Source organism: Globicephala melas, chromosome 8 (assembly GCF_963455315.2).
Source record: "Globicephala melas chromosome 8, mGloMel1.2, whole genome shotgun sequence".
Lineage (NCBI taxonomy): Eukaryota > Metazoa > Chordata > Mammalia > Artiodactyla > Delphinidae > Globicephala > Globicephala melas.
This window is the reverse complement of record NC_083321.1, coordinates 89179094-89250844: the sequence shown is the minus strand read 5'-3', so window position 1 is coordinate 89250844 and position 71751 is coordinate 89179094. Positions and strand designations below refer to the sequence as shown.

Sequence of the window (71751 nt, the reverse complement as noted above, 5' to 3'; positions counted from 1 at the left end):
TATCAAAATAAGAAACAAATGTCCCAAGAACCCCGCCACCTCCATCAGCTTAGAAGAAACGCTTGGCCATGGCCAGGGCCTACACTGGGCCTCCTCAGGCTTAGAGCTCTACACTGGACCCAAGAGATCACGGTCAATACCTTCTCCAGGAGTTACAGAGGGGCTTTGAATTTAAATATGAACGCTTTTAATTTAATAACAAGTCAGGCAGTGAAGAAAGAAACTGAGACTCCCTTTAGCAGGGACCCTGGAGGGAAAATACCCCCCCAGACGTCAACCTGGAGATTGGTTGGGGCTGGATTGTCTGCCTGGGCATCGGCCAGCCTCCTCTTTCCTCTGGGCCCTTCCAGGGTTGGTGGGAGCCAGGAGGAGTGGGACCAGAGAGAGACCCAATTACTAAAAGGTGGCTTTCTCAGGTTGTACCAAGACAGGCTGGGACCTGGGACCTGGGGCCTTTGCTGCAGTGCTTGCACCTGGACAAACATCTCCTCGAGCAACAGAGTACGAAGAAACTCTAAGGGACTAAAATAACTGCGTGCATGCGCAGTTGGGGCAAATCATGAACAAGATACAGAAAGGCCAAACCCAACTGCCCTTCCAAGGTGCCGAGGTGCCCGGAGCAAAAGCAGGGTACTGCGCGTGATCTCTGCACACGGCAGCACCAAGGGGATGGGCAGACCCCCTGAGCCACGCCTCCCGCCCGACACACAGATCCATCTCTACCCTCACCCTGTTTGAGGGATCGAGCTAGGTAGGGCACCTGTTGCTTGTTCTTACTCTCTCATGCTGCAGCAGGGGCCCCAGTAAAGCCTTGCCTGAATTCCTCATGTGGCCTCTTATCAATTCCTCTTGATTAAAGAGTCCAAGAACCCAGGTAGGTAACAGTACAATAGGAAGTGCTGGAAGCTTGCTGGCTCTGAAGGAGAAGAGAAGAACTTCTAAGATGCGACTGATTCCATGCTTCTTGTATCGTGTTTCTTTTTTGTTTCCTTGCTGTTTAGTAAAGGTCTTTCTTCCTTTTTTTAAGATTTGGAAAATTAGACTACTTTGGGCACACTAAAAGAAACCAAAAAAAGATTTTGTTTGTTCACCAATTGGTTTAGGTGATTGTGAAGAACACAACTCTTAAAAGTCAAACCTCAAATAGACTAGTAGAATGTAAGCTCCTGGACAGGAACTGTGGTGTGTCTTGTTCACTGCTGTGTTCTCAGCACATGGCATATAGCTTGGAGGGAGCTCAAGTCATATCTGACAGTGAAGAAAGGAATGAAGAAATGGAAAGGTGAAGCTCAGGGGTAGAGGCTGACTTTCGGGGTCCCTCTGACATTTCTCCAGGGTCCTCTCTTTTCCCAGTGAGTTCCTCCTCCTGTTACAGTTTCCACTTCTGCCCACACCCCAGGGCCAAGCTGCAGGAGCACATAACATTTACACTGACACTTTTAGGGTAAGTAGATCTTAATCAAGGTAAAGGGGACAAGGGGAATCAGGTGGAGGGTATTGATAAGTGCTCTTTTGGTAACAGTGACAATTCAAACTGGCTGAAGCAAAAGGGGGACTTGTTATCTCACATAACTGGGAAGCCCAGTGATAACCTCAGGCACAGCTGGATCTGGGGGCTCCAACAATGATGTCAGGGCTCTCTTTAACTCCATCTGTTGGTTCTGCTTTCCTCTATGCTGACTCCATTCTCAGTGAAGGCCTTCTCAAGGATGTCAAAATCTCCACCAGCACAGCTCCAAACTCGGGTCCTAGTCCTCTGAGCAACCTCAGTGAAGGTAAGTGCTCCTCTCTTTCCTTTGTTCTCCATGTCTGGGCTGAGCTCTGATTGGCCCTCTTCAGGTCACATGACCACCTCTGAACCAATCACTATGATGAAAGGGATGTACAATGCTATGATTGGCTTACATTCCACACCCATCTCTGGAACCAGGGTTAAAATCAACTCCATCTAGGGCTTCCCTGGTGGCGCAGTGGTTGAGAGTCCGCCTGCCGATGCAGGGCGCATGGGTTCGTGCCCCGGTCTGGGAAGATCTCACATGCCGCGGAGTGGCTGGGACCGTGAGCCATGGCCGCTGAGCCTGCGCGTCCAGAGCCTGTGCTCCACGACGGGAGAGGCCACAACAGTGAGAGGCCTACGTACCGCAAACAAACAAACAAACAAACAAATCAGCTCCATCTAAATCATGTGGTCCACGCATGGGGAGGAGTGGTTCCCCAAGGAAGACTGAGGTGTCATTTGTACAACAGGGGGAATGGGTGCTGGGCAAGCAAATCAACTGTCCAGTCTACAAGGAAATAGCAAGTCAAAGGTCCTGACCCAGAGAAGGGAGCTGGTCAGTCTGAGGTCATAAACATGACTAGGGCAGAGCTGGGCCTCAGGCTCTTGGTCCAGTCTGGTCCCAGAGTGCCTTCAGGAAGAACCCACTGGGGCCACCTTGTTTGGCCTCCTGCTGCTGAACACACAGTGTTCCCTGGCCACCCCTGCAGATGCTGATCTTCTTTTCTCAATGACTCTCGTTACAGCAGCAAACAGCCCAACTATTTGAAAGTCTTTATTTCAAAAACACCATTCCTGCTTCAGTTCCTGACCTGAATATGATTCTGCCAGTTCTGAGAAGAAAAAAAAAAAAAAAAAAAGGTCCTTTTTTTTAAATTGCATTTTTAATGATCCAGAGCCTCAGATGTGTGGTCCAACAAGGACTAGAGATCCTAAACACATAGCACTTTCATGGAGGAGGTTGTCCCCAGCAAACATCTAAGGGAAAGGTGAGACCAAGTCTAGCTCTAGTTATCAGAGTTTATTCACTGGTGCTCAGAGGGGGTCAGTGCCTTCCACTGATTGGGTAAAGAGGGAAGACCACATTTCTCCTGATGCACTTCCAAACTGCCCTTGGGAGAAAAAGTCACAGCTGAGTTCAGTAGGAATAAAGACCATATAGGAGAGGAACTGTTTCATCAGACATGTGATCCCTCCATTTATAAACTGTAATACTGAGAGCACTCCCACAGCAGTCTGAAGTCTTCTAAATGTTTCCTTTTGCTTGAAGGACACCAGGCACCTTGCCATACCTGGACTTTGGAGTGATAACTCCTGTCATCCAAGGGCTGGGGTTTGGAGGATCCTTGCCCTCAGTGGATGTTCCTCTAATCCTTGAGGTCAGGTGAATGGATCAGAGGTCAAGATCACAATAGCTCCAAGGAGAGTTTTTGCTTGTGTCTGACTTGTTTGTCACCCTGATACTGCCCTGCTATAAGTATCATAGCAGTGGATGAGGAAATATCATCCATTTCACCCAGAGTCATTTTACAGTATCCAGCACGGTGCTTGGCACATAGTAGGTGCTCACTGAATGAATAAGGGGCTTATTCAGGATCAACGAGGAGCTTTTCAGGATCAATCTGTCATTTAAGTGACCTTGGCTGAGGAGTTGCTTGGACAGACCCTGGGCTCCCCCACCCTGTCTGAGAGGGGACAGCAGTGTCTGGAAATCTGAGCACCTCCATTTCTCAGAGAAAGTGCCCCAGCTTCCACGCTCATGCCACCTCACACCTCCTCTAATGTGTTTGGGAATCCGTTGGGAGGGTACTCCTTAGTGGTGGGGAGATTTAAGCTGCTATCTAACAGACTGCTGATGGATTAGCAAGGCTTTCAGATAAAACCTTAAAGGGGTTAGAGTTTCATTCTTCCCACATGCTCAGGGGGAAGAACTGCTGCTTCACTGTTGCCATAGTTTGGGGCCGACAATGAATGAGAGGGGAGGCAGGGCTGGGTGGTGGGCAACAAGGTTCAAGGGAAAGGCCAGATTCTGGTTCCGGCCCAGCCATGGTTTCCTCGGGAAATTCTGGACAAGACATTGAATTTCTGGGCTTCTCTTTCCTTAGCTTCAAATGGGAAATAATAATACCTACCTGACAGGGGTATTGTACACATGAAATGAGAGCAATGACATGAAAGCCCTTTAAAGAAGTTAAAAGTACTTCCCTGTGTGAGGCTATTATTTTCCTGCCACAGGAAACAGACGGCAGGGCTGAAGCCTCTGCTTGAGACACCAGGACTGCTGGGTGGGACTTTTCAATAAGGCTCTGGCTTACATTTGCCCAGAGCGTAACAGGGAAGAACATATCTGACTCCATATTGGATCTGTTCCTTTTAGTTTAATCTTTGTATTCTATTGTTTTTGAGACAAGTTAACCACTAAAGGGATGTTGCCAATAACTTAAAGTATACATAATCTCTGGGAACCCTGCCTCCCATGCCCGAGCATTGAGCTAAAATACCTTTGTTTAGTTCACAGGAAACATCCTGACCAGGCCCACCCAGGAATGGCTGCAGGAAAGAAGAAATTAACACACCCCCACCAGAGTCTGACTGGAACCAGGAAATAATGGCAACAACTTACTGCCTTTTAAACTTTACTTCCTCACCTCCTCCTCTTTGTTCCATAAGAGAAACTAACATCCAAAGCTGGGCAAAATGGTTCTTTGGGACACTAGTCCACCGTCTTCTCAGTCTGCTGGATTTCCAAATAAAGTCCTTATTCCTTACCCCAACACCTCATCTCTAATTTATTGGCCTGTCATGTGGAGAGAAGTATGAGCTTGGACTTGGTAACAAGAGGAAACACAAAGGGGGACCATCTCATTCCATGTCCTGTGGATATTATGACGAAGAAATGTGCAGCAGCCACATACTCCTCTGAGGAGTGGGGGACCCAGTGGCTTGGGATCCAGACAAGATAATGTCATGACTGAGAGGGAAGCCACTGTCACTACTGGTGACTCACCCACATGCTCTTGAGGACAGAGCCAAGCACATACTCAAGGATGTGCCCTCCAGATGACATAGCCTTTGAATAAGGTTATTAAACGCCTTCTATTTATGCCTAACTCTCTTTTTCTTGTTCACAAGACTTCTCATGGGAGAAATCTTCCAGGTCCTCCAACTAGAATTTACATTCTAGTTGTAGAGAAAAAATAAAGACACAGACAAGAATTTCACATCGAAGTATTTAAAAGTGCAGCACACTGAGACAGAAATTCAGAGGAAGGACAAAAAAGTGTGGGCTGGAAAGGGCTTGGCACAAATGTATGAGTGCCTGGAAGGACCCAGGGTGTTACCAAAACAAACTTGGGTCCACTCACCTGAGTGTGAATCTACTGACAATTGGATTGTAGTGAAGGAAAGTACAGACTTTATTGCAGGGTGCCAAGAAAGGAGAATGGGCAGCTCGTGCTCAAAAACCTGAACTCCCCAATGGATTTCAGAGAATGGGTTTTAAAGGCAGTGTGAGGGAGGAGGCTGCAGGGTGAGCGATCGGCTTGCGCACAATTCCCGGATTGTTTGGCATCAAGGTGAAGTTTCAAGCATCATCAACCTTCTGGTTTCAACCAGTCTGGGGTCTGTGCCTGCAGTCAGCAGTTTCCATCTGGTGGGGTCTGCTTCCTGTAAAAACAACTTAGGAACGTGTGTCAGGCCTTTGTCTGTATCTTTCAGGGAACTGGGAGTTCAGTGGTTCTGCTGTGTGGTGGATTTATAGTCTAAATTGTTACCAGTTTTCCAGCCCAACAGCTGCGCTTTGTTTCTACATCTTCACATTTCCTAATCATTAACTCTTGAGCCAGCCTTTTGAGACTCAAGGGAGGCCTGGGAGACTAAATCAAAAGCCTTTAACTTCAAAGGACAGGGACACAGGGGTTTGTTCAATTCCCCCTTTTCTTTGATACTCCTCAATCTTGAGGGGAACAGATTCAGGAAAAGAAAAGGAGTAAAGTGTTGGATAGAAAGGTTAATCATAAACTCAGCAGAGGAACTCAGACTTAGGGGGACTCAGTTTCAGGGACCGATCTTCCACAAGTTGCTTCACCCCTCCATGCCTTAGTTTCCTCCCTGTAAAGAGAGAATAATTATAGTGCCCACCTCATTAGCCAGGATCTGAAACCTAGTAAGCATTTAATGAAAGGTACCTGCCATTTTTATTACGTCAGGGCTTTGAGGATGTGTAAGATTTAAGGAAAGGGATGAAGGTCTTTTGAGTTGGGGGAACAGCAGAAGCAGAATCAAGAGGATGGGAATGAGCAGAATATATGCAGACAGAACACATTGGGGAGCTGGCCTAAGAGAAAAGAGGGCATGGTGGGGCACTGCCACTCAGCAAATCTTCCTCAGGCTTCCTGGAGGTGCTGGAGCACCATGATGAACCACAAAGACGTGGGAGCCAGGGTCAGTCCTGTAACCCAGCAGGACCCTATGGGACCTTCCTGGGAAAGACCCCCCCCACCCATGTCCTCTGCCTCCCTCTTGTCTGTAGAAAAACTTTAGCCTCCTAGGCCTTCCCTGATTTCCAAAGAATAAATTTGATCAGAAAAGTGAGAAAATGCAGAAAAGAAAACAGTCAAGCAAGACAAAATAATAATAGTTTAGCCATTAAACAAAGTCAAGGACCTTTAGTTCCTCCTCTGAGGCCATATTCTGAGCCATATCCTTTGAGCTGTTTTACAGAGACTGAAATCCCTTCCAGGTGGAAGAGGTTAACTGCATGCTGACCACAAGCAGGTAGACCCCAGACTGGTTGGAACCAGAAGGTTGATGATGTTGATTCCAATTACCTCACCACCAACCAATCAGAAGAATGTCCATGAGTTGATCATGAACCTCACAATCCCCCCGCTCCCTCACCCTGTCTTTAAAAACCTTTGCCTGAAAACCACTGGGGAGTTTGGGTCTTTTGAGCATGAGCAGCCTGGACTCCTTGCTTGGCACCTGCAATAAACGCTGTACTTTCCTCCACCACAACCCAGTGTCAGTAGATTGGCTTTACTGTGTGCAGGCGGGTGGACCCAAGTTTGGTTTGGTAACAGTACCAGAATATGACCCTAAAACTAAGCCAACTCCAAGACTCAGTGAGATCACCCTGGATGGGTCATGTGCTAAGGCCATGTGTAATTTTGGTAATAATAGATATGCTTATTTTAAATTGTACCTAAAACTTATGAATCATGGCTCTTACTCATATCCAGTGTAAGGAATATATATAAATCTTACAGTAGTTTAAGTGAAAAAATGTGAATGCTTTATCAGCAAAATTTCAGAAAATTGAAAAAGCATTCTTTTCACCCCTTTATTCATATACACACAGGCACAGAGAGGGGGCATCTACAGAGGCAGCTGACTCCAATATAATGACAACAGTAGTAGCTACCATTTCCCGAGGGCTTACTGTATGCCCAGCATGATGCTGAGAACTTTACAGAAATCATCTCATTTAATCCTTACCATAAACCCATGAATAGCTGTCATACCTCCCCCACTTTTTACAGACAAGGCAATTGAAGGTACGAAATTGTAAGAGGTGAAGCTGGGCTTTGAAACCAGGCATCAGTATGCGGAGCACTTGCACTCCGGCCGCTGCATTTACTGCTTCCCAGCGGCCCCCTTGGGTCCCTGCCCTTCTCTGCACCTTGGTTCAGAGGCCTCTCATACATGGAGGACGGCTCACCTGGCCTTTTGGAATCTTGATTTCCTTATTTGTAAAATGGGGGAGGGTGGGCTGGGTGACACATTTTTGAGCAGTGAATTGTATTTAGCAATTGAAATCAGATGGCTTCCAATAAAGCTGATAGTGGAGTAGATGGTCCCTGAATTATTTTCAGCTTGGACATTCTAGGAACCTTTGTCCTCATCACTCATTCCAACATTTCTCACTCTCTTGCCGTGCCTTTGATCTAGCCTACATCCCCATTGCGTGTGAACTCATCCATTTTACATGGAAGTTCATCTCTCGGATGCAGACACGTGAAGTCTGCCTGTGTGTGCGTGTGTCTGGGTGGACTTGTGGCTTGAGGGGACGTGAGGGATCTAAATGAGCAGATAGAGCTGCTGAAGATTAAAAGCGCAAGTGTGAAGCTGGAGACCAACAGACATGTGACGGGGAGGAATGTTCAGGCTGAGCGCAGTCAGGCACAGCGGGCAGACAGCCACACTCACGAGGGGACGGGAGTCCCTCTCCGGAACTGGGCCGACCTGAGGCGGGGGTGGAACTGGGCCGACCTGAGGCGGGGGTGGCTGTCAGGGCGCATCAGCAGTCACTGCTCCCACGCCCAGCTGGCGCCCAAGGCCCTCTCCCCGCCCCCGGCCAGAGCTGAGACCAGGGAGCTGCCAGAGAAGTGGGATCCTGGCCTCAGGGCCAAATCAGACCAAGGGGCAGACGGGCTCCAGGGAGAACCCATTCTTCATTTCCCCTTCTTGAAATGGAGATCAAATTTGAGGTCTTGTTAAAATAGAATGTCATCCAGCAGGCTTCAGATCACAGAAGCCCAGCTCTTCCCTGGCACATGGCAGCAGCAACAGGAGTGGGAGCTGTCCCTTGTGGGTCTTTCTGTGACCCACACCTCCTTTCCAGGGCACTCAGGGCTTGGGCTTGAGGGAAAAAGAACTCTCAATATCCTGATGAGTGGGTACCGCAGGCACAGTCCTTGGAATCAATAGGTTTTCTTGATTCTAAACTGAGGTCAAATAGGAAGTGACAGGGAGCATCTGTTTGGGGAGTGGACTTGGGGCACTGATCCCAGCACCTGTGGCCCTTCCTGCATAGGGCTCCCAGCCCACTGTACACTGGGTCCTGCTGGCGTAAATGCAGCTCGGCCCCAGGCCTTGGAAGGCCCCAGTCACACTGCTGCTGGCAAGGAGCACCGCTGAGCTGCGGTGATCTCTACTCAGAACCCCACCCTGCCCCACCCTGGGGCTTTCAGACCTCCCTGCCTCCGAGGTAGTATAAGAAGGCAGGTCGGCAGCCGAGTCTGGAGGGATCCTCATGTTTGCCGTCAGGCATAGGAGGCAGAGAAGAGCAAACATAAGTGCCACACAGCTGCTTGCCTGCCTTGAGACGAGTACCTAGGAGGATGTGCAGATTGGTGAGGGTGGAAGGCGGCAGATAACGTGATCACGGTAATTTCAGGCTTCAAAATAATAGTCACTCTTAAGGAAATGCCTTTGCTCTTCCAGTCACCTGTGCGAGGCACTGCATATATGTTATATCCAAACCCAAGAACTCTGTAAGTAGGGACCGTTCCTCCCATTTGACAGAGAGGAAACTGAGGTTTGGAGAAACTAGATAATCTTCCTTCAAACCACGTTGAGTAAGTGGAGGTATGTTTTTAATGTAGAAGGTGTTAAAATCCAGGCTGGGGTCAAATTCTGACTCCCTAACCTACCTGCTAGGTGATCCTGGGTAAGAAGTACTTACTGTCTTCACATTTTAGTTTCTTTACCCGTGAAGTGGAGCTAATGCCCACCCCGCTGGGTCTTCGTGAGGCTTATATGGGCTGGATCTTCAGGCACTTGTTACAGTGCCTGGTGCAGAACAGGCTGGCCAGTCGCCGCCCAGGAGGACCAAGAGCCTCTCGCCTTGAGAAAGGGAGTGACTTGTAAATGTTTTCCTCACCTCCAAATATTCTCTCCGCTTACTGGGCCCTCTGAAGAGCCCGTATTTTCAAGGCATTTAGAAAATGAGAACTTTTGCTGAAAAAAGTCATGAGGAGTAAACGTCACCTGGCCTCAGGATACTTCAGGTGGCACTCTCTTCCTTTGGTTCTCCAAGCCAGGAAGGTCTTGTCCTAACAGATCCTCAGGAAAGTGCCTACAACAGCATGTCCTACCCTTTCCTCCCAGTATCTAACCTCACTCCTGCCTTGCTGCCCTGTAGAAGAGCCGGTGTCACCTAATCTAGGACAGGTGTTCACCATCCGTGACCTGACACCTCTGCTGTGGCTTCAGGATGGTTATTAAGTTCCATCTCGGTCACATCTCTTTAGGATGGACAATCCCACCGCCCGTGGAACCAACAGACCACCTTCTCGGAATAAGCCACGATCCTGAGGGTGGTTAGGAGGTGCAGGGGCTCCAGTCACGAGGAGAGGAGTCCCTTCTTCAACACGTAGGTAGTTTCTTCCAGGCTGCCTGGGAGCCCTGTATGGTAGCATGTGTCAGAGGTGACGAGGCTAGGGCGGGTTGGCTCCGCAGCGAGACGGAGACACCAGTGTGTAAACATCTCTCTCCACCTGCGAGAGGAGGGCACTCCTCGGGTGCAGCCAGACCCTCCTCCGAAGCAGAGGGATGGCTGCCCTTGGCAGGCTCTCCGAGGCAAAGCTAATAATATAATTTGGCTTTCCCCACTCTTCGGGGAAGAGATTACATGTATAATAGCCATTTTCATGAGCCGCGGAGGAGGAGTGCAGCCAAAGAGAGGGAGAAGGAGGGGTCTGAACTTCAAATCGGAGGAGACAAGCCTGCTGGCTACGTACACAGGCAGGCTTTTCCATTTTTAAAGCTCCACTGAATCTCTCCAAAACCAGCAAATTTTGCAGCCTCTAATTTTCTTCTCTATGCTCTAGTTAGCACCAAGCCATCTCCCTCTGCAATTCAGTAGCCTCTTGAAGTGTGTTTGTTCGCATGATGGGACTGAGTGGGCAAGTCCCAGCCTCTCTAATGTGGCCTGTCACTTGCCTGCCACCCAGGGACCGTAGGGCACCAACACAGAGTACTCCAGTGAGCCCGATCCCAGAGTGAGACTCTCAGGGCTACTGATTTCCTTCCAGTCCCACAAAGTGACAATTCTCTCTCTTGGTTTCCAAGGGCTATCACACTTGCGAAGACCCATTTGTTGAAAAAAATCTCTCAGGAGGAGGATTTCCTTTCTTACATGGTCCAAAAACATCCAGTTCTGATTCCTTAAAGGACGTGTGCTTACCTTTTCCCAGCCGCCTTAAATTTAATGCAGATGACATCAAAGTCAACCCCCTCAATCTCAAGATGGAGCCTAGAAATCTCTTATATTTGTGTAGCACTTTGCAGTTCCTCGTGGCTTTACCTCCAAAACTTCATTCAATCTTCACAGTAATGTTGGAGATAGGTTGGACAGGTATTACTCTAGCCTTTCCAAAAGCAGCAACCAAAGCTCAGAGAGGTTGAGTGTCTTGCCCAAAGTCACACAGCTGCCAGGTAGCAGGGTAAGTAGGACCACAGGCCTTGGGAACTTTGGTCTGGGACACTTGGCATTCACTCTACCGTGCAGGTCCCGCCTCCTACACTAAAACAGTCAAGTGATGGTACTGAGAAGTGGAAGAGTGGTGGCACTTATTGGACTTTTTGCTTAGGGACTTGGGGTCCAAAGGAGACCCTGTCATTTTCAGAGTGGACTGAGGGCAATTGCAAGGGAGCAGTGCCTTTCGGGGGTGGGGTGGAAGAGCAAGGTGGGTTAGAGAAATAGATTATGTCTGTATTTGTGAGAGTTCAGGACAGAAACGGATCCCCCACTGCTCTGGCACTGGAAGCAGAAGACAATTTAAGGGAAGGGGGGGGTCACAACATCCTTGCATGGGGCGGAGGAAGGCAGCGGGTGATGCTTCCAGGACTGACTCCCCTGGACCCTACAGAACTCCCTGCTGGGGAGCCACACCCACCACTCAACCCACTGAATTCAAGACCGTGCGCCACAGCCAGGCCTGAGGAGGCTCACCACGCAGACGCCGCTGCAGCTGTGTCTTGGCACTTCAGAGCTGGAAAACAGAGGCCAAAACGCCGCTCCTGAGAAACCTGATGCTTCCAGCATGTTGCCAGCAGAAAACAGCAAGAGGGGCAGGTGGGGCGTTAGGCGGAACCTAGTTCCTATCTAGAACCGCTGCTTCCCAGAGTCTGGGGGAAGTTTTGTGACCAGTGAAACCAACAGGCGAGCACTCTGAAGATCAGTATTCAGGTCTGGAGTGGATATTCAGAAAGTCTTTATTGGCACAGGAGCAAGCCAGAGCTCACACGGACGCCACGTCTCTCAAGAATTGTCCATGTACTTCATGGTAGAGTTGAGGATCTCCATCCCGTGAAGCTCTCTCAGTACAGCAGCAAACCTGTCATAATCAGAACACAAACTCCAGGACATAAATGCCAGGGTGCAGACACCTGGCCCCCAGAGGCATCCCCCCTCAGGCAGAAGCCGGCTGGGAAATCAGGACAGGGCAGCTGCTGTTGCCCTGGGGAGCCCTAAAGATCAAAGTGGGCAGACCCTCAGGAGGCCCACAAAACACGGCGACACTCGCCGTGTGAGTGGCAGATGTGACAGGGACCTGCGGGACCTGCTCTTGGGAGCTCCCCAGCAGGTTGCCACAGCGAGCCCATCCTAGCTGATGTGCTTTGCTTTCTGTAGAAGAAAGATTTTATCCATTCCTTCCATTTGAACAATCAGACAGAACTCGAAAAGACCATAGACGTCATCCAGGCCCACCCTCTCGTTCAGAGGAGGGGTGGGAGGGGGAGCCTGTGCGAGAAGGAAGCAGGCAGGCCAGAGGCCCTCCCCACCATGGAAGGCGCCCCCTCCTGTGCCAGGGCACCACGCTCAGCCACAGGTGGGCACCTTCCAGGAACGTGAGGACCAGGCGTTCCAGCGGCTCAGATCGGGGCAGAGCGGGGCGGAAGCCTGGGCTGAGAGAGGCGCGATACCCAGATCAAGCGCAGGCTCCTGTCCAAGCCTGTTGGGTGGTCTTAATCATGCCGCTCCCCAACCTCGTCTGTTTTCTCCAGCGTAAGAATTTACCCTACAGGACATTCTCCCATACGCTTAGGTCCCAAGCAAAAAAAAAAAAAATGAAGTCGGGGAGGTCTGTTTCTGGAGAGCAGAGGAGAGAGAAAGGAGACAGAGAGAAGGGGAGATGGTGTGCGAGGGAGGAGGGGTGGAGAGAGGAGTGGCTGGAGGAGACTGCGGGAATGGAGCAGACAGAAGACGACGGCCGTCGGTGCCCGGAAAGATCCCTGTCCCATAACCAGGTTCCCTCTCCGGCTGCAGCCTGAGCTCTCCCCAGTGCCCTGGGGGTGGGGGGCACCCTCCGCAGAAGCAGCTGGGCTCCCTGCCGCGCCGTGCACCTGGGCTCGGCCGTGCACAGCTTCCCCAGGGCGATGCCCGCGTTCAGCTGCACGGCCGTCTTCTGAGCATCGCCGCCCGCGAGCTTCAGCAAGACCAGCACGATGTCCGTGGTCAGCAGGGACGAGGCCACGTGCGGCACCTCCATGCAGTTCCCCAGGCAGAGGGTGGCGTTGCCCACCAGAATCTCATCCTCCGAGCCCAGCAGCTGCATCAGGACACCGAGCTCTACAGGGTGGAGGAGAACAAGCAGGAGGCTGGCAGTGGAACATGGGGGGCACAGGGAGGTGGCAGTGGATGGACATGTCACTTACTCGGCAAATCCCTATTGAGTGCTCTGAAGCTCTCTGGCTCCTGGCTGTGTCTCTGAGGGACCTCAGGAGCCCGGGGCAGAGCCTGGCAGGATTCAGTTGTCCCGGGAATGCAGGCTATGCATCAGACAGGTCTGTTCTCTCTACATCCCCAATCTGAAGCTCTCAGCTCCACCCGACAGCCCCCACCTGAGTGGGAGGCCATGGGCTGGCACCCTGTACCTGTGGGGCCAGGAACAGGTTCTACAGGAAAGGTTCCTGCCCCCCACTCAGTGGGGAACCCCGTTCACGCCTGTGCGGCCCAGAGGAGGTGGGAAGGAGAGCGTTAGCAGGACCCCTGCCCCGCATGACAGGGCAGTGACTAGACTAAAGACAGGCTCAGCCTCTCCCATTCTCCTTGGTCACTAAGGTGTTTCCCCTGGGAAGGAAGAGCACCCGTGTTAGGTCAGTCTAAGCAGAATGCTTTACAAACAATCCCAGTTTACTTGGAGTGGGGAGGTAGCTCCCAGCTTTGATTCTGTTATCTTTGAGCTGTTTCCCAGCTGAGTCTTCCAGCAAGGATGTGGTACCTGTGCGCGGCCGAATGCTAATTGAGAGCTTTCAGAGCTGGAGGTGAGGTGACGTCATCTTCATACACACTGCCTGAGTCCGGGGCGGGGGTGACGCATCATCCTCAGTCTTTCCTCCCTCCTCACCGGCAGCTCCCTTTGCAGCTTCACGGCTTGATTAACCTCTGGGTTAATGTAGGCTCCACTTAAAGCAACTATCACTTACTTTTATCCAGTCTTATCAGCTCTTCTCGTGCTGCGTGATAACTATTAGTGCAGATGGCGAGTATCTTTACCGCATAACGTGACGCAGTCTGGCCTCCTGCCTAGATTTCAGAGTGAAATTAGGAAAAGAAAATCAATGCCACGGTTGCTCTCGGCCAGAAACCACAGTGAGCAGCTGTGATTGTGCTCGTGGCTTCCTAGACTTCTGAGCCAGAGCTCTGCTGACAATAGCGTGTGCTTCCTGGCGAGTGGGCCTGGTCCCTGCTGGGATGCAGTGCCACTCACATCCTCCCTAACGTGGCCCTCACTCCCGCTATGAATGTAGGCCTGTCATGTACACCTGAGTAATTACCTGTGGAAGGCTTAGGAGTGAGTGGCTGAGAACAGAATGGTGCTGTCGACTGGCAGATGTACCAAAAAGGGAGGAAAAGGCCCTCCCTTGTCATTTCACCGTTTGAGAATGAGGGTTGACTTGAGAAGGCTGTCAGGCTGACAGGTCTGCATGGAGAACATTACGAACCTAGATCATTTTAAGGGGTGACAACTGTCGAATCATAACCCTTAAAATCACCCCATGTGGGGTCTTTAAAATGCATGTGTGTGTGAAGGCGTGCATAACGCACATGTGTGTGCATGCAACCAGCAGGCTCCGGTGGGTGTGCAAGAGTTATACAGAGTGAATGACGGCCATCATCCACGTGGCTGCCTAAACTCACACCCACCACGCTGCCCCTCAGTATCCCCCCTGCCCCAGAAGCAGCCCCCCGACAGAGCACGCTTCCTGGTGCCACTCAGCCTGGGTTTTAGGAGTAAGTCTCCCGTGGGGTCACCACAGTAACGTGGGGTAGTGAACCTCACTGGACACATGCATCGCTGGCGGGACCCAGAGATGCAACCTAGTAACTCACCTCCCCCTTCAGGAGAATCTAGTTAACTCTCGTACTAACTCACATAGATTCACTGCACTCATATTGCGGGGAAAATCTGAACATCCTTTTAAAAGCCACACGGTTACTCTGCAGCCTACATATCTCATAAATGGAGTTATCTCCAACCTTCTCCAGGTAACTGGATAAAGCGTCATGAGCAGGAAACCATGAACAAAACCGGGACCTGAGAAACCTTGTTGAAGCCACTCAGACCATCTTTTTCGAGGACAGAGGCCATACGTTTTTAAAGTGAGGTTTAAGTGGTAAGCAGCTTTTACGGATGCATCTAATGAACAAGTATTTGTTCAACAATCTTACACTGCTGGTCAGAGCAGAGTCTGGGTGGACAGGCAGAAGGGAATCTCTATTCGAGAAGGTTAGAAGCTAGCAGGGGGGAAATAGAAGAACCTTAACTGAACAAAGCCCTCCTTAGTTCTGTTCCCCAAATAAAATATGACACTCCCGGAAATTCAGGAGGTTGTAACCAATGAAGTTATTTTACCTTCAGGAATTTAACCATTTTCTTCACCACTCCCGCTCTGAGGGCCTCCTCAACAATTTTCGGAGAGGAAACAAGGGTGCGGCTAAGAACGCCAGCAGCTCTCTGAGTGAAGCAGAAAGAAAGGCTGATTAAACGTTCCTAAGTGGGGAGGGGCAAGAAAGGGGCAGGGGGTTAAGGCCACAAACTACCTTGTATACAATAAATTAGCTACAAGGATATACTGTACAGCGTAGGGAATATAGCCAATATTTTATCGTAACTATACGTGGAGCATAACCTTTAAAAATAGTGAATCACTGTGTTGTACACCTGAAATATATAATATTGTACACCCACTATACCTCAATGGAAATTTTTTTCTTAAAATGCTGATGACCTTTTAAAGTCAACGAGTAGTTTGGTGAGGCAAAAACAATCATTAATATTAGATGCAAAATAATACCTTGACTTTAAAAATACAATGGCCAAGGAATTGATAGCAAGTCAAGTACTGTCCTTTATAATAAAGCTGCTGAGTAGGCAATTCTAAGGGCCGCCAACATTGCCCCCGGGTGCACAGAGGCCCAGCTTATTCCAGCTTCACACAGGACCAGCGTTCAACCCTTGGCAAGAAAGTCCTGCCCTGTATCACCCATGGGGCTCTGATATCAACAGGGCCCTTATTAGATGGTGGACTTCCTGGATGGATCCTCTGGGACTTTTAGCTTTTCCTTTATCTTTTCTAAATCTTTGTCTTTTTATTCTATTTTCTGGGAGACTTCACTGATTTTATTTTCCAGTTCTGATTTTTAAAAAAGTAGTTCTGTTACCATTTTATGGCCATAACACTATCTTGAATCTTTCTGAAGACACGAGTGATAGTTATTTTTTCTTCTGTTTTCTACTTCATCTCTCTTTTTTGAGAGTAAAATTTTCTGCTTACCTTGCTTTGTCTATTTATTCGAATGGCTTTCCTGATATGCCTGGTGAGATCTACCCTTAGCTCTCCAGTCACATTTATGAAAAAAGCAGTATGTTTGGGTACACTATGTTTATGGGAAGTTTATCCACTGACAGGTGGAGAGGTGGCACTCTCAAATACTAGAAAGCAAAACTTTTTTCTCTGGTCTTTCAATTCCTTTAGGAAAAAATGGCTCATTCTATGCCTGAGGAATAGATGCCTGGCTGCCAGATGCAGTCCCCCCATCTCTTACTTCTGTCCTCTGCTGTAGCTGGCGGTTTGAATTCTCGATCTTCTCCATGGAGCTGCAAGACAGACCCGCTACCCCCCAGCTGGGCTCCCCTCGTCTGTCCTCTACACGAAGGCTTCTTTAGCCCTGCCGCATTAATTACCAGTCTGGCAGCTGTTCTCCATCTTCCAGAAACTAGCTAAAATAACTTACCCTTTGGTGACCTCTTGCCTGTTCACTTTGTCAGTGTGCGTTTCTGCCTTTTTTCCCCCCTAATGTCTTTAGTCTCATTTTAATGATGTCTCCAGAGCAAGAATGGACAAACCTGTGTATTATCATATCACCTATCTTGTTTCCCTAATCTGCTTCCTACAGGGGCTAGGATGTGACTACAGCTGACAGTACAGCTCTCTTTTCAGGCCCAAGGCAGTAGAGAGAGCACAGTATTAAAGCACCGGGTTCCCTGCTAAGGCTACTGCCCTGCTCAACAAGCTGGTGAGCACCCACCTAGCTGTGGCCAAGCAGAGTCCTGGGGACATCTACCCCAGAGTCCTTGAAGGGCCAGTGTGGAACGAGTGCAGGCCCAGCTTTAGACCCAAGTACCCAAGAACACTGGTGCTTACCACTTTTGGGGTCGTGTATCATTTTTGAGGATCTGATGAAAGCTGTGGTGTTCTCCAGGCCCATGAAAATGCACATACACTCAGAGTTTTCTATACAATTGCTGGGGGTTCCAGGGAACCTGAAGACCTACCACATCTTCCTGGAGCCCAGGTTAAACAGCTTTGCCCTGTAAGTCTGGATTGACTTCAGAGAAGCTGTGGGCTTGCTGGCCACAAACAGGATATGCTGGGTCTACTTGGAAGGTTTTTACAACCCGGGAACCAGTCCCCTGGCTATGATCCTTTTTTTTTTTTTTCAAAAAAACAGTTTAATACAGCAGGTTCTCATTAGTTATCTATTTTATACATATTAGTGTATATACGTCAATCCCAATTTCCCAGTTCAGCCCACCACCATCCCCCCTTCACGTCCCCCGTTTGGTGTCCATATGTTTGTTCTCTACATCTGTGTCTCAATTTCTGCCTTGCAAACCAGTTCACCTGTACCATTTTTCTAGATTCCACATATATGCGTTAATATACGATATCTGTTTTTCTCTTTCTGACTTACTTCACTCTGTATGACAGTCTCTAGATCCATCCACGTCTCTACAAATGACCCAATTTCGTCCCGTTTTACGGCTGAGTAATATTCCACTGTATATATGTACCACATCTCCTTTATCCATTCGTCTGTCGATGGGCATTTAGGTTGCTTCCATGACCTGACTATTGTAAATAGTGCTGCAATGAACATTGGGGTGCATGTGTCTTTTTGAATTATGGTTTTCTCAGGGTATATGCCCAGTAGTGGGATTGCTGGGGCATATGGTAATTCTATTTTTAGTTTTTTAAGGAACCTCCATACTGTTCTCCATAGTGGCTGTATCAATTTACATACCCACCAACAGTACAAGAGGGTTGCCTTTTCTCCACACCCTCTCCAGCATTTGTTGTTTGTAGATTTTCTGATGATGCCCATTCTAACCAGTGTGAGGTGATGCCTCGTAGTTTTGATTTGCATTTCTCTAATAATTAGTGATGTTGAGCAGCTTTTCATGTGCTTCTTGGCCATCTGTATGTCTTCTTTGGAGAAATGTCCATTTAGGTCTTCTGCCCATTTGTTGATTGGGTTGTTTGTTTAATATTGAGCTGCATGAGCTGTTGATATTTTTTTTTGAGATTAATCATTTGTCTGTTGATTCGTTTGCAAATATTTTCTCCCATTCTGAGGGCTGTCTTTTTGTTTTGTTTATAGTTTCCTTTGATGTGCAAAAGCTTTTATTAGGTCCTATTAGGTCCCATTTGTTTATTTTTGTTTTTATTTCCATGACTCTAGGAGGTGGTTCAAAAAAGATCTTGCTGTGATTTAGGTCAAAGAGTGTTCTTCCTGTGTTTTCCTCTAAGAGTTTTATAGTGTCCGGTCTTACATTTACGTCTTTAATCCATTTTAAGTTTATTTTTGTGTAGGGTGTTAGGGAGTGTTCTAATTTCCTTCTTTTACATGTTGCTGTCCAGTTTTGCCAGCACCACTTATTGAAGAGACTGTCTTTTTTCCACTGTATATTCTTGCCTCCTTTGTCATAAATTAGGTGACCATAGGTACATGGGTTTATCTCTGGACTTCCTATCCTGTTCCATTGATCTATATTTCTGTTTCTGTGCTGGCACCATATTGTCTTGACTACTGTAGCTCTGTAGTATAATCTGAAGTCATGGAGTCTGATTCCTCCAGCTCTGTTTTTTTCCCTCAAGACTGCTTTGGCTACTCGGGGTCTTTTGTGTCTCCACACAAATTTTAAGATTTTTTGTTCTAGTTCTGTAAAAAATGCCACTGGTAATTTGATAGGGATTGCATTGAATCTGTAGATTGCTTTGGGTAGTAGAGTCATTTTCAAAATATTGATTCTTCCAATCCAAGAATATGGTATATCTCTCCATCTGTTTGTGTCATCTTTGATTTATTTCATCAGTGTCTTACAGTGTTCTGAGTACAGGTCTTTTACCTCCTTAGGAAGGTTTATTGCTAGGTATTTTATTCTTTTTGTTGCAATGGTGAATGGGATTGTTTCCTTAATTTCTCTTTCAGATTTTTCATCATTAGTGTATAGGAATGCAAGAGATTTCTGTGCATTAATTTTGTATCCTGCAACTTTACCAAAGTCATTGATTAGCTCTAGTAGTTTCCTGGTGGCATCTTTTTGATTCTTTATGTATAGTATCATGTCACCTGCAAACAGTGACAGTTTTTCTTCTTGTTTTCCAATTTGTATTCCTTTTATTTCTTTTTCTTCTCTGATTGCTGTGGCTAGGACTTCCAAAACTATGTTGAATAATAGTGGTGAGAGTGGACATCCTTGCCTTGTTCCTGATCTTAGAGGAAATGCTTTCACTTTTTCATCATTGAGAACGATGTTTTCTGTGGGTTTGTCTTATATGGCTTTTATTGTTTTGAGGTAGGTTCCCTCTATGCCCACTTTCTGGAGAGTTTTTATCATAAATGGGTGTTGAATTTTGTCAAAAGCTTTTTCTGAGATGATCATATGGTTTTTATTCTTCAGTTTGTTAATATGGTGTATCACATTGATTGATTTGCGTATATTGAAGAATCCTTGCATCCCTGGGATAAATCCCTCTTGGTCATGGTGTTACGATCCTTTAAATGTGTTGTTAGATTCCGTTTGCCAGCATTTTGTTGAGGATTTTTGCATCTATATTCATCAGTGATACTGGTCTGTAATTTTCTTTTTATGTAGTATCTCTGTCTGGTTTTAGTATCAGGGTGATGGTGGCCTCGTAGAATGAGTTTGGGAGTGTTCCTCCCTCTACTATATTTTGGAAGAGTTTGAGAAGGATAGGTGTTAGCTCTTCTCTAAATGTTTGATAGAATTCACCTGTGAAGACATCTGGTCCTGGACTTCTGTTTGTTGGAAGATTTTTAATCACAGTTTCAATTTCATTACTTGTGACTGGTCTGTTCATATTTACTATTTCTTCCTGGTTCAGCCTTGGAAGGTTATACCTTTCTAATAATTTGCCCATTTCTTCCAGCTTGTCCATTTTATTGGCATAGAGTGGCTTGTAGTAGTCTCTTAGGATACTTTGTATTTCGGCGGTGTCTGCTGTAATTTCTCCTTTTTTCATTTCTAATTTTATTGATTTGATCCCTCTCCCTCTTTTTCTTGATGAGTCTGGCTAAAGGTTTATCAATTTTGTTTATCTTCTCAAAGAACCAGCTTTTAGTTTTATTGATCTTTGCTATTGTTTTCTTTGTTTCTATTTCATTTATTTCTTCTCTGATCTTTATGATTTCTTTCCTTCTACTAACTTTGGGTTTTGTTCTTCTTTCTCTAGTTCCTTTAGGTGTAAAGGTAGATTGTTTATTTGTGACGTTTCTTGAGGTAGGCTTGTATAGCTATAAACTTCCCTCTTAGAACTGCTTTTGCTGCATCCCATAGGTTTTGGATTATTGTGTTTTCATTGTAATTTGTCTCTAGGTATTTTTTTATTTCCTCTTTGATTTCTTCAGTGATCTCTTGGTATGTAGTAACATATTTTTCAGCATCCATGTGTTTGTGTTTTTTATGTTTCTTTCGCTGTAACTGATTTCTAATCTCACAGCACTGTGGTTGGAAAAGATGCTTGATGTGATTTCAATTTTCTTAAATTTACCAAGGCTTGATTTGTGACCCAAGATGTGATCTATCCTGGAGAATCTTCTGTGTGCACTTGAGAAGAAAGTGTAATCTGCTGTTTTTGGATGAAATGTCCTATAAATATTAATTAAACGTATCTGGTCTATTGTGTCATTTAAAACTGTGTTTCCTTATTAATTTTCTGTCTGGATGATCTGTCCATTGGTGTAAGTAGGGTATTAATGTCCCCCACTATTACTGTGTTACTGTCGATTTCCTCTTTTATAGCTGTTAGCAGTTGCTTTATGTACTGAGGTTCTCCTAAGTTGGGTGTATATATATTTATAATTGTTATATCTTCTTCTCGGATTGATCCCTTGATCATTATGTAGTGTCCTTCCTTGTCTCTTGTAACATTCTTTATTTGAAAGTCTATTTTATCTGATATGAGTATTGCTACTGCAGCTTTCTTTTGATTTCCATCTGCATGGAATATATTTTTCCATCCCCTCACTTTCAGTCTGTATGTGTCCCTAGGTCTGAAGTGGGTCTCTTGTAGACAGCATATATATGGCTCTTGTTTTTGTATCCATACAGCGAGCCTGTGTCTCTTGGTTGGAGCATTTAATCCATTCACGTTTAAGGTAATTATCTATATGTATGTTCCTATTACCATTTTCTTAATTGTTATGGGTTTTTTTTTGTAGGTCCTTTTTTTCTCTTGTGTTTCCCACTTCGAGAAGTTCCTTTAGCATTTGTTGTAGAGCTGGTTTGGCGGTGCTGAATTCTCTTAGCTTTTGCTTGTCTGTGAAACTTTTGATTTCTCCATGAAATCTGAATGAGATCCTTGCCGGGTAATCTTGGTTCTAGGTTCTTCCTTTTCATCACTTTAAGTATATCATGCCACTCCCTTCTGGCTGTAGAGTTTCTGCTGAGAAATCAGCTGTTAATCTTATGGGAGTTCCCTTGTATGTTATTTGTCATTTTTCCCTTGTTGCTTTCAATAGTTTCTCTTTGCCTTTAATTTTTGTCAGTTTGATTACTATGTGTCTCGACGTGTTTCTCCTTGGGTTTATCTTGTATGGGACTCTCTGCGCTTCTTGGACTTGGGTGGCTATTTCCTTTCCCATGTTAGGGAAGTTTCCGACTATAATCTCTTCAAATATTTTCTCGGGTCCTTTCTCTCTCTCTTCTCCTTCTGGGACCCCTATAATGCGAATGTTGGTGCATTGAACGCTGTCCCAGAGGTCTCTTAGGATGTCTTCATTTCTTTTCATTCTTTTTCCTTTATTTTGTTCCATGGCAGTGAATTCCACCGTTCTGTCTTCCAGGTCACTTATCTGTTCTTCTGCCTCAGTTATTTTGCTATTGATTCCTTCTAGTGTAGTTTTCATTTCAGTTATTGTATTGTTCATCTCTGTTTGTTCTTTAATTCTTCTGGTGTTTGTTCCTTGATTCTTCTAGGTCTTTGTTTAACATTTCTTGCATCTTCTTGATCTTTGCCTCCATTCTTTTTGCAAGGTCCTGGATCATCCTCACTATCATCATTCTGAATTCATTTTCTGGAAGGTTGCCTATCTCCACTACATTTAGTTGTTTTTCTGGGGTTTCATTTCGTTCCTTCATCTGGTACATAGTCCTCTGACTTTTCATTTTGTTTATCTTTCTGTGAATGTGGTTTTCATTCCACAGGCTGCAGAACTGTAGTTCTTCTTGCTTCTGCTGTCTGCCCTCTGGTGGATGAGGCTATCTAAGAGGCTTGTGCCCAGGCTGTGATCCTTGAAGGGTTGGTTTCCCAGACCTGCCCTGGATGTGACACCAATTGTTTCTCTAGGTTTAGGGCCCTGACCTAATAGGCATAAAAGTTGGGGTGATTCCTAATGCAAGTGAAGAACACATCCCAGGATAATGGCAAACAGCCTCTTGAATCATATCAACATTCTCCTCCTGATACACTGTGCTAACCATAGGCCTTCTTAATTTTCTTAGCCAAATGTCAGAAACAGAAGAAAGCCATTCCAGCATATATCTCCAAGGGGGCTAAAACCATTATGCATGAACAACCTCCAGAATCACTGGCTTCAAAATATGTGTCTGGCTTTTTTGACTATGGCAGAAAGATTCCAAATAAAATCATTTGGCCTGTCCAATTTGCACAGAGATGGCTTGATATAGGACAAATCAGACAGATTACCTTGGATAAGCTGTTAAGGGCCACAGTTTACAGAAAACGGATTCTTAACTGGGGTTCCTGGACTCTAGGGCCTCCACAGATGGGCACTGGTGGGGGGTATCACCAAATCCCCTGAAACCATAGGCAAATTTGGTATTTATGTGCTATGGTCATTGTTTTGAGAAGTATATAATCTGCCTCATATCTCAGAGAATCAGTAGAATCTGAAATGTGTGGTGACTTCAAAATAAAACAAAACAAAACAAAAGGAGAACAACAAAGGAAGCTGTTTCTGGATTTCCCTGGGAGAAGCTTACTGTGAGGATTCCTCCATCCTGGCTGTTCAGTAAAGACAGGCACTTCCGGCTCACCTCCATGGCCCAAACCTACAACAACAAGGAGCAGGAGAAGGAGTTTGCCTGTCCTGGTCATGGTCCTCTGCCTCTTCCTTCTGAGCGCTCAAGTAGAACCGACCACTCTCCACTCCCTCCCTCTCACCACCACCACGTCTGTCCACATTTCCTTCACAACATCTTCTTCTATCGCTCTCATTTCTTCCCACGTCCAACTCCCCTAACTACAGGGTGACACCTTGAGAGCAGGGACCACATCGTATTTGACTTTGTAAACGCAGAACCTAGCACCGTGCTCAGCGCCCTGGATGCTCAACTGGTTTTCAGAATCAATACCTGACAGAGCGACTCATCCATCCCTCGGCAGCTCAGGGACAGAGCGTCCGCCCAGCATTGCCCATTCCCATTGCCAGTGTAGAAGCACTGCCGTGCTTCTATCCTCTTTGCAGAAATGAGAACAGTTCTTTGCAACAGAATGGGTTAAGGTAGAGAGAAAAGAATGCGGTACCTCAGAGACAAAGGGGGACTGAAGACACAAGTTCATCATGAGTCCCAGGAGGGTATACATGACCTCTCTGAACAGGTCCACGTCCTCCTCACACTTGGCCTTTGGAAATAAAACAAGGTGATCAATGATCTTCCTGCAGCTTGTCATGGTCATCTGTTCCCCTTGGCGATGGTCTCAGTATCACTCACACTCCCTAAAATTGTCAGTGTCATGAACCTAAGTGATGTGGGAAGGTCTGAGCCCGGTTTACAGCACAGAGTGTGTGGCGCCTCATGTCATATGTTGTATGCCCTGGGTTCAAGCTGCAGATGGAGCTGTTGAAATGGGTGCTCAAGCCAGCTCCACAGAAAACCCTTCGAACATCTCCGGGGTGGAAGAGGCTTGATCTGGAGGACTCTGTAAGGCCAGCTGCCCATCAAACCTACTGTTACAGAAGGGGTAAGCCACTGGCCCCAGCACCCTCAAACAGAATTTTTGGAAAAGCCAGATAATGAAGAAGAAGCCAATGCCCTCAAAGCAGGTAAAAGACCAACTTTGACTAGAAAAGCTGAAATACCATGAGGCCCAAGCAGGCGTCCCTGAATTCTTCAGAGGCAGACATCTGTCTTCGGGTGGCAGCCTCAGCGCTGAGGTTTCCCATAATGGCAATACACCGGCAGAGAGCTGAGGTGTTGGTGACCTTGGGATCTCTCCTCTAAAAGGGGATGAAGAGAAAGCGAATCTGCAGAGAGCAGGCAAATGATGCCAGAATAATGTCTAGGGGCATCCCTCACTCACCAAAATGTCTGGGAACCAGATAGCGTTATGCCACATGGGGACATCGGTGGGGTCACGCTGGCAGAAAGGAAGGAGGCACACAGAGGGGGAGACCCCAAATCACCTTGGCCTGGAATAGGGAGGCCTGGGGCTTAATCCCAGTCGCTCCATCAACTAGGTGGGGGCACTGGGACAAGTCCTGTCCCTTCTCAGACCTTCCATTTCCACATCTGTGAAATATTGGCGTGTCAGTATGCCCTCTAAGGTCCCCTGAAACTTCTATGGCTCACTGGGGACAGGTCTAGTCACAGCACGCTCTCCTGGAGGACTCCCAGCCTGGCAATTTTCTCCCTCATCAGCTCCAACCACCACACCTGCCCTCCTGACCAAGATGACTGCCATTCAGGGGACAGGGTTGCACGGGACTTGGCTCAGAAGAAGACTGATGGAGACCGACAAACTCTCCATCTTTGCCTACTGCAGCCCCCAGGCAGGCTTTCCTCCCCTGTAACCAGCTCTGCCCATATGCCATCTCCACCTGCCCCCACTGCAGCTGTTTCAACAACCAAGACTTGTATAAATTCCAGCTGTGAATAAATGATTCAACAACCTGAGAGGCAACAGGAGTTCTGCGGGGAAAACTGTGTTGAAACAGCCTGGCTCATGCTCCCAAAAGAGTCTGTCACAGGTGATAAAATGAGGGCTTACTCACCAGCACGCCCGTCAGTGCCAGGAGAACATCTGGAAGGCTGGCCTGGAACCAGACCTGGAATCTGTCGAGAGAACATCAGCCATGATTTATTTCTACCCCGTGCAAACTAAAACATAAATACAGCATCTTGGGTGATGGAGCAGACCGTCCAACCCTGGGCCCATGTGATTTGCCCCTGCATGGATGATTCATTCGGAACCAAAAAAGGTCGTCACTGGGCAGGTAATGTGGCTTTACTTTTTCTTAGCCTGGAGACTTACTTTTGAAGTTAAACAACAGATCTCAGAGGGTGGCTCTCTCATGCAGAAGCTGCTGGAATCCTTAGGTTTCTGCCGAACTGACTTAGCACCACCCCTGCCCTCCCCTTGCTCTGAGTCTACACGCTGTGCGCCGTGCAAACAGGAGACACGGTGTAAGCATGTTTACGTGTCACGGCCGTGAGGAGGGCCCCGAGGCACACACACCTCCACCAGCTAGAGAGGCGAGTACACCCTCCCAGCCCGTGCTGATGGCCGGCTGCCAGCACAAACAGCTCTCTCTCATTGTATGACGGTTCCTAAGTAAGACGCCCCAAAGTTGATGAGGAAATTAAAAACAAAACAAGATGCAGTTTTTAAAAAACTGAAAAGTTATGAAAATCTAAGACCTTTACTGTCTTCCCCAGCAGCAGCTAAACAAAGAAAAAATAAAATAGCGCGGGGGATGGTTACCCATACTGCCACTGGCGGCCCGGGAGGGCTCTACTTTGTTACTGTGTTTCTCCTCCCTCCCCCTCCCTCTCTCCCTCTCTTTCTCTCTCATTTAATCAACACATGTCTGCCAGGCAGTTCCTATCAGGCACTGATTAGGGGAAGAAACCTCACCGCATAGCAGACTCGCTTGCTGGGAGAGTTACTGTTCTAAGTATGTTACTGCTTCCAAGCTCATTGAGGGCCGGGTCGCCCCCTTCGCCTAGAGGGACTGGAACGGGAGTGGCTGACCACGGTCCCTGAAGACATCAGCTGTCCTACGCAGTGAATCTTGTGATGCTCAGTTTGTCTAGCCTCCCGTGTGCCAGTGCCGCACGTTTTGGAAGATCAGACAGTTCAACAAAGGTTGAAGAAGAAATGTCAATTTCTGGAAACAAAAATTACCTTTCTTCCAGAGCCAAGTCTGTGAGCAGTCCCATGGCTGAGTTGGCCTTCTTATCTGAGAAATCAAGAAACAACACGAGGGCTTCCAACAACCTGCAAAAATCCATAACACCCTCAGGGTGGGCTGACCTCCAGCCGACAGCATCCCCAACAAGGAGGCTTCGCATGGAGGCCAGGAAGGCGTCAGCACCTGAGTGAAATAAGCTGAAAGGGCCTTACCATGCCCACCAGGAAGCCCAGCCCCTGCCCACTCCAATGAGGCAGACACCCTCCCGTGGGAATGGCTCTACCACTTTACGTGAGGGCCCAGGGGAATTAACAGTTTGAACCAAAGTTCACTGATTATCAGATGCTGACTTGGAAGGAATCTCTGGTGCCTCTGCCCTGGGACTCTGGCTTGGCCAAGTTGAATCACACAAATGACATCTAAATGGCACCCTTACTAATCTGCTGGTGACTAAGTGGGAAGGCCCCCTAATGAAGTGGGGGATGGAATCAAGATTTAACGAGATTTTGACAGGTTGCTGAATACATCAGATGAAATTTCAGAGAGTTAAACTCAAAGTCTTTCACTTAGAGCTGGAAATTCTGTTTAAGTAACAGAATTGGGAGACCTGGTTTATACCTGACTCATGTGAAAAAAACTTACAAGTTTTTAGCCAGTGGCAAACCTGGTATACGAGCAAACAGTCCGGTGCAGCTGCCGAAAAGCTAATGCAGTCTCAGGCTGCCTTAACAGACTGACCGGCACCAGGACAATGAGAGCAGAAGGCATTTGTCCATCCAGCAAACCCACACCAAGCACCTACAGCGTGCTGAGTGTCGTGCTCAGTGCTGGGACACAGTACTGAGCTCCTGTCTCGTACAGGGACGTGTGTCAGATGATAGGTTAGAAACAGACACATATCAAGTGGGCACAGAGTCCCCCCGGCAAGAGCTGTGGGAGGATGGAGATGAGGATGACATTTCCGCATCACTTGAAAGTGCAGCATTGGCTACGTGTCCCTTTGTCCGTTCAGTCAACAACACTTACTGGCATTACGTGCCAGGTAGCTGTATTCTAATAAAGCCCCCAGGTGACTCCTAAGCGCTATATTTCTCAGAAATTCAAGAACTAGTCTTAGAGGCAGTAGAGTAATTACGGCATTTTAAGCAGGAAAGTAACAGGACAGATGTGCATTTGGGACAAATCCCTTTGGTGGTGTGCTGCAGGTGGATCAGAGCAGGTAGTACAGGAACCAGGGAATCCAACGGGGGGAGAACCGGGGTTTTCCAGACAATAAAGGTTAAGGGACTGCGCTGAGACGGGGCAGAGTAAGAGGCACAGTTGAGAAGAAAGAGGCCTCACAATGACCTAGAAGTAATGATGGGAGACGGTGCAGGAGAGCCAGAGGAAATGAATCCAGGAGATGCGGAGGAGATAGGACTGACAAGTACCATTTTCTCAGGGATGTGGGCAGGAGCCAACCAGGGAGCTCTCAGGATTCTGGCCTAGGTGACGGGGTGGATGGAAATGCTATCTGTGAAGACAGAAAATTCAGCTAGAGGCTCTGGTTTGAAGAACCGCTTTTGAAACGCTAAGTTTATGATACTTGTGACGTTGCGATGAAGGTGCCGAGTTGCAGAAGGATGTTTCCTTGTAACATGTGAGAGGGAGACTTAGACATGATAATTAGGGCCATGGATAAGAAGAGGGCCAAGGGTAGGATCTTGCGGTCCCTGACGTGGAAAGATGACAGCATAAAGGGGGCTTGCAAAGGGAGCCGAGAAGGAACAGCAGGGAGTGGAAGTAGGGCCAGGAAGAATGATATCATTAGGACCAGATGCCATCAGGCTGTAACAGGAGATAAAGACAGAAAAGAGCCCATCAAACTGGGCTCTTAGATTCAGGAGTACGGCCTCCAGTCACCCACATTTATGGTACTGGGTTTATTTAGCAGCTTGTTCTGGGAGGGGTCTGGAAGTCGAACTACCTGAGGAACGGTTGAGGAAACCAGGATGCTTGACCTGGAAAACACTGATGTCTTCAGACATGTCAAACACTGGGATGTGGGAGAGTTGCATTCTATCCTGCCTGCCTCTACCACAGAAGCTGGAACCATCTTCCCCACCAGGGTGGCATGTGACACAATTCTGACCAAAGAGAAACAAAAGCAGTAGCTCCTCTTGATAAAAGGGACAGACCCAGTTGGTGCTAACCTGTCTTAAAGAGGGATGTGATGCTTGGAGTTGCAGCAGCCTTGTGTGACCATGAGGGAAAGGTCAAGAGAAGGACAGAGACGTTAACCCTGCCATCGTTAAACCACCAAACCAGCTGTTACCATCTTTAGTCTTTTTGTTATGTGAGAAAAACAAGACCAGTTCTCTTGGCCAAGTAATCTGTCAAATGCAGCAGAAAAAATTTTACCTAGCATACGGGTATCATGTCTCTGAAGCTTCACCATAAGTCTGTGATACAGATGAGATACCAGGCACTTCAAGACTAAGCAGCTTTCCTGGGTCACACAAGTAGAAAGAGACAAGCAGGGGATGTGGGCTCCTGACTGCTTGAATCTAAAACCCCAGAGCTTTTCACAAAGGGATATTGGCCCTCACTCAGCTCCTGTCCTTGCACATTTGTCCCTTCACTTTCTCATTTGGGGAGGAATGTGAGGGTCATGGAACCTGTGTGCAGCCCTGTCCTGTTTCAGACTATCTCATTTCATTTCAGAGAACATGTTCCATCTCTTTCCGGTTTAACTGGAGATGGACATTAACGAGAAGAGTGGGCACACAGGTAACAAACTGAGGTTTCTTTGACTGTCTAAGGAAAGTAGGCAGGACTACACAAGATGATCACAAATGCCAAGACACTGGAAAAGTTCAAATGAAACTCAAGCAATTCAAAGATAGCTGGGGAGAAAGCTTATGATAACTATAGCTACATTTACTCAAAGAGACCAAAACCAAATGAAAAAACATATGATGAAGGTATTGAGGAAATGACTGCAGAGTCATTTGAAATGTGAAATGTGCTTTTGAGGATTTAACTCTGCTAACGATCCGTTTGCCTGTGTAGGTTGAGCTTTGGGGGCTGCCAAGGCCTTTCCTGTGAGCCATGGGGCTGCTGAGCTGGGCTGAGAAAGGGAGAGTCACAGCCAAGGCTTATCCTGTCCTCAGCGCATATGGACTTCCTCACTGACATGGGACCAGCCCCAGAGGCCTCGCTGTGGTCCAAGAAGGTCTGACACAGCTTCATATTTGATTGCTTTCCTTTTGGGGAACAGAGAGTAGGAGAGAGGCTCCAAGGCCTGGGACACAGCTGGCTGAGATGCCCCGAGTCACTAGCTGCACTTTCTCCTGCCCCATCTGTGAAACGGGGTAGTGACACTTATCTTGCCTCCCTCCCAATGACATGATAGTGAACAGAATCGGAAGCCAACTTCTGTTTTTAGGTTACATAGGAAGCATTTATAAAGCAAAGGTAGAATCACTGCTACTATTTCTTTTCGGTTGAACCACATGAAATTGCCAACGTGCAGCCTTTTGTGACATAAAAAGCGGCAATTTCACATATTCGAACTAATAATCTTTCGAAGGAAAAGCACTCGGCAGAATCACTGTGCTTCAGCCATTTTAAAAAAAAGTTTACTTAGGAAAGAGGAGCATTCCATTCCTATCACCTTAAGCCTCGGAAAGACCTACATGTAACAGTATTTGAAATGTGTTTTATTTACTTATACCCTACCTTGCTCCAGAAAGGGTTTAAGGATATGCAAAATTGGATAGTATTACCTAAAACAGGAATAAATGAAGAAAAGTAAGGACAGGAACAGGGTAGAGCCAGGACTGAGGTTAAAAGGGCAGAAACAAATAGCCTATTTTACAGTTGGGTTCCCAGTTGCTGGTTTTGGAAGTGCTGCCATATTTACAAGGTCTGCAATGTCTGTGAGATGGAAACAGGCTCAGGAGAAGTGACACTGTCCATGGTACCAAGTTCAGACAGGTGTGTCCTGAAGGTCCTCATGAGGGAGTGTTCTTCTCAAAGGCTTCTCTTCAGAAAGTCTGTTTCTGATCCTTAATCTGGTAGGCTGGTACCTCTCCCGTCAGAGATATGAGACAGGAGCCAGGCAGGTGTTAATGTGGCAGGTAAGGACTGAGATGTTGCCGGGAAGCTCCCACCCACAGCGCAGAGCCTTACCCGGTCAGGTCAAGGTGGCCCATGATCAGGCTCCGTCCATTCTCCGTCTGGGCGAGCTGCAGCAGCAGGGCCAGAGTCTGCTGCCGGATGTTCAGGACCCTGGAGGCCAAGAGGGAGGGCAGCAGCTGGCCCATGTCGGGGCGCAGCACAAGTAGGCGCTGGTTCTCCTCTGCAAAACACAGGGCACGTCCGTCTAGCGCAGACCATGACAGCAGTCACACCAGTTCTGTCTCCCCACATCTCAATGGGAAACCCAACTCTTCCCCATGCATTTGAGAGGCAGGATAATGAAGGGTAAGAGCATGGATTCTAGAACCAGACTGCAGGGTCTGAATGACCAAGAAACGACCTTAGCCGAGTCATCAACCCCCGTGCTTCTTATCAGTGGGACGAGGAAGGCGACCAACATAACAGAGTTGTCGTGAGGATCAAGTGAGTTAATACGTGATGGTGCGGAGAACAGGGGCTGGCACACATACATTAGCTATTACCACTATTCTGGCCAGAGGCCTCTCAGCGTACAGTGTTCAGAAATGTGAGGAAAGGAAAAGAAATCAGCTAAACGGTGGAAGAGCTTTAGACCATCTATTTTCATATAATGGCCAAAGCAACTATTTGAGTTTTTTCTAGAAAACTAGAACGATCACATGAGAACATTAATTAATAAAGAATGCTCCCCTTCCTAGACCATGAGCTATTTCCAGGGCGGTGGCATCAGATTTGCCCGCACCCCACTTTCGTCTGGTGCATTTTCTAACGAGGTAAGGTACGTGAATTTGAGAGCAGGCAGAGGTACAGGCTGGGGTATGAGGCTAAGCTATGAAACAGAGCAGAGTTTGTTTAGTTTACATAAAAATGAAAAGTAGCTCAGTGCAAACAATTCAAATAACACAACGTGTATACAGCTGAAAATGAAAGTCCTCTTCTCTCGTCCGTATCCCCTCCAGGTAAGCCCTTTCCCTAAGGGGGCTAGTATTCACCCTTCTTATGAACAATGTTAAAATATGATACATCCTACCCTGAAACTGGCTTTGCTCTCTCAGTCAGCACTATATCACAGACATATTTCCACGTCTTTACTTTTAAGCATTCCTTTGTCCTTTTTAAAAACTGCCCTGTATTTACTGAATTGGATATACCAAGATTTCATTGATCTGAGATACAGCATGTATGTCACAGGCTGTGTCCGACAGTATTTTTCCAGATACTAAAGAAAGATGTGACCCCAAGGTTCACAGAAACCAAAGTGGGCTGCAGGGTGAGGAAGTTGGGCTGCACGGAGGGAAGCATGTCCAATTCATACTGAGGAAACGCCCGGTCACCAAGCCTGCCTCCCTAACCCTTGGGCAGGGCGATTTGCAAAAACACTGCTCGGAGCCGGTGCAGTGTTCTACAAGTAGCAGGGCACCTTGGTTAGGATATTAGTCTGAACGTAATTCCCTGCAGGGAAGAGTCCCCCTGATTCTCTAGAACTTAAGAATTCTAGAATTTAACATGATTCCTCCACCCTACTAAATCAGGAAGAAAATCGTATTACCTCATATTCAGCATTTAATCGTTTACAAGCTGCATTTACAAGCTCTCTCGACAGCTCCCCACAGAAGCCTGTGCATGGCACACACAGCTATCACTCTTCCCATTTTCACTGTTTCGTGTCCAAAGTCAAACATTTTCCCCTCATTAAAAAAAAAAATACAATTGTTTTAAAAAATGAGGGAAATACCTAAAATTTTTATTGAGGTCACTAAAGTGATAAGATTGTACAAAAACTCAGTGAACCCCAGAAGAGGCTAATATGCAAAAAAGGAAGAGTTACGGTAAATAACTCCCCATAGCGTGTTACTGTCCCAATATTATGCATTAATTAATCAGTGTCACAAGAGGCCGGCAGGGATGGCTGTAAATCTCATGATGCTGAAACCGGTACTGTGGTCAGCAAAAAGGGAGCACTATTTTTCAGCAGACAGAAAAGGAAAAACTCTGCCTGCCTCACTGCCAGTGCACGAGCTGAAATCACTAGCCTGCAAAGAGCCAGGGCAAGTGCCCAGGTGATGAGGCCACGCATGATGCTGACCGTGACCTTGCCCACTGAGGAGACGGCTGCGAGGTTGCCGGAGACACGACTGCAGCGCAGGTCTCGCTTCTGATCCATATGCTTTTCCAGGGGAGGGTCTAGACCGCCATCTCCAGGGCCTGTCCTAGAGGAACAATCCTGCCTGCCCACACCCCCGCCCTGTAGCCCTCCCATTACCAGCGCATTAACAACGATCGATGGTTATTCCCTGGCTTACCGTTCTCACTGCACACCGCTTGCCAGAGCCTGAGAACAGACACGCATACTGTCTCTTCCACTGCATCTTTTCCTGCTGTGGAAAAGCACCTACAATGGGCAAGGGAGAGCAATATTAAAACTGCAAATCAGTCTTGATCTTCCTTTCAGTTGGTTTTTTTTCACCTCCAGACTCCTCAAATGTGGGTTTAAGAAAGTCACTTCCTAATCCAGAGCCGCAGGTCACCAGGACCAAAAGGGACTGCTAGGACCTCAGCTGAGAGCTCCAGGACAAGGATGCAGCCGAGGAAACTGGGTCTACACAGAGGGAGGGTGGTGAGCCAGGGGGCAGGGCGTTGGCTGCAGCAGGATCAATGAACTGTGATGGGCCAGCAGACCACTTAGGGTTCGTGAGCCTCATCACACACACAAACGTGTGCCGGTGACTCCGACCCACACCAGTGTCCTAAGCCATGGGAACTGCACCAGAACAGTTGAAATACAAAATAAATTTAGCAAACTACCTCCTGCCATAGGGGTCTTTCTTCAGATACAATGATAGATGAGATCAGCCAGGAACCAGCTGATCTCATTTCCTGTTATGATCAGCAAAGTCCAAAAGAGGACAAGAACAAAGAGCAATCTTGCAAAAACTGGTGGGAAACCAGCAAGAGTGGCCATTTCTCTGACTCTGAAGTGCTTGGAGGAACCCTGGGAAGTTTTCCTAACCCAGTATTGACTGAAGGTAGTACCATCCAGTGATCACGCTGCCTGTGTGATGAGTGTCTGATTTCATGAGAAATGGTTGTCTTTCCCGGCTTTGATGCCAGGCTGTCTTCACAAACATCCCTACCTTCTTATGACCTCATTCTCACTGATGATACTGAATCCATTGTGTGTTCTGAATAAAGTTCGTTCCGTGCCTGAAACAAGTTCAGAGAAAACCGTGTCATCAGACTCCTGAACGGTCTGGCTGATGTCTAACTGTCACAGAGCCAGATGATAACAGAAACCCAATATGGAATGTCTAGATCACACAATCCACAGTCCTGTTCAGAGAAGGAGAGCTGAGCCCGGGGGGCCCCAAGAGTGATCTGACAACTCATCATTCTGTAATCTCTAGAGAGTGTCCAGGAGCCGCTTAACCTCCTAGAAGAACAGGCATATCCATCTGTTCTTAATAAATGTTTATTTCAGAGCTGTTTCCAGGCTCTAGAGAGGAACCTATAATCTCCAAGAAACTACTGCAGGGGTGTTTGAGCACCCTCCACTGTACACTGAGGGAAATCAGACTCCATCCATTTGTACAAACATCATTCTGTCACTGAGTAACAACACTGGTTTCAGCCCTGGGATCCGTAATTACAGAAACTATAAAACAGAGCACTGTGGCTCTCGTTAGCAGGAGCACAGCTGACGTTTGCTCTGAAACTGTTTCTACATCCTAAGCAGCCATTAAGTGTAACTGGGATGAACGTTACAGTTTATCCTACAAAATTCTGTCTTCCATTCCTCTATGGTTGGGGGGAAATTTGTGGGGCTGGTACAGGGTGTTGGTGGTGTATACGGGGTCTGTGTGGGGTATGCAAAGGGTGTGCGGGTATGTGCAGCATGTGGGGAACACCCGTGAGGGGTGAATGTGTGTGGTGTGCTTGTATGTGATATAAGCATATATGGTATATTTGTCCCACACGCGTGGTGTGTGTGTGTGTGTGTGTGACGTATGTGATATAAGTATACATGATAGTGAGCACATGCTGTGTGTGTGTGTGTTGTGAGTATATATGGAGTGCATGCCGTCTGTGTGTTTTGTGTCGTATTGTGTGGTGTTTACAGCATGTGTGTCATGTGTCAGCATGCTCTGAGGAGGGGATGGAGCTGGGATGGGTTATGTTTCTTAAGCACCCCCTCTAGCACCTACATTATAGTAGACCTTCAATCAATATTGGTGGAAGGAAGGAACAGATTCTTTGCCTCGTGAGGACAGACCTCTAAACTCTGTCCCCTTATACTGACAATATTCACGAGATCACACACATCGCTGGCTTACAGTCCTTTATCATGTCAGTCAGGATTTCAATCCCCCCTGCATAGAACAAGGGGATCTGATCAGGCTTGGAAAGAATTTCCAGAAGATTCTTGGTCGTCACGGCCGTATTCGTGCCTGAATCCAGTGCTTCCTGGGCTTCCTTCTCTTGAAGGTCTGCTTTCTCCCGAAGATCTACCTGATTCAGGTAGTCTAGCAAAACAAGAAGGAAAACACAACAAAACCCTAACAATCAACATGTCCACACATGGAGCAACCTGTTTTTGAGGATGGGAGGCTGAAAGGCAGAAAGCATTAAAATAATTCAGACTCATCTTCAGCAAGGAAAATTTTAGGAGGCGTGTACAGTTTCTACCAGGAATCTTAAGACATCTTGGGAATTATTCAAGGACAACACTGTTCCTTGTCTAGAAGGCTTAGAGGGAGGATGGTGGAGAAAAGGAGGAAGGCCAAGAACAGAGGAAGAGGAGCAAGGCTGGGCTGTTATGAGAGGATGTGATTGTGCAGGGCTGGGTGTGGCTGTGCTTGCGGCCAAGTGCAGAGAAGGCATGGAGGACACCCCAGGACCGGGGCACAGAGGGGAGGTGCAATTTGAACAAGGACATCGGCAGGAAGTCTCACCTTTCACCTGTGTCTGCAGCTGGGGGTTTATTTCTAAGATCTTCTGATAACACTCTCTAGACTGGAAGAAAGAAACAAGGTCTTGAAGAGTGGTTAGGGGCGAACGGTGATTATAAGACAGGCACAGGGTATCATTATCTCCTCCCAGCCTCCCCCGCTACCCGCGTCAGAGGCGAGCATGGGGAACGCAGCATGCATTTGACATTTTGTTTAGGCTTCTTTGGTTCTGTGGGGCAACAGGTATTGTTTCAAATTTTATTTTAAAAAATAGTGTTGTCAGATACAGCCTGTGATGGAAAATATCCAGTCCTCAATTCTCGTGGCTCATGTCTGGCTGGGATAAGAATAATCATAAGGTAAATGCAAAATTCAGATATGATATTTGCACTGAGAAAGAACAGGAGGCTACCTGTCAGATATGCTAACAGGGAATAAGGAAATAAATGAAGCTAGAAACACTGTTGACAGAGACTTGGGAACAGGAAGCGAGAACTGCCTATTTAAACGTACAGGCTGCAAAGAGCTGGTAAGGGGTCTGTTCACTGGCCATGGAAGAGTCAACTAGAACACTTGAGCGTGAGAGGCTCACTGAGGACACTGTTAGATAGAAAGTTTCTGGAAAAGAAAGATTCTTGTTAATGGGGCATGATGATGGGTTTAGGGCAGTACAGTCCTCAGGGCTATCAATGCGACCAGTCACTGAAAGAAAAGGCTCAGAAAAAAAACCCAAAAAAACAAAAAACAAAGAAACATTCTGAGATAGCTTAAAAGCTCAAGGCTCATCTAGAAGATTAGGATTAAGAAATGAACTGAAGAAAAAGCATCACATTAAAACAGAGAATAGTGTTGCAGGATATCAAACATGGTAACTGTAATAGACTGCATGTTTGCATCCCCCCAAAATTCAGATGTTGAAAGCTAACCCCCAACGCGATGTATCTGGAGGTGGGGACTTTGGGAGGTGATTAAGTCATGAGGGTAGAGCCCTCATGAGTTGATTAGTGCCCTATTAAAGAGACCCAAGAGAGCTCCCTCACCCCTGCTGGCTGTCTATGAACTAGGAAGCAGGTCCTCACCAGACACTGAATTTGCTGGCACCTTGATCTTGGATTTCCTAGCCTCCAGAACTGGGAGAAATAAACCTTTGTTGTATAAACCACCCGATCTATGGTATTATGTTATAGCAGCCCAAAAGGTCTAAGAGAGTAACCCTGTATCCAACTTCTTTTTAACCCTAGCTCTAATCTATCAGCAATTCTTGTTGGCTTCACTGTCAGTATATAAGCAGAACCCCAGCACTTCTCACCACCTTCATCATCACCAACGTGGTCCAAGCCATCATCATCTCTCACTTGGATAATTTGTTGCAATAGCCTTCTGACTGGTTCTCTCTTCTTACATGTCAAGATATATTCTCAATACAGCAGAGTGATCCTTTAAAACATGAGTCAGATCATTTCTCTCCTTTACTCAAAACCCTCTGATGGCTCCCAGCTCACTCAAAATAAAAGCCAAGGTCCTTCCAAAAACCTGTAGGGCCCTAGGGGATCAGTTCCCCACGTATCCCCCCCAACCTGCTCACCTCATCTCCTCTCACTCCCCTCCTTGCTCACTCCATTCTAGCTAGCCCTCTATCTGGACCACTCTTCCACTGTATAATATATCCACATGGCTTGCTCACTTCACTCCTTCCCTTCCTCCAGAGAAGCCCTCCCTGACCACTCTCTGTAAAACCAATCTCACCTTCACCACTTCCTGATTTAGTTTTCTCAGTAACACTTATTGCTACCTAACATACTACACATCTACTTATTTGGCTTCTATCTTGGGACAAGTCGCCCCTACCACAAGAATGTGAGTTCCCTTAAGTCAAGGATTTTGTCTTGTTTGCTACTGTATTCCTGTTGCCTAGGACAGTGCTTGGAACATAGAATCATGCATTAAATATGTGCTGAGTGAATTAATTAACTGAATGAATGAATAAGTAAACGGAACTTGGTGGAGGGGGGAGATTAATATTTTCCTTTTTACTTCTCTATTATTTGACCTTATTACAATAAGTCTGTATTACTTTTAGAATTAAAATCCACAAAGAATAATTTTTTAAAATGTACAACGGGGGCAATTTCTTTTTAAAAATAATATATCTTGTAAATGGAAAGATATCTCATGTTCATGGACTGGAAGCCTTAATATTGTTAAGATGGCAATAATCCCCAGGTTGATCTACAGATTCAATGCAATCTCCATCAAAATTCCATCTGGTTGAGTGATATTCCATTGTATAAATGTGCCACATCTTCTTTATCCATTCATCTGTCGATGGACACTTAGGTTGCTTCCATGTCTTGGCTATGGTAAATAGTGCTGCAATGAACAATGGGGTGCATGTATCTTTTTGAATTAGAGTTTTCTCTGGATATATACCTAGGAGTGGGATTGCTGGATCATATGGTAGCTCTATTTTTAGTTTTTTTAAGGAGCCTCCATACTGTTGTCCAATTTACATCCAACAGTGTAGGACGGTTCCTTTTTTCTCCACACCCTCTCCAGCATTTATTATTTATATTACTCAGCCACAAAAAAGAATGAAATAATTCCATTTGCAGCAACATGGATGGACCTAGAGGTTATCATACTAAGTGAAGTAAGCCAGACAGAGAAAGACAAATATCATATGATATTGCTTATATGTAAAATCTAAAAAAAATGATACAAATGAACTTATATACAAAACAGAAATAGATCCAAAGACACAGAAAACAAACTTATGGTTACCAAAGGGGAAAGGGGGAAGAGGGATACATTAGGAGTTTGGGATCAACATATACTCACTACTATATATAAAATGGATAACCAACAAGGACCTACTGTATAGCACAGGGAACTATTCAATATTTTGTAACAACCTATAAGGGAAAAGAATCTGAAAAAATAGGTATATATATATGTATAACTGAATCACTTAGCTGTACACCTGAAACTAACACAACATTGTAAATCGACTATACTTCAATTAAAAAAAATTCCACCTGGCTTCTTTGCAGAAATTGACAAAGCAGATCCTGAAATCTGTATGGTAATTCCAGTAACCCAGAATAGCTAAAACAATCTTGAAAAAGCAGAACAAAGTTAGAAGACTCACACTTCCCAATTTCAAAATTTACTACAAGCTGTAAGAATCAAGACAATGTGGCATAGGTATAAGAGTAGACATAAACAAATGGAATAAAATTGAGAGTCCAGAAATAAACCTATGCATTTATGATCAATTGATCTTTGACAAGGGTGCCAAAATCATTCAGTGGGAGACAAGACAGTCTTCTCAACAAATGGTGCTGGGACAACTGGAGATCCACATGCAAAAGAATGAAGCTGGATCCCTTCCTCACACTATATACAAAAATTAACTCAAAGTGGATCAGAGATCCAAATGAAAGAGCTAAAGCCATAAAACTCTTACATCTTGGATTAGGCAACGGTTTCTTAGGTTTGATATCAAAAGCACAAGCGACCAAAGAAAAAAATAGGTAATTTAGACTTCATCAAAATTAAAAACTTTTGTGCTATGATGTGAAAAGACAACACAGAGAATGGCAGAGAATGGGAGAAAATATTTTCAAATCATTTATTTGATAAGGGACTTGTATCCAGAATTTATATTGAATATTATATTACTATATATAATATTTATATTACTTTATATTGAATATTTATATAAACATTCAATTTATATTATATTGAATATATTTATACTCAATATAAAAAGACAAATAACCTAATGAACAAATGGACAAAGGATCTGAAGAGACATTTCTCCTAAGAAGATACACAAATGGCCAATAAGCACGTGAAAAGATGCTCAACATTATCAGCCATCAGAGAAATGCAAGTCAAAATTATGAAATACCACTTCATACTCATCAGGATGGGTATAACAGAAAAGAAAAATAAATAACCAGTATTGTTCACGATGTGGAGAAACTGGAACCATACACTACTGGCAGGAATGTCAAATGGAGCAGCCACTTTGGAAAACAAGACGGAAGTTCTTCCAAAGGTTAAACATAGAGTTATCACGACTCAGCAGTTCCACTCCTAGGTGTATAGCCAAGTGGACTGTAAACATGTGTCCACACAAAAACTTGTACATGGATGTTCATAATAACCAAAAGTGGAAACAACTTGAATGTTCATCAAGTGACAAATGGATAAATAACATGTGGTATATCCATACAATAGAATATTGTTCAGCAATAAAAAAAAAAAGTACTGTACATACTACAACATGGATGAAACTTGCAAACACTATGCTAAGTGAATGAAGTCAGTCACTAAAGACCACATATTGTATAATTCTATTTATATGAATGGTCTAAAATAGGCGAATGTATAGAGACAGAAGTAGATCAGTAGTTGTCTAGGGTTGAGGGTGGGGTGGAAGGGAGGGGAGTGACTGCTAATGGGTATAGGTGTTTTTGACAAAGTGACAAAAATGTTCTAAAGCTGATTGTGGTGATGGTTGTGCAACTCTGTGAATACACTAAAAACCACTGAATTGTATACTTTCCAATAGGGGAATTGTTTGATACGTGAACTATATCTCAATAAAGCTGCTATTAACAATATCCAATATCTTAGTGTGTATATCTCTCTGTATGGTTACTTTCAGGAGATGAGATTACAAGTGAATTTTGTTTTTTCATCTTTTTGCTTATGTCTTTTCTCTCCAGAGATGCTCATCCCGGGACTGGACGGACACTGGTAGAAGATACTGCAGAAGAGATTTCTACAGCAGGTGGGGCTATTATCAGATGACACTCAACATCCTTCCCAGCTCTAAGATCTTAAGATTTACCCTGGAAAATACTAAGAAGTGTATTAATATCTCATCAACTTGGAGGAATGTGGTTCTTCTCTGAGACAATCTGAAGCACTGCTCCGAGATCAAACATGCCACTTAAGGTTCCTCTAGCACTTACCACACTGTAGTTCTTTAGGGCCAGGTGGGCTTTTCCCATGTGGAAATATGCTTTTGTGCATTTTTCATCACACTGCATAACAGAGAATCACTGATCAGATGTTCTGGAAGATTTGAAGTTATCAGCCCCTCCCCCAACTGCCCAGCTAATAGGGATAGGGCAGTGCTTTGATTCTCAGGACAGCCACCAGAGTTGACAATTAAGACTTTTCTGTGTATCTGTAACCAAACTAATTGATGCCTGCAAGGAGCCTGGATGCACAAGTAAGCTCTCTATTAAATTAATTCACGATACTTGCCAGTTTTCATTTCCATCTAATGAGACAACTAGGACACAAACCAGAAACCTTTAGTTCGGAAGAGCTCTTGGCCTTGGCTGAACACTAGAATCACCCAGGTGCTTGTGAAAGTCCTGATGGCCCAGCTGAAACTCACATCAGTTAAATTATACTAGTGGGTAGGACCCAGGCATCAATAATTTTTTAAACTCTCCAGGTGATATAAATGTGCAACCAAGTTTGAGAACCACTGGTTTATTAAAAGGGAGGAAAATTTACGCTGCGTAAACAGCTGAGGTTACTATTATATATTTATGTTCCTTCTTTGAAATAAACCATGACATATAGACTAAGAACTTGCGTTCCTATCACTTACGATCAGGAGGGATGCCCCCTTCAAAACTTATGAAACTTATGGCTGAAACGATACCGCTTGCACAGGGGGCCCTGCACCTGCCTGCTTTGAATTATTATAACTCCAGAGGGAATGATGTGGCACAAAGACATAAACTATACTTTAAAGCATCCAGTTAATTCATTGAATCCCTTTTATGTGCCAGGCATTGTGCTTGGTTGGATGCCATCAGGGGTATAGATGTAAAGAGGTTAAGGGTCCAAGCTCAGGCGTCTAGAAAGTCCTGGGTGAAGCCCTGTCTGCCTCTCACCAGAAGTGGCACGCTGGCCAGGCCACCCAGCTTTTCTGAGGCTCATTTTCCTCATCTGCAAAGTGGAGATCATAATAGTGCCTCTCTTGGGCCACTGTGAGGAGGGAATGTGTGTAAAACACTGTGGTACCAGGTAATAGAGGATTAGCTGCTGTTGTTGCAGTTACAGCAAAAGCAATCCATCTCAGGGCAAAAAGGAAAATTTAAAGAAAAGCTAAAGAATAATAGAAGGGGTAACAATAATTGTTATATTTGGAGAGGCCTTTATAGATGCATTTTCATGAATATCGTTTCCTGATTCGTTGCTAAGTGAATGACGGTAATAATATTAGTGCGTTATTGTTCAGTCCTGACCATATGGTTCACATGAATTACCTCATGTAAACTTTATAACAACTCTATGAAGTAGAGATAATTATTAACCCCATTTCACATATGAGGAAACTAGGGGTTGGAGAGGTTCAAGGTCACATAGATAACTAAGTGGAAGAGCTGGGATTAAAATCTAGCCATTTGACTCCAGGACCCAAAGGCTTAAAAATGACACCAGATCTCCCTCAGAAAAGTGCTATAGCAGTTGAGTAGAAGGAAATCCACTCTGAAGACATACAGTCTAACAAAGACATACTGTGTTTCAGAGGATGCAAAGACAATCACATGGAAACCTGCGGGGTGGGGGGCAGCTGAAATACAGATGTGAGAGCCATTTGCAAGAATGACAGTTGACAGAGGAGACGAGAGCTTTGAGGGAGAAACTGTAGGAGGAAGAAAGGCAGGGAGCTGTGGAGTGAACCCTGGAGAACTCACAGAGGATGGAACTGAGGAAGCAGGAAGGGAACTGTCAAAGGGAACGGAAACTCTGGCACCGCAGCTCACAGAAGCCACCTCTTCACAGCACCTTCACCGGCAGGGCGGCAGGGTTCCAGCAGGGGAAAAGGAGCCCCAGATCGCGTCCACGTCCCACTGTGCCATCGCGAGGGGTGCATCGTGACCACATTTACTCAGACACTAACACAAAGGGCCACTAATGGATTTTCTCACTAATAGGCCCTTTCTCCTTCGATGAGGTACCAACCCTCACCAGGATTCTCTCAGTTGAACCCCAGGTCCCCTCAAAAGGAATCCTGCCTTCAGAGGAAGGTGCAGTTTATTGTGCAGGAAGAGGTCTGCCAAGAAAGAAATGATTCTTATCCTAATTAAAACCAGCTTCGCTGCCTTATCTTCCCTGACTAGGAAGATCAGTCTTGAAATGTCATCACATGGGCTTGTCTCTGCCAATTCACAAGTGTCAAAAATATTAAACCGGCATGAAAGTACTAATACTACGAATAATGGAGTGCCGCTGACATTCACTGCTAATGTTTAAAAGGAGTGAAACTTTTTCTTTTAATTCACAGCTTCCACGTAGAGCCAATGATTGTCAGTTTTTAGAATTCCTTATACATTTTTTTCCCATCCCTCCAAGTGTTTACCCGATCGTCTTCAACAGGAGCCTTGCTGGGCATTTAACAAGGCTGGCTGCTGGGTGTCAGCACTTTTTAATGTCAGCTGTGCTGGGCCTGCTTTGCCTCAGTTTCACCGTTAATAACATCGTGTTTCAGTGAACATTTGGGAATGGGCCAGTGCGTCGTCCTGAATCAGCACGAGGCTGTGACTACCTCTTTGGTCCTTTTCAGATCAGAAAAGATGCTCCTGGAAGCCCCACAAGGAGACCTTGTTTCTGCCACAGAAGGAATGAAAGCCACACCCAGGGATGATGGGGTTTCCTGGATTCTGTGGAGAAGCTGTTTATAGTCAACAATTCAGGGCATCAGCCTACAGTTAGGCCAACGTTAGCTATGTGATCCCACACAGTTTACATAGTTAATCTCTGAGGCTCTGTTTCCTTGTCAGAAAGATGAGCATAACTGTGGAATTGACCAGAACAGAAAAGAAGGCTGTGAGGCTCCAATGAGACAGCTCACGGCCAGCGTGCAGCGAACGGCAGCTTTTGCTGTTATTGCTGAAACACCAGAGAAAAACGCCCTTGCCTCTTTCTTCTCTTACAGATGATAGTAGAAAAAAGTCATGATCATATAAGGTGACAAAGCAGGCTAATGGATCTCCACTGGAGCTGTGGAGAACCTAATGGCGCCAGTCTGGGGCAGTTCTCATCACTTAAAGACTGTCACGATGCAATGGGACAAGGTGTCCCCCACACCGTATCTTCTAGGGGGTAAAGAAATCAGGCACTCCAGATATCCATTTTGGTGGGATGCTCGTGTTTTATAAACCGTTGTTAGTAAAGGTGAGCTTCGAATTCCCCTGTTTTCTTGCATACCCTTTCAATAAAAAGTAAGGAAGCAGGTGTGGCCAACGTGCTGCTGTTGCGATGTGCTCTTGTCTGGGGGCCACGCTCACTAAGCTGGGGTAGGCAGTGCTGGACCAGGGGAAGCTATGGCATAGGATAAACCTGGCACGTTCTCCCGGCACTTCAACTTTACTTGATTATAAATTATTTAAAATAACATGGTTATATTAAGACAAATAGATAACATCTTATGGCATGCAATGCAAAATTTGCAAGGATTTTTAAGATAAAACATGTGTCTAAAAAGAAATTTCATGCTCTCTGCTTCTAGACCCTCCAGGGGCTCATGTTTATTCTGTTAGCACTTCAGCAAGGAAGGCTGAGAAGCACTGTTTTTGGTTATTTAGTTAAGCCCCTGTGACAGAGTAACTTGGGGGAATGTGGATTAAGGGTTATTTAAATATTTAGTCATCTGAAATAATGTTCCTATGAAGTGATCATGACATTTCTCTTTTAAAACCCTTCTAATATTTCTACCAACAGTCCTTCCTTCTCTCCACCTTTGATTATCTATTCTGTCAGGTTTCAGAGGAAATACATGCACAGTATTAGGCTATCAGCCTGAGGCCTGACTAGTATCCAAGCTGAACGACAGGAACTCTTTCTTTTGATTATTCCTCTACAAAGAAGGGGTGCTATGATACATTTCCAAATTATCAGAACCGGAGAGGAAAAGCCCGAACTGATGAGGAAGAATGGCAACACTGTGGAAAGAAGCCCCCGAGGTCAGCTCTGGAAAGAGAAGGAGGCGTCTCCACTACCACGTGGAGCAAAGCACCTGATAACACAACAGTGAAGGGTGAGCCATTGTGATAAAACCCTGAAAACCAATATTAACAGCAGCTTCTCCAGAGTACTTCCCACGGGCAAGGCACCGAGTGCGTTATCGTAGCCCTCACGACAATTCTATTCGTTCCCATTTTACAGATGAGGAAACTGAGGCTCTGACTGCAGAGCCTACACCCTGTCCTGCCATAATACACTGGCAGCTCCCCTCTGTTCACTTCAGGACTGAGACATCTGGCCCCAGCAAGCCCAGCTCCATCATGTGGAAGAGGAAACAATCTTCTTACCTTTAGAGCCCAGTCACAATCCACCAGTGCCTTCTGGTAGTCCCCAAGTTTGATATAAGCCTGTAAGGACACAAACAGCTGCTATTCATACACAGCTCTGTAGCCGGCAGTCTTCCGTTAACACAGAAAGAGTAGTCGGGCAGGAGAGTGGTGATGAGAAGTTACTCGTCCCTACCTGTACCAGTCAGGGTCCCAGCAGGAAACGGATGCCACTCACAAGGGGTAACCGGGGAGAGTTTAATAAAGGGACTATTCACAGGGTGAGGGCAGGGTGGAGGGAGACCAGCAATGGATAGCCATCACCACTGCCAGACCTGAAGAGGCAGAGGGAGGAGCAATGAACAAAACGGGAGAGGGTCGCTTTGTGAAGAGTGCCGCTCAACAGGAGCTGAGTTGGTAGAGCAGAAGCTGGGAGAGTAAAGCCGCAGTTCACTTTCCTCCTTCCTTCTCAGCTCGTTGGCTGAACCCAAATGGCAGTTAGAAAGTTGGGAAGCCAAGAGGGCAGTCCACAGAGGTCAATCCCCCAGGGCACAGAGCAGGGCAGAGGAGGATCTGGAGGGGCAAACAGACAGTACCCAGCGCACTGACCACCCCTACAAAGGAAGAGCTAGCTTCTGGAGGCTACCCTGCTGTGAATGTTCCAGAAGGAAGCCAGATGAGGAAGGGAATCAAAGAGACAGGTAATAACAAGTGTTGGTGAGAATGCAGGAAATCAGAACACTCATACACTGCTGGTGGGAATGTGAAATGGTGCAGCAATTTGGAAAGACAGTCTGACATTTCCTGGAAAGGTAAAACACAGCGGTACCATAGGATCCAGCAATTTCACTCCTGGGTAGATAGCCAAGAGGACTATAAACATATGTCCACGCAAAACGCTGCACACCAGTGTTCATAGCAGAATTATTTATAAGAGCCAAAAAGCAGAAATGACTCAAATGTCCATCAATTTTTGAATGGATAGCCAAAATGTGGTAGATCTAGGCAATGAAATATTATTTGGCAATAAACAGGAATGAAGTGCTGACGCATCTACAACATGGAGGGACCCCGGAAACACTGTTAAGTGGAAGGATAAACATTGTATGATGTCATTTATATGAAAAGTCCTGAATAGGCAGATGTATAGAGACAGAAAGTAGATTAGTGGTGGCCTAGGGCTGGGGTGGGGGAGGGGGGAGGACTGGGGAGCGACTGCTTAAAGGGTACGGGCTTCTCTGGGGGATGATGAAACTGTTCTAAAATTGGCTGTGGGCGAGGGTTGCACACAGCCTATTTGGTTGCATACACCAAAAACCACTGAATTGTATATTTTCAATGGGGGATTGTAGGTTATATCAATTGTATCTCAATAAAGCTGTTATGGAAATACGCTTAAGAAAAAGTTCCCCTTCTTTCCTCATGAGTGCAGCAAGCAGGAAGAGAAATAGGAAATGAGCTGACATTTAAGAGTCAGACCACCCCCAGGAGCCCTCGGTCTCAAATGCCTTGGGGCTTTCTTCCGGGATCTCCTAGAATTGGGGAAAATCTTGAAAATCAAGAATTAACTCAGAATTCTGTGATCCACTCAAACTAAACCGAATTAAGAATCTAGTTCATTTATAGTTTCAAAGAGGTGTGATCTATAAACAAATGAAGTCATTTAACAGCAAGCACCATGGCTACTATATCCTCTGTATTTAATTACTGGACATGAAAGGTGCTTAATAAATTCTTATCAAGTTGCACAAAGTAGACTTTAAGGGCTCTTCTTTTGGAAAGTTCCCTAAGAAGCAGCAATGATCACCCTGTTGGAAGAAAGGAAAACCAGGCACCAGGGTCCCATCGGTCACCAACAATAGACCCAATACCCCATGGAGGTTTGCCCATGATCAAAACTGTACCAGGGCACTGTGACACTCTGAACAATAAATCTGATGAGATATTTACATGGACAGGCCAAATATGAGGTTAGTGTTATAATTCATGAGAAATCTAAGCATTCAACCAAAGTGAGGAGAGAGCAGGCAATAGCCAGCTAGTGGGATTTCTGCCGGGCAGCTCTTCGCACCAATACATAGGAAGCTGCTCTGCAGTGCTTTCATTAACAGGGCTTCAGTACTAATTGAAGGCAACGCCTCTTTGAGCCCTCTGTTCTATAAAGCACCACCCTTTCCTCTGGGTGTGGGGTTTCATTAGAAAGTCAGAGGATGTGAGGAAGAAACGAACATCCTTCTAGACAACCGTAGTCATAATTTCACGACACTGTTATTCAGGATACAGACTCTGAAAAATTCTATATGGGCTTCAACAATTTTTATACAGAGCCTTTCACTTTTCTTTCTTTTTCTTTTTTTAAAGCTTAGACCCAACACCCTATAAATTCCCTGTTCTCTTTTGTTTTTCCACATTTTAAAAAGAATGACTTTTCCAAATGGCAGTTAAACTCTTGATTTATCTAAATTACACCAGCAATTTATTGATCATAACATTAGCTCCAGGAGAAAAACACGGCGATGAAAGGGTAGGTTTTCTCTCCAGCAAGCAGCAACTCTCAGTTCACAGGGTCCTTATTAAGTGTTTTCTAACACTGCGTGCAAACAGGGAGGCATTTTAAAAATAGTCAACGGTTCAAATGATTCTTAACACCAGGCAGCACAGTTTGCATTTATTTGTCTCTGAATAAGCTTTCTCTTTGGGAAAAGTGGGAGGAATTGCCTTCCCAAAGCTTTTCATTGCATTTACTTATTTTTATCCACAGTCATTCTTAATGTGATTCTCCAGAACTAATCGAAGTGCTGCTTAAACTTGAGTACAGTAAAAATGTAACTAATTTAGATGAATCAGGGTATAGACCATCTGAATTAGTATAAGTCTGAATTATATAACATTTTAAAGGCAATTCAATTTTACAGCTTTCAAATAACTTCAGAGTAACAAGACTGAATAAGCATCAGTAGGTAAATGTTCTGGAGACCAAATTTGGTGATAAATAAAAAGGAACTGTGATTATTCTATTAATTGTTTGCATTTAAATGTTCCTTTTGATGTGTCAACAGAAACTCCATTCCCTTAAATGGACTTATTATGCCTCCACCCAGTGTTATGTAACTTAACAAGGATTTATTGAACATCTCTTATAAGTAAAGCATTAGGGGGAAAAGTACATGGCAGTTTTTACCTTCAAAAAGTTTATAATCTTGTTAGGGGGATAAGAAGTACATGGCAAAATCAACCTCTGGCCATTTTATTTACTGATTCTCTTCTTTATTACAATTTTTCTCCACAAATGGGTCTAGGTAAATGACACCTCAACTCGAGTCCGATTTATCCAAACTGCTGAACTAATGAGCTTATGTTGTGCTTGGATTTATTTATCATTAAATCACTGTCACTGCCCAGACTTTCTGGACTGCTAACGTCCTGTTTCTTGCACTCTTCCTCAACATACCACAGCAGGATCTTCTTAATCTTGAGTTATAGAAATTGGAGCTGATGAATCTCTCCCTCTTGTAAATGACATGGTGTCAAGTTCATCTCACCCAGGTCCTGCTGACATATCCTGATCATTGGATAATCATGTCCACGAATCTGCCAATTTTTCAGGCCTGAGCAGCAGAGAGCTCTTCCATACACAAATTCAAGTAGTTTTCAAAGATAAGGTCACAGGTGACATTTTTGTTTCAACTGAGAACTATTAATTTTGCCCTTCATTAAGTAGTAGATAATAAACATCTGGGTGATGGTTTTTACCTGGTGTTCCAGGAATCTGAGCTCGTCTGTGATATAAAACGGAGGTATGAGGGACTTCAGAAACTCAAAATTTCTGAGAAATTGGCTCTAGGCCCATTAGCTCTCCAGTATACCCCAGTCACAGAAGCTTAATCAAGGAGGGATTGAAACGATGGGTAAGAAATTAACAGGAGAGTAACCCTTAGGAGCGTAGACTGGCATCAAAAAAAGAAGCTGAACAACTTCAGTGGTGGCAGAATTCCAAGGTCTCATAGACTGTCTCATTCCACTAGATTTCTTGTCTATACACGAGGGAAAGTGCCTGGGTACCATCAGTGATGTGCTGGAGCTGACTTCTACTATGGAGAGAACTGATTATGTGTAGCTGTTCCCAAGCTCTCCTTCAATGATTCCAAGCTGGTACCTTGAGATTGAACCACAGTGTAAGTATCTACACCATGGAAATTGGCAAATGCTCCACACAAATCAGCCCCCACCCCCAACCCGGCCAGAGCCAGCCGTTACACAGTTACGAGCACAACACTGGCGCCGTTACACGGTTACGAGCACAACGCTGGCGCCGTCTGGGCTCATCTTTCTCTGCTTTCACAAGGTTAGTGGCTACTGTTCCCTGAGGAAAGCCCGTGGACACATCCTTGGATCACTCACCTGGGCTCGGTTGGTGTACAGTACTTTCATGTCCTTCAGCTTCTCCAAACCCTCACTGTAGCACAGGATGGCTGTTTCATAATCACCTTTGACAAATGCTTCATTCCCCTTTTCTTTTAGGGCTGTGAGAATAGAAGTTACACAGGTGAGCTCTCCCCACACACTGGAAAATTCTTTCAGACTTCACTGTCCTGATTTTCCAACTCTACTTCGAAGGTCAGAGCTTCCATGCATCCAAAGGGGGCCTGTCACTTACTTCGCTCTGCAGGTAATTCCAGGTCGGTTTCTGTTCTCTCAATCTACCCGAAGTCTTCTAAGCAGCTTCTCAGAACAAGTAAAGGTCTCTGCCTCAAGGCTCAGAACACCCCAGACTTGCCACAAAGGGCAAGTCTGCACATTCAAACGTCTCATAAAGAGATTCAAACAACGAATTTTCTAGCAAATACGGAATCGTTCAGATCTGCAGCACACACACCACTGAGTGGTATAAAATAAGTGCTGAAAGCATTCCTCTGCCATGTGTATCTTCCTCACCACACACACAACCCCAGTTCTTTCTTTTCCTTTATTTCCCCTCTCCCTTCTCCCAGCTTTGTTTGCTTGTTTCATTTTTCTTTTTCATTCCTTCATCTGTGCCTCAGGCTGGACAGTAGTACCTCACTCCCATCCCTCCCTACGTTCCAAGCATCACTTAGTGCTGCTACATCCATCCATGTGCTTTAGAAAGGTCTGACTGTGGAGGCTGACTCAGGGCTGTGTCTGACTCCCTGCTTGCTCCTGTGGGAACAGGAAACAGACTAGTTTCTGCCTGGCCACGTCCCACTGCCTCAGGCCCATCATGGACCCACCCACTGGGAATCTTGATGTCCTCAGACATTAGCATAGAGACTTCCTTGCTCTTTCTAGCACAAATCACCCTGGCTATTGAAAAGTGAAAAGACTGACAATTACCATCTGCTAAGACTTTGTTTTCCCTTCTTCTTTTGGCACGTTCTTTTGCATCCTTCTCCACAGATGCCAAGAAGGCCTCTGACAACAGCGTAATTTCAAATATTAAAAAGAAAAATCCGAACACTATAATCAGTTCTTTAGCTCAAATTCAGAAAAAAGCTACTTTAGAGTTTTAGAGCCACACTTTTCATGCATTCACATGTAGGCACATGTACGCGCGCGCGCACACACACACACACACACACACACACACACACAGATTTGGAGACAACTAAAATGACATTTTCTTAATTTGACAGTAAATGGTAATCTGTGTGATGTATTATTATACACGGTGACTATGTCTGTGCTTCAAATTTGAATTATGCCTCTTTTAAAAGAGTTTTTCTTTGAAGACAGACTTTTTTGTTCCACTTAGCATAATGAGCTTCTGAGCTGAGCAACTGAGAAACTCTCTGGATCCCTTTAAGCAGCTAAGAGTAAATTGGATGAAACAGAATAACTGAATTCAGTTTACAAAAGACTGGCCAGGAGAACGTAGGAAAAACCCTCTGAGTACTGTCCCCTCTGACTACTAGTAACAGAGTTGAATGATCAGTAGGTTTTTGTTCATGGGTTGTTTGTAAGCCCAGAGGCTATAATTTAAGGGTCTGGAAGCTACAATCAATAAACACTGATCCTAAAGGAATAATACACATTGGAAAGAGAGATGCTGTACTTACCTGTGTTTATTTCATCTGTATTCTGCAGGGCACAGGTTATCATAAAAACAAAGACACAAATTTCAAAAACCACTCCCTCATTTATACATCTATGAAGCAAGAAGGCAGATCAATTACAAGTGGGGAGTAGGGTCATTTCCTTTAACCATCGATACTGAAAGGCTCAAAATTCAGGGGGCTTGCTGTAAATCAGGAGATCTAGTTATGGGCACAATTGTTATGGGGCCACATCTGCAGAAACAAGGGCGAGCAGGTCATGGGACCGCCGCTGTGGCTGTATGAGCTGGAAATATGAGTTAGTAGAATATATTACCTTAGCGGCTTAAAAATGGTCACAAGCTCAGTGGGTAGAGAGGCCAAATTTTCATTAAAACAAACCCAAAGGGTTGTTTAAGGATGACCCAGAAAGATCAAGAAATCAGAGTTTATACTTCCTTGTGGAAAATAAATCTAAGTGAATCTAAAAATCAAAAGGCTATTTCAGCCTCACCAGGCAGTTGAGATTAAACCACTACTTCCTCTGCTTTATGCAGACCTTCTCACTCTGTCTACTTAGATAACTCCACCATAGGGAAAGGGCACCTTTGTGGGAGCTTGTGGAGGACTGATCATGGTCTTGTTCACGGTGGTCCTGCACTCGTCCTCCTCTTGGTCTTCCTCTGTAAACTTCAGTCTCTTTTCTGTCTCGAGAACAGCTTTCTCCTGTACGACTGGGTCATCAGAATTCATCTCCTGAATTAAATTGGCTAGAGGAGAAATCAGAGGTGAATTATTCAAGCAAGGTCTTCAAAAAGAAAGACTCCATTCACTTAAAAGGTGGTGTAGAAAATTTCATGGGGAAGGACTTTTATTTTTCCAGCTTTACCGAGATACAATTGGCACATGACATTGTGTAAGTTTAAGGTGTACAACATGGTGATTTGATACACGTATACACTGAGAAATGATTCCCACACCAAGGTTAGTTAACACACCCATATCCTCATATAATTTCATTTTTTGTGTGTGTGGTGAGCACATTTGAGATCTACTCTCTCAGCAACTTTAAAGTGTATAGTACAGTACTGTTAACAATAGTCACCATGCTGTATACTAGATCCCCAGAACCTATTCACCTACTAGAGAATTTGTGTATATGTGTGTATTTAAACATCTTAAATAAATGGTTTTTACAAAATGTGCATTCTTTTGCAACCTAGTTTTTTCTCCTAACATGCTTTAGAGATTTGTTCTTGATACTAATGGTTGCAGTTGGTTTATTTTAATCACTGTATATACCATAGGAAATCCATTCTCTTATTGATGGACATCCAGGTGTTTTTAAATTTTTTGCTAGTGAATAAATGACGAATCGAATATCTGTGTACATATTTCCCCATGCACACATGTGACATATTTCTCAGGTTACAGCTGTATCAAGGTTTATTCCTACAAGCTGTGACAAGAGTTCCCATGCCTCCACATCCTAGTTAACGCTTGTCAAACTTTTAAGTTGTTGCCACTATAATGCATTTATCTCCTCAATGTTTTCATTTGCATTTTCCTGAACATGACTGGGATCACCATCTTTTCATTGGTTTGTAAGCCATTTGGATTTCCTTATATGTCAACTGCCTGCTCCTATCCTTGGCCAATTTTCTATTGGGTTGTTTGTCTTTTTCTTATTATGATTTCTTTATATATTCTGGACTGATATGTATTTGTGAACATCTCCTTGTGTATGGTTTGTCTTTTTATCTGTTTTTATGGAAGCTTTTGTTGAAGAAATTTTCTATGTGTTAAATGTACCAATATTTCCCGTTATGCTTTATGCCTTTTGTGTATATTAGGTTTACAAATATACTCTTATATGTCTTCTGTATGTTTTAACGTTCTGTTTTTCTCATTAGGGTATTTAATCCACCTGGAGCTGACTTTTTTTTTTTGCCACACCGCCTGGCACGGGGGATCTTAATTCCCAGACCAGGGATTGCAACCGTGCCCCCTGCAGTGGAAGTGCAGAGTCTTAACCACTGGACCACCAGCGAAGTCCCCTGGAGCTGACTTCGCATAGGGCACGAGCACCATTTGTTGAAGAGTCCCTGCCTTGTCACCGATGTGTTGTGCCATCCCTGTTACATGCGTGAACCTGCTCTAGGCTCTTTATCCCATTCTACTGGATGACATCTTTTTCAGCACCAAACCTTCCGTGCGTAATTACTACAGCTTTATAATGAGTCTTGAACATCGGATAGGGAGATCCCACCTTCTTATTTTCCTGAAAAATTTTCTGGATTAATTCTTGGCCCTTTGCTCTTCTGTGTGAACTCTGGAATCAGCTTGTTGAACTCTACACAAAACATTTTTGGGATTTTGATCTAAATTGTGTTGAATGTAGAAAATAATTTGAGAACAGATTTCCTTACCAAATGTGTCTTCCCATCCATGATAAAATATGCCTCCACTTATTTAGATATTTTATGTCTTTTAATTAAAATTTTTATTCACTAAACTCTGAACTTTATTCTAATTTCATTAATCTCTCTGTAATATCCTTTTTCCATTCCAGGATACCATCTAGGATATCACATTACATTTAGTCATGTCTCCTTATAATTCTCTGAGCCATGACAACTTCTCAGACCTTCCTTGTTTTCCTTGACAGTTTTGAGAATTACTGGTCAGGTATTTTTGGTAGAATAGTTTTCAGTTTGGGTTTACCTGATGTTACTGTCACAGTCAGACTGAGGTTCTCAAGATTTGGGGAGGAAGACCATAGCACATATTAAGGGTACACGTTATCAATATGATTTATCATGCTGTTAACTTTGACCACCTAAGGAAGAGTTTGTCAGCTTTTTCTATCTTAAAGCTACCTTTTCTCCTCTTTTCCTGTGCTGTACTCTTTGGAAGCAAGTCAGTAAATGTATCTCACTTTCAGGGGTGGAGAGTTATGCTCTACCTTCTAGACGCAGGAATATCTACATAAATTGTTTGAGATTCTTCTGTATGGGAGATTTGCCTTACATATTTATTTACTTATTTATCTATTCATCGTTTATTTATATCCATATAGACTCATGGATATTTATTTTATACTTTGGGCTATAATGCAATACTGTTTGCTTTCTTGCTCAAATTGTTCTAGTTTTGACCACTGGGAGCTCTTTCAATTAAATTTTATAACCTTTCCCATAAAGGTCTTGCATATATTTTGAGGGATTTATTTTGGTATTGTAAATGAAGTGCGGCTGGTATATAGGAAGTATATAAGAATGCAACTGAATTTTATACATTAATCTCGTATCCAAAAACCTTGCTCGATTTCCTTCTTTACTTTAATAATTTATTTGTAGATTTTTTTGACTTTTTCTCTGTAGACTCTCTGCCCGAGCCCTCTTCTCTTTTTCTGCACCTTTCCCAGGAATTCCTGTTCCCTCCTACGGCTCCAAATACCATGCAGATGCCAGTGCCTCCTAAGTTGACCTCCCCAGCCACTCTCTCTCGCTTAGGCTCAGACTCACAAAGCCAGCTGCCTTCTGAACATCTTCACTGGGATGCCTTACTCATCTGCCTATCCTCTTTCTCCCCAGACTGTTCCTCCTTCAAATGCCCCTATCTCAGCAGATGGTCCAACCATCCACTTGTCATTCAATCAAGACTCCCGGGCTCATCCTTAAGCCTTTGTTCTCCCTCCACCTTCACAGCCATCAACACTAAAGCCTGTCAAGTAAGTTCTGAATTATGTCTCCAATCTGTCTACTTGTGTCCATTCCAGCCACAGTCTCTTCTCCCTGGAGCACTGTAACAGCCTCCGAGCTGGCTCTCAGCACCTGTTTGCTTCTCCCCTCCAGTGTACCACTGCCAGAGTGACTTTTCTAAGGTGTAAATTTGACCATGTTTCTGCTCTGAGTAAACCCTCCAAAGGATTCCCATTGCTCTCAGGATAAACACGAATTCCTTACTGTGGCTTCCAAGGTCTTTCCTGACCTGGCCTTTCTGGACTCAGATGGGACCCTTCTCTCCTTGATCTATTCTCTCCAGCTATACTGAGCTTTTTAATCTTTCCGTTTCTCAAAAGTACCACACTTGCTCTTAACTTCCATCTTTCCTACGTACTTTCTCCCCATTTAGAATACTCCCCTACCCTCTCCCCAGTGGCCAACTCCTACTCAGACTTCAGATTTGTGCTTAAATCTCATCCTTTAGGGAAGCCTTTATTTGTGGGCTGAATTGTGCCCCTCTGCCCCAATTCATGTGTTGGAGCCCTAATCCCCTCAGTGTGACTGTATTTGGAGACAGGGCTTTTAAAGAGGTCATGAAGGATAAATGAGGTCATAAGGGTGGGGCCCTAAACCAATTGGATTGATGTCCGTATAAGAGGAGGAAGAAACACCAGGGATGTGCACACACAGAAAAAAGACCATGTGAGGACACAGTAAGAAGGGGGTTGTCTACAAGCCAGGGAGAGAGGGCTCAGGAGAAACTAAACCTAATACCTTGATCTTGGTCTTCTGATCTCCAGAACTGTGACAAAAATTAATTTCTGTTGCCTAAGCCCCCCAGTCTGTGATATTTTGTTACAGCAGCCCATCAGACAACTCCCTAATCTGAGTTAGAGTCTCTTGCATTTTACCAATCTCTCTTTGTAGCATACATCACCCTTGAAATTACTTGTTTAATATCTGTTTTCCCCACCAGACTGTAGGTACCATGAAGGAAAGTAATTCTTATTCATTGTTACTGCACTCTCCAGGGTCTAGCAATGCTCAGTACACAGCAAGAGCCCAAGAAATGAATGTATAGAATCTATACACATGTGGCTATATAAATTTAAATTACTTATAAACGAAATAGAGAAATTCACTGCTTTAGTAGCACTAGCCACATTTCAAACCCTCGATAGCCACTTGTGGTCACTGGTTACCACAGTGGACAGTGCAGATTATAGAACATTTCTATCATCACAGAATGCTCTATCAGACGGCACTGATATAAATGATATGGAAATGAACTTGGGGTACAAATGAATGGTAGCCAGGTAAAGAAAGACCGGGAGGCAGAGGGGAGGACAAAGGCAGCAGGCAGAGGATGAAGGGTCAGGGGGTGTGTGGGGAACCGGAAGCAGTCTGTAGCTCAAGTGCGAGGTAGGGGGAGGTGAGAGGTCAGGCCTAGGTCACGGGAGGACTTAGGTCCTGATGAGAGCATGAAATTTATTGGGACTGCGGGGAGAATGCAAGCAGAGAAGTGGCTGGGTCAGATTTGCATTTTAGATACATTACCCTGTGGGGAGTGTAAGCCTGAAGGCCGGGAAGAACAATCAGGGGGTTGTTGAAATAGTCTGGATAAGAGAACCAGAACAAAGGGAGGTTGGAGAGCTGGGAGCTGGAGGGAGAAGGCAAACCTGAGGGCTGATTAAATTAAGGGCTGAGAGGTGAGAGGAGGCCAATGTGACTTGTAAATCTGGGGACAGCAGTGCCACCAAGTGAGACTAGAACGAATGGGAGAGTAGGAGAAGAAGGTTTTATTTGGCACTGGGAGGGGACAGAGAAAGAGATGATCAACAAACCTTCGGACTTATTAAGTTCATGGTGCTTGAGGGATACAATGGGTGTGACAGTTGGCATACAGGCTGAGGCTCAAAAAAAGTGGCTGGTGGGCTTCCCTGGTGGCGCAGTGGTTGGGAGTCTGCCTGCCGATTCAGGGGACACGGGTTTGTGCCCCGGTCCGGGAGGATCCCACATGCCGTGGAGCGGCTGGGCCCGTGAGCCATGGCCGCTGAGCCTGCGCGTCCGGAGCCTGTACTCCGCAGCGGGAGAGGCCACAGCAGTGGGAGGCCCACGTACCGCAAAAAAAAAAAAAAAAAAAGTGGCTGGTAGCAATTGAGATGTGGGGTCATCACAAGGGTGGTAGCTAAAAGCACGTGCTTGGGCTTGATCACCTGAAGAGAAAGGCGAGCAGTGGGCCAGGCCAGAACAACATTTGGGGGATGGGCCAAGGAGAAGAAGCCCATGACAAACCCAAAGAACACCCTAAGGATGTACCATCTATGAAGTTGCCTGAACTATTTTTAAAACCATTTTATTCTTTGGACCCATGCAGCCTGTGAGAAGCAGCAACTTCAATATATTTCTATTTGATATGTAAGGTTTGTTTCACTGCTGGTTTTCTTGTCTCTATCCTCAAACAAGCTCCCTGAAGTCTGAGCAGGGACTGAGTGCTTTGGAATCTCCTGTGTGTGATCTGTGTGGTCAGAGTATGTCCCTTGAGATCCCACCTGTCTAAGTTGGGGAAGGGTCTTCCTGCCTAGAGGAAGAGAGACAGGAGTATGACAACCAGCCGCCATCTATGTAATGTGATGGACCCTGAGGGAAAGCCTTCTGACTTTGCCTCTGCAGCTCAAAACCAGGAAGAGCTCTCCCCTAAAACAAGAGGGATTTCAGACCGATCAGTGGGGCTCCTGAGTGATCTTCTCCAAGGGAACAGTAGGCTCATTGGTGATGGGGAAATAGAAGCTCCCTTTGACCTGATTCTACACAGAAGGGGAGAAAATACAAGGAAGAGCTGTCAGCCTGAATTCAATCAGAATGTTAGCAGCTTCTCTGATACCAATTAACAGCCAAAAAATATTACCCCCAGGCTCCAATATTACTTGCTTCTCAATACCCCTTCTGTTTAATCTCAAGAACGTTTTTTTCCTTAAGAGTCATAAACCTGTCAGGCAACCCATGAACTAACTTAGAGTAATCATCTCTCTTTAACCACTCCACCTCCCTAAAGTAAAATTTAATTAGTATATGATTTACTGGTACTTACTGATTTCATCTACATTTTTAAGAAATTTCTGCAAGTCCTCCTCTTGATAGTCAGCCATTGTGAACCAGAATCCCTGAGGGAGGCAGCATAAATGATGAAAATTAATAATAATAAAACTCTAAACAGAATTTCTCAGACTGATTAGCCTTCTAAAACTAAGAGCCAGGTAATTATTTTCAAGATGGATTTGTGTTTATAAAAGTCATGAATAACAAGCAGGGTGATCTATTACACTCTGACTGCTGTTAAGGCCAAGGGACCCTCATTATGTGTGGCGATATTTCTGGAAAGCTGCCAGCCTCCCTCCAATGGGGAAAGTGCTCTGCAAAATGTCCCTACAAAGCCAACATCAGCTGCTGTGAGTCAGGGACACGGCTTGAAGGCGGCCAGGTGGAGAGCAGTTGACAGGCCACCAGAGATGGAGGAGGGCACTAACGCTTGACTTTGATCATGACAGGCTGGCCCAGCCAGAAGCTTTGGACCTGGCTGTGTGACAGGTAACCAAAAATGGGACAATTTACATCTAAATGTCCAAACTATTTAAAATACAAGCCTCTGGCTTATTTCTGAGGAATGAAGAGAAGCTACAAATTGCATGGAGGGATTCGAACTTGACAGCCCTGCACGCCAGCCTCTCTTCTCCTCTCCAAGTACTTTAGCTGGATCACCACTCTGTTGTTTTTGAGTGAAAGGCCTCATGCTACAGCCCGTGGTTCTCAAAGGTCCACCCACAGACCATAAGAATCATCCAAAATCTGGTTTAGCATAAGATTCTTCAGCCTTAGCCCAGAGCCCCTCAGTTAGTAAGCCTGAGAGAGTACCCTGGAATGTACAGTTTTAAACACCCTCCAGGTGATTCTGATTTACAGCTAGGTTTAATAACAGTGTAGCCAAATAAGGCACCTTTAACTGGAAATTTGAAATCTGCCAGGAACACGCTGTGAGTTATTTGATCTCTCTGAGACTCCACCAGTTATAAGCTGTGCTACCTCAGCTAAAGTCACAACCTCTCTGACCCTCAGAGGCCTCATTCGTTCTATGGAAACTATAATACAAACAGAGGACTGGGGCTTCCCTGGTGGCGCGGTGGTTGAGAATCTGCCTGCGAATACAGGGGACGCGGGTTTGAGCCCTGGTCTGGGAGGATCCCACATGCCGCGGAGCAACTGGGCCCCTGAGCCACAATTACTGAGCCTGCGCGTCTGGAGCTTGTGCTCCGCAACAAGAGAGGCCGCGATAGTAAGAGGCCCGCGCACCGCGATGGAGAGTGGCCCCTTTTGCCACAACTGGAGAAAGCCCTCGCACAGAAACGAAGACCCAACACAGCCAAAAATAAATAAATAAATAAATTTTAAAAAACAGAGGGCTATCTGGGGATTAATTTAAAGCACCAGGTTGGCAATGAGTGGTTACTGCGAGACATCCTTATCTATAAAACAGGGCTGGGGACCTCTGGCTTAACTAAATGATCGCTAGGTTTCTTTCCAGCTCTTAACAATTCAGGCTACCATGGAACTGAGGCCTAGTCAAGTGAGTTGACTTGCCCAAGGTTAGGAGAGGCAGAAGGCAGGCTCAGAACTCCCGCCGGCAGGCGCCAAGCCCTCTGCTCCCAGGCCAGGGTCTCAGGGCGCGCCATGCCCGGGCAGCGAACCCACGACGGGACGAGAAGGCCAGGGCACGGTGATGCCCAAGGCGTCCGACGGTACCCACTTCACCGGGAAGGAGCCTGCGCCCCGCCTGGAGCCAGAAGACCCGCTCGCCCCAAACGCCCCCTCCCCGGCCGGCGCAGAGGGGCGGGGCCGGCGGCACCGTTGCCCGGGCAACCGCTCCAGAGCGTCCATCGGCTGAGTGCCCGCCGTGGAGGTCCCCGCGGCCCTCAGCTGATACCGTCCCATCCACCGGGGCCCAAACCAGCGTCCTCTGCTTGGCTCTGACGGCCAGATCCGGACCAGCACCAGGGCAGACCCCGGGCCACCCCGCTGCACTGACCTGACGCGCCCAGAGCTGGACAGGAAATGGCGGTTGTGGGCGGGCGGTGACCGACCTAGGCTGAGGAGGGGCGGCGCCAAAGGCCAGGGGCTGACTTGGCCCCGTGCTCCGACGCGCCCTGCGTTCTAGTTCCGGAGCGGGCAGCCAAGTTCAAGGCCGAGCTGGAGCGTGGGAAGCCCACTGGGGACCGGGGAAGCCCGCTGGGGACCGGGGAAGCTGGGGGGAGCAAAAGAAGCCCGAGTGACCTGCGCTGATCCCTAAATCAGCGCCAGGTTTTGGCTTCTTCGTTTTCTGGGGTTGGAGGGTGTGTCGCTTGCATTAGCTTAATATCCCTGGCCCGGAAGAGGGAAGGTCTGCAGCGTACTTGGGAGAGGCAGGCTTGGATGTGAATCCGATTTTACTTATTAGTATACGCGAGACCTTCGGAGAGGAGAATTATGTGATTTCTCTGATCTTCAGAGTTGTCCTTTATATAAAAAATGGAGAAATGGTACTTTCTCATAAGATTTACAGTTAGGGTGCCAGGCACCTAGTCAGTAGGGGTAAGTGATGGTTATTATCCAGGGAATCATAGCATTTAGAGCAGAATGAGACAATGGACACATTCACGGAGAGAGAGAGAGAGAGAGAGATTGATTTATTGTAAGGAGTTGGCTCACATGATTATGGAGGCTGAGAAGTACACCAGCTACAGCTGGCAAGCTGGAGACCCAAGGAGCCAATAGTGTGAGTTCCAGTCCAAGTCCAAGGGCCTGAGAACCAGGAGAGCTGACGATGGTGTAAATTCCAGTCCAAGTCTGAGTGCAAAAGCAGGAGAAGACCAATGTTCCTGCTACTACAGTCAGGCAGAGAGAAAGCATTCTATTCAGGCCTTCACCTGATCGGATGAGGCCCACCCACAGTGGGGAGAGAGATCTGCTTTACTCAGGCTATGGATTCAAATGTTACTCTCATCCAGACACACAGACAAACCCAGAATAATATTCAAGTATCTGAGCACCCTTTGGGCCAATGATCCATAAAATTAACCATCACGAGTATCCACACCGAAAGAGCTTGCCACGTGAGGGGGTTAAAGGTCAATAAACAAATAATCACTTAAATTCTCACTGTGGTAAGTGCTATAAGAAGTAAAGGGTGAAAAACAAAAGTAGCAAAGGGTACCATGAAAGCTGAGTCTCAAACCTTGGAGATATTCCCTGAGGATGTGACGTTTACACTGAGACTTAAGGGATGAGTGGGCATGGACCAGCTGGAGAGGGAGGTGGAGGCAGAGGGGGCAGGATGGGCAGTCAGGAAGGAGCCTGGCAAGGACAAGGAACCAACAGGAAGCCAAGCTTGGCTGCGGCCTAGAGAGCAAAAGTAAGTAGTACAAGGTGAAGCCAGGCCCAGGTCACACAGGGCCTTTGAAAAGTTCTGGGTCTCTCTCCTAAGTGCCACAAGCAGCTTTTGAGGGGTTCTAGGAGAGGAGTGACATGCTCAGATTTTTCTTTTTAGAAAATCATTCTGGCTGCAATGTGGAGAATGATCTGGAACGAGGCCAGAGGGACACTGGGAGACAAGTTAGAGATTGTCGACAGCATGTATTGGTAGCGGGAATAGAGAGGATTAGATGAATTTGCCATGTATTTTGGAGAGGGAATTGACAGCAGGGAAATATTAACAATGACATTAGGTTTCTGGCTTGAGCCAGACTAGGGCTCTCCGTTGGCTGAGATGGAGGAGAATCAGGTGTGGAGAAAGGTGATGAGTTCAGATTTATATTCAGTTCAAGATGCCTGTGAGTTATTCAAGTGGAGATGTTGAATAAATTAATTGTTCTTTAATAGTTACTCTCCTCTTCTTCAGATTTTCCAAGTTTTAGCAAAGCACAGTCACCTAGAATAGACTGTATTTCCCAGCTTTCCTTACATATGACTATTTCCTTACACATGACAGTCCAATTAAATATAAGCAGAAGTGGTGGGTGCTACTTCTAGGAAGTGTCCTAAAAAAGGATTCCCTTCTTCTTACCTTTATTTCTTGTTGGTTGGAATGTGGACACAATGGCTGGAGCTGGCTCAGCCATTTTGGACCATGAAGTAGAAGCAGTATATTGAGGATGGAAAGCCACAGGTAGAAGGAGCCTGTGTTCTAATGATCATAGAGTTAGCATACTGGATTTTGGACTACCTAACTCCATATTTCTGTATAGGAAAGCTGTTCAACCACAACAATACATCAGGTTCTGGGAATCTAAAGACTTCTATCTTGTTAGAGTCACTGCTCTGTTGGGTTTTCGGTCACTCCCAGCCAAACCTAACGTTAACTGATATGGAAGACGCTATTCATTTATTCAACTAACTGTTTTCAAGTTGATATCAATTTTTTTGGTGATAAGTCCTTCCAAATAGTCCAAATGATGTTATGCATAAAAATAGAAATATTGATATTTTAAAATAAACATGTCAATTGTAAATAACTTTTGTCTGAAGGACTCTAAACACCAGAGAAATTTGACACTGAGATCACACAATTAAAAAGCACATGAATAATGTTTTATGTCAGAAGTTATTTTTGTAGTTAGAAGTTATTTTTTTCTCTTCAGTCATATTTCCATTTTATATCCCCCCACACACACACCCACACTCAGAATACTATCCTAATATAGGATGTTTTTATGCCTGAATGTCTTTCGCTGATCATCTCATCATAATTCTCTGCCACAGTAGTATCAACAAATATTGTTGGAGTATTTGCTTTAACCAGATACCATACCATAAGTCAGAGGCCCAGCCCCAGTCCTCACACAGCCCAATGAGGAAGATAGATGCATAAACAAATTCTTCTTTTTTCAGTATTTTTTTAATTGAAGTATAGTTGATTTACAATGTTGTGTTAATTTCTGCTGCACAGCAAAGTGATTCAGTTATACATATATACATTCTTTTTTTTTTTTTTTTTTGCCGTACGCGGGCCTCTCACTGTTGTGGCCTCTCCCATTGCGGAGCACAGGCTCCGGACGCGCAGGCTCAGCAGCCATAGCTCACGGGCCCAGCCGCTCTGCGGCATGTGGGATCTTCCCGCACCGGGGCATGAACCCATGTCCCCTGCATCGGCAGGCGGACTCTCAATCACTGCGCCACCAGGGAAGCCCTACATTCTTTTTTTTTATATACTCTTTTCCATTATGGTTTATCATAGGATATTGAATGTAGTTCTCTGTGATATGCAGTAGGACCTTGTTGTTTATCCATAAACAAATTCTTATAGAACCATGTGATAAGGACAGTGACAGTCTAGCGCTTAAGGAAGAAGGAAGGAGGAAGAAATGGTGTCAGGCAAGTTCCCTTAGAAATAGGAATTGGCACAGTTAATGTGGAAGCTGAGAGTGTGCAGAGTGCTCCAGGCACAGGCAACAGACTGAGCAGAAGTTTGGAGTCAGGAAACACTGTGCTGTGTGTGAGAAAATAGATAAGTTCAAGGCGGGAGTGGTAAGAGATGAGCCCAGAGGTGTGGGCGGGGCACAGGGTATCAAGGAGGGAAGCCACAGGAAGAGTGTGAAGCAGGGAAGAGACAAGGGAAGAGCCCAGGAAGAGCCCAGGCTCAGGGCGAGATACCTGAGCAGGAGGGTTACAAGAGAGGGGGCAGATGTGTGTGCTCTAAGGTCAGGCTGAAATAACAGGACTCAGCAGGCACAGACACTTGTGGCATCTTCGAAGTCACTTCCGTCCTAATGCCTCCTACATGGATGTCTGTCAAGCCCACACTTCACTCTAAGCCCCATCCTGATAAATCCAACAGGATAACTAGACTATGAATCTCTTGAGAGAAGGGATTTTTTTTTTATCTTTTTTCCCCAGCACCTGGCACTTAGTTGGAGCCTAAAAGAAAAGATGTGTTGTGGAAGTGAGTTCATCTCTTGCCCTGCATGGAGGAAGGTTCAAATCTAAGTTATTCTAGATGGAAAAGGATTACGAGTGCTTATAGTTTCCCTACCCCAGGCTTCCCGGAGAAGTCCATCCAGAGGACAAACATTGCGGCAGTCACAAAATACATCTTAGGGTGAACTTCATACTTGACAGATTGATCACTTTAAAGTCAGAAGTCCTAGTAAGGCTGGGTGGTGATAAACTGTCCACGAAGATGCCAGTTTTCCTCCTTTCAGGCACACAGTAGGATCTCACCTCCCTGTGGCCAGGTGACTTGCTTTGTTCAGTGCCATGGTGGGAAGAAATGAAATGGGCAGAAGACTTTAGGGGCCAGAGTGTGACTCACCATACATAGCCAGCCCTTTCCCCTGCCCCGCAACTAGAGGGTGGAGTCTGTGTCTGGTGGAGTCTGTGTCTGCCTGAGTCCCTGAGTGAAAGGACATGGACCATAGTTGCCCATCTACCTTTGATGGACGTGCAGCTCAAGTGAGCAATAGACTTTTCTTGTGATTGGCAAACATTTTGGACCTGCTTGTTACACAGCATAACATAGCCCTTCATGTCTAATAGGCCCACTCAGACCATTGTTCTTCACTTGCTACAATGACAAAATCTAGGGACCTTGTGCATGAACATACATAGATTATGATCACTGTGATTTATATTTTAAGTGTCAATGTCTGCCAATATTCAGGAAAACAGACTTAAACTGTGTGTGACACATTTCAAATATATTCCCCCTAGAGAACCTGCTATTTTCATCCTACCTAAATCCCTTGTGAGGTACTTAAATTTTACTTTTTCTTTATGTCCTCAGTAAAAAGTTGGAGAACATTTGGTCACTTTCCACTGTATAATAAACCTGGACTTGGAGATCATTTAAGCTGGTTCTCCTCTCTTTTACTCTGCTCTCCTTTTGTGTAAATAATTCTAGCTGTTTGCCTTTTCTCATCAATTATAATTTATAAACTTAGGAGAAATAAGGAAGAAAAAAATTTTTTTTCCTGAGGACACCTGCATGAGGAATAAAAGGAATTGTACATTTGCCCGCTGGATAGAAAAGTTGCAGACAAGGTCAGCCTGGAGCCAGGAGCCAGACAGACCACAAAGATGTCTGTTGGGCAACCCCATCACCATGGGTGCTGGGACTACAATTCACTTTGTTACTTTGGCTTCAAGTAACCAATTCACTTGGTTACTTTGTCTCTTCCCTCCCTAAAGAGAATTCAAAAATCACATTTGATTTTTTTCCCTCAAACTTATGTCCTTTATTTGAAAAACAGCTAAAATTCTTGCCTCTTGGACACTCTTTGCTCTCTCAGTTCCCACCTTATTATAGATGAAGAAATCATTTCAGGATCTAGTCACAGATTTAGTCTGTGTGCCCATAGGGAGCAAGAGTCTTCTTTGGGATTTCTATGCACAATTAATGACATCACAGTTACTAACAACAGCAATTACAGCAGTGACGATAGTAACTGACACTCGCCGAGCTGCAATGTGCCGGGCATCTCACTCAATCCTTTGTAGGCATTATCGAACTTCAATCTCTCAATAGCCATACAATTCCTATTTCCATTTCACAGACAAGAAATGCAGCCAGGGAGGTTGTGTGGTTTGCCAGAGGCTGAGCCAAGATGTGAAACCCGGTCTGAGTGGCCCCCTAGCTCATACTATCCCATCTCACTACACCCCCAGGTATCAGCCTCCCCTGCAGAGCTGGGTTTTTTGGGGTTTTTTTGGCGGTGCTATGCTGCTTGCAGGCTCTTAGTTCCCTGACCAGGGACCGAACCCATACCTCCAGCAGTGGAAGCACAGAGTCCTAACCACTGGACCCCAGGGAAGTCCCTGGAGAGCTGTTTTAAACTTGTATCATCAAGGACCACCCCGGAAGCCTCAGGCCCTAGCTCTGTCTCATGGATGTGTAAACCTCGGGACAGGGTCCTCCAGGTGCTTCACAGGCTGGTCCAACCCTCCACAGGTGATGGATGCATGTTTTCTGTAGCCAGAGGGCCATGTCTCCCAGTCCGTTAAGAAAGAGAGGGTGACTCCAACAGTGTCCTTCTTTGGAGGCTTTTCTGTGTCTCGTGGGACATCTCTGCCTGAAAATGGAAGGGGAGTTGAGTGCCAGATGGAAAGTGTGTCCGCCCGTCTCTACCTAGTGTGGAGCGGCACTGCCACCGTGTGGAAAGACTGGCTGCACCTGGACAAACGCGGTGGTAGAGAAAGCAGGGGAACTCCTGAGCAGTCAGCCCCTGTTCAGGCATTTATTTGATGTTTGTTGAGCACCTAATATTGCCACGTGCTCGGCTAGGCTCCTTCTATTGCTGCTACCGCTCCTGCTGTGGGGAGGTTCCTTCTCTGGGTAGGAAATTAAATGATGTCAACGATTTAGGCTGTAGTGAATGTTTAACATTTATTCATCATTTATTTGGGGGTACTTTCATCTAGGGCTGATTTGCACCACTCAGAAATTATAGACACACCCGATCTGTGCAGGGCGATTTTCTTTGCCTCCAAGGTTTTGGAGACAAGAGGATGCAGAGAAATATAGGGCTCCAGAGTGACTTACTCTATGTTGATGGTTATGAAGGCGAATATGTATTTCTAGCAAACACCTTTGCTTCTTTTTGTCTTAACAGTTCAATAGCATATTAAAAGCATACCATAGAAACAGAAACTAGAGAAAAACAGAAAATCATTCATGATCTCTTTATCCTGACACCATCACTATTAACATTTTGATATATTTCCTTTTTAATTTTTTTCTGCATTTTTGGGCATCGATATAACCATGTTTGCATATGATTATGTATTTCACTTTATTGATATAGCACAATATCATCATCATAATAATAGCTGATACATTCTGATCACCCATGATGTCCTAAGCCCTTTATTAGGGGCTTTAAGTGTCATCTCATGAGCCCATATAACAATCTTAGGAGATGGTATTATCATCCCCCTTTTAATAGAAAAGACAACTGAGGCTCAGGGGGGATCGATATAGCTCTTGCCTCTCATAAGGCTGTCCCATGTTATGCATTGTTTTAGTAACAATCATTTAATCTCTGCAGTGCTTTCCACTCATCCATGCACTGCACTTCGCCTATCTACTTGCCATCATTTTAGATCTTTACTTGCTGCTAATATTGTTTGCTGATGTAAACTTTGCTGCAACATGCATCTCTAAATCATCTTTTTACATAGCTAGGATGAATTTCTTAGGGTAGCTTCTCAGAAGTGGGTTTCTCAATCAAGATGTTGAATCTTTTCATGGCTGTTGGTATTTACAAATTGATCCTCAGTGGGGTTGGGCAAGTTTGTGCACATCAGCCTTACCATGGGTAATGTAGGAGAGTGCCAGTTTTGCAACATCCTCACCAGCACTGAGTGTTAATTTTTTCCAAACTAAAAGATGATAAATGGTTTGATAAATAAATCTGTGATAAATGGATTGTTTTGCCTGTCATTTATTATCAGAGAAGGTGAAGTCACTTTTACTTTTTACCACCTGCACAGGTACTTTCTACCTCGTTTTGCACAGTCCAAGAAATCTCTGAGGTCTTGGACCCTCCTAAACCAGGAGTTTTAAACCTAGGGTCCGGGGTCCATGGATAGAATTCTGGGGCCTGTGAACTTGTCTGGGAAATAATTATACCTTTATTTTTACACACCTGTCACTGAAGTAGTACCCCTTTCATTGTTAATATAGGCAGCAAATCTCAGTGGTATTAGCAGTAGTGTGTCATCATTTATGCTCAGCAACAATTTGAAATCAGTTATTAGACATGCTGCTAGAACTTGTGTTTTGATGTGTTAATAAACAAACACATTTATTAACATACCACACATTCATTTACAAAATATTTTGATAGTTGTATTTCAGTATAATTCTTTTCCTTTGTAATGCTGTATGTTTTATTTTATTTTTATTTATTTATTTATTTATTTGCGGTACGCGGGTCTCTCACCGCCGTGGCCTCTCCCGCTGCGGAGCACAGGTTCCGGACACGCAGGCCCAGCAGCCATGGCACACGGGCCTAGCCGCTCTGCGGCACGCAGGACCCTCCCGGACCAGGGCACGAGCCCGTGTCCCCTGCATCGGCCGGCGGACTCCCAACCACTGCGCCACCAGGGAAGCCCTTTATGTTTTATTTTTAAAATAAAAAAGTTAAATTTAAAAATGCTATTCTGAGAAGGAGTCTGTAGGCTTCACTTGACTAACAGTGGTGTCATAGCAAAAATAAAGCTTAAAATTCCTGTCCTACAAATCTTCATTATAGAAGAATTCCGAATAACAAATGTAAATACTACCCCTCCAGGGATAGAACTCAATTCCTTTCCCCTTGAGTATCCACTGGACTAAGTGATTCACTTCTAAAGAACAGCACCAGGAAAGGGAAAATAGTGACTCCACAGTGGAGAGGCCTGTAGACACCACCTTACCCAACTGACAAATGTCAACACGACCAGTAGATAAGTCAGATGTGGTGCACTCCTGATGCGATGAGAAAGTCACTTTACCTCTGTGACATTCTTTGCCCCAAATCCATAACCCTGGTCTAACCATGAGGAAACAACAGACAACCTAAATTCAGGGACATTCTACAAAATAACCAAAAGGTACTTTTCAAATGTCAAGGTAATGAAAAATAAGGAAAGACTGAGAAACTGCCCAGACTGGAGGAGACTACGGAGATATAATGGCTAAGTGTAAGATGGTCCCTGGATGAGATCCTAGTGCTGAAAAAGGATGTTGGTAGAAAAACCGGTGTAATCTAAATGAAGCCTGTTTCCGTCTTGGCATGACAAAGAATGTTTCAATGTACATCCTCATTTGTGGGTCTTTATATGAGAATTCTTTGGGATTAAGAACCAGGAGTGGAACTGATATCTGTATTTATAATTTGACTAAATTTCCTGTCCAAAAAAACAAAACAAAACAAAACAAAAACCAAGCAAGCAAAAATGAAGCCTGTAGTTTAGTTAGTAGCATCATACCAATGCTAATTCTCTAGTTTTGGTAAACCTATTCTGGTTTACAGGGATTCTCTGTACTATCTTTGCAATTGTTCTGTAAATCTAATTTATAGAACTAGCCCAAACCAGTCTCTCCTCCCAATTTCCAGCTCACCCATCCATTCATTCATCCATTCAACAAACGCACACTGAGCAGCCTCTCTGGCGTGGGGATCGGGCAGCGGTGTGAAGACAGTGATGAGGGGACAGGAGCTTGTAGTCTTTCGCGCAAACCTCCAAGACCTGCAGGCAGTTAAGGTGCAGTGGGACGGATGATTCAGTGGAGATTTGCACAGTGTGCAACACAAGCGCAGGGGAGGAAAGAGAAGCAGAAATGTGCCAGGTGAACCAGGCCCTGTGGGCAGAGTTGAGAGCAGGTGTGAAGGGCGGACGTGTGAGAGTGTGGCATCACCCGGAAACCACGAGCACTTCAGTCTTGCAGGAGCGTGCAGTGCGAGGGTGGGTTGTTCTCTGTGAAGGCAGAGAGGGAGGTCAGATGCAACCAGTCTAAGGACTTAGCTTTTATCCTGTAGGTGGAGGGGAACAACTGGCATGTTCTGAGCAAGTCAGTCCCAGGTCTGTGCTGGAGAAAGATAGTTGTTACTGTGCAGGAAGGATCGGACCGAGGTGCGGCTCCCTCACTGTGGGCAGAGAAATGACCCAGGCTCTTCAGCCCTGGGTTCTTCCTCCTGAGTCTATGCTCCGGCTGGCTCTGGGCCTCGTGGCCTGCACACCCTCACCATCCTTCTCTGCCTTGCTACCTCAGAGCATATCCAGAGCCTCGGATTGGGCGCTTTCCTGTGGAGGTGACTCCGTAGACACAACACTCATGTCCTTTACTCAACTCTCACCTCCCGACTTAGTCCTGCAGCCGGTGCTGAGACTCCAGGCCTTTGCTTGTGGGGAAGGAAGTACGTACAATTGCAGAAGCATATTCGGGAGGTGATGAGGGCCTAACTAGGTCTGTGGTTGTATGGACGGAGAGGAGAAAATGCATACAAGAGATGTTTAGTAGGGCAAATCAGTAGAGAACATTGACTCATTGGAAGTAGGAAGGGAGAGGAGGAAGGATTTGGGGATGATGCCAGCTATGGGATTTAGGGAAGCGAGTGGATGACCATGTCCTCCTCTGCAAGTGGGAACAGAGGAAGAGGAAGAGGAGGAGAGATGAAGGAAGGGATAACAAGGAGCTCTGATGGGTTGAGTTCAGGGTGCTGGGGAAAAGAGCTGTCTATTCACATGTGGGCTCTGGAAGAAAAGTTTGGGATGGAGATAAAGATGCGAGATTATTATCATACTTTCAGCATCCTGTATCGATAGGTTACATGTAGGCATCCATATACATATGTATGACTGTTTTTCTTTTTTTTAATTTAATTTTTAAATTTTTTATACAGCAGTTTCTTATTAGTTACCTATTTTATACATATCAGTGTATACATGTCAATCCCAATCTCCCAATTCATCACACCACCCGCCCCCAGCACTTTCCCCCCTTGGTGTCCATATGTTTGTCTCTACATCTGTGTCTCTATTTCTGCCCTGCAAACCAGTTCACCTGTACCATTTTTCTAGATTCTACATATATGAGTTAATATATGATATCTGTTCTTCTCTTTCTGACTTACTTCACTCTGTATGACAGTCTCTAGATCCATCCACATCTCTACAAATGACCCAATTTCGTTCCTTTTTATGGCTGAGTAATATTCCATTGTATATATGTACCACATCTCCTTTATCCATTCATCTGTTGATGGGCGTTTAGGTTGCTTCCATGACCTGGCTATTGTAAATAGCACTGCAGTGAACGTTGGGGTGCATGTGTCCTTTTGAATTATGGTTTTCTCAGGGTATATGCCCAGGAGTGGGATTGCTGGGTCATATGGTAGTGCTATTTTTAGTTTTTTAAGGAACCTCCATACTGTTCTCCACAGTGGCTGTATCAATGTACATTCCCACATGACTGTTTCTCTTAAGCAGCTTTAATCGTGAGAAGTAAAGAGCACTGGAATTAGAGTCAAATGGATCTGGATTCAAGTTCCAGTTCTGCCACTTACCATCTGTATCAGGGCTCTCCAGAGAAACAGAACCAATAGGAGGTAGATATAGATATAAATATAGATATGATTACAGATTAGATAGATAGATGATAGATAGATAGGTATTGCTTTAAGGAATTGGTTCACACAACTGGGGGTTTGCAAGTTCACGTCCAGGCCGGCAGGCTGCAAATTCATGTAGAAGTGGATGTTGCCATTTGGGGGCAGAAATTTTTCTTCTTCAGGAAACTTCTGTTTTTGCTCAAAGGCCTTTCAACTGATGGGATGAAGGGACTCTCCTTTACTAAAAGCCAACTGAATATAGATGTTAACCACATCTACAAAATACCTTCACAGCCACACCTAGATTAGCATTAGGTTAACCGGGCACTGTGGCCCAGCCAAGTTGCCACATAAGACTAACCATCACATCGTCTATGTGACCTGTGGCAAATACTCAGCTTCTCTGGGTCTCAGTTTCCTCATCTGTAAAATACTGTAAAAATTGCTCCCCAAAGAATTTGCCTTAGGACTCTTTTAATGAAAGTAACAGAAATCCATTTAGAACTCAAATTAAATAAGGAATTTACTGGCTCATAAATGAAAACTCTGTCTGTGGTCATGATAAGATTCTAGGTCTCAAATGACATCATTAAGGCTTAGGTTATGTTCCCATTTTGGCCCTGCTTTTCTCTGTTGGCATCATTCCAGAAAAACAAAACAAGACAACCCACAAAACCCAGAATTGTCTCTCAGTGGCTTGATTGGGTAACTTGTCCACACCTGAATAATCATGAGGTCAGGAATGGAACATGCTGACTGGCCAGGCCAGGGTTACATGGCTATCCCCAGAGCCACGGTCCGCCCTACCCAATCCATACAGACAGAAAGTGGGGAAGGGTGAATTCCCCCAAAGGAAACCAAGGTGTTGTTATGATAAGAAAGGGAAACAGATGCTGAGCAGGAAAAACAATTCCGCTAGGGTTCATCATTTGTCTACCCAGCACTCTACAC

At 45.2% G+C, this 71751-nt stretch overlaps 1 protein-coding gene across 4 annotated transcripts; it reads right to left on the bottom strand.

Moving 5' to 3' along the window:
- Positions 1-11759: 11759 nt before the first annotated feature.
- Positions 11760-59864, bottom strand: TTC12 (tetratricopeptide repeat domain 12). 4 transcript variants are annotated; one of them, XM_030837249.3, is made up of 22 exons: positions 59763-59859; positions 57774-57846; positions 51561-51724; positions 50979-51000; positions 50257-50334; positions 49306-49427; positions 44926-44985; positions 40561-40632; positions 35579-35639; positions 34961-35149; positions 33764-33833; positions 32933-33021; positions 30642-30810; positions 26462-26554; positions 25329-25389; positions 24417-24554; positions 23861-23959; positions 23317-23385; positions 15421-15522; positions 13991-14090; positions 12908-13133; positions 11760-11898 (listed from the first exon to the last, which is right to left on the bottom strand). In XM_030837249.3, the coding sequence occupies exons 2-22, from the start codon at positions 57829-57831 to the stop codon at positions 11823-11825; spliced, it is 2118 nt and encodes a 705-aa protein (XP_030693109.1). In that variant the 5' UTR covers positions 57832-57846; positions 59763-59859; the 3' UTR covers positions 11760-11822. The 4 variants fall into 4 exon arrangements, 3 of the variants coding, with proteins under 3 accessions (XP_030693109.1, XP_030693100.1, XP_060160045.1); XM_030837240.3 differs by having other exon boundaries at positions 11819-13133; positions 59763-59863; XR_009564963.1 differs by lacking the exon at positions 11760-11898 and having other exon boundaries at positions 13012-13133; positions 13220-14090; positions 59763-59858.
- Positions 59865-71751: the final 11887 nt, after the last annotated feature.

Excerpts from the sequence above, each read along its gene's own strand:
- TTC12 (XM_030837240.3), bottom strand. The coding sequence starts at position 57,831 with ATGGCTGACTATCAAGAGGAGGACTTGCAGAAATTTCTTAAAAATGTA. Across the intron at positions 50,335-50,978 it reads TACAGATGAAATAAACACAG|AGGCCTTCTTGGCATCTGTG; the intron begins GTAAGTACAGCA and ends CGCTGTTGTCAG. Across the intron at positions 24,555-25,328 it reads TGGCACTGACGGGCGTGCTG|AGGAGAGATCCCAAGGTCAC; the intron begins GTGAGTAAGCCC and ends ATCCCCTTTTAG.